At 42.8% G+C, this 69,700-nt stretch overlaps 5 protein-coding genes and 11 non-coding genes across 22 annotated transcripts in view; 5 read left to right on the top strand and 11 right to left on the bottom strand.

Moving 5' to 3' along the window:
• rhogb (ras homolog family member Gb) overlaps window positions 1-7,719 on the bottom strand; it is a 10,007-nt gene extending 2,288 nt beyond the window's left edge. The window contains exon 1 of one of the 2 annotated variants that reach the window (XM_034550139.1): window positions 7,547-7,719. In XM_034550139.1, coding sequence (XP_034406030.1) covers window positions 7,547-7,553 — 7 coding nt within the window. In that variant the 5' untranslated portion in view covers window positions 7,554-7,719. The remainder of the gene's footprint in view (window positions 1-7,546) is intronic. The other variant, XM_034550138.1, reaches the window with a different exon arrangement.
• Window positions 7,720-9,727: 2,008 nt separating this feature from the next.
• On the top strand, window positions 9,728-9,800 carry trnav-cac. Its single transcript has one exon. It is a non-coding gene; the product is annotated as a tRNA-Val (tRNA).
• A 4,062-nt stretch (window positions 9,801-13,862) lies between these two features.
• Window positions 13,863-13,935, top strand: trnav-aac. The gene has a single exon. It is a non-coding gene; the product is annotated as a tRNA-Val (tRNA).
• A 1,856-nt stretch (window positions 13,936-15,791) lies between these two features.
• trnav-cac lies at window positions 15,792-15,864 on the bottom strand. The gene has a single exon. It is a non-coding gene; the product is annotated as a tRNA-Val (tRNA).
• Window positions 15,865-17,296: 1,432 nt separating this feature from the next.
• trnav-cac lies at window positions 17,297-17,369 on the bottom strand. The gene has a single exon. It is a non-coding gene; the product is annotated as a tRNA-Val (tRNA).
• Window positions 17,370-19,290: 1,921 nt separating this feature from the next.
• ncf1 (neutrophil cytosolic factor 1) lies at window positions 19,291-25,324 on the top strand. Of its 3 annotated transcripts, none has more exons than XM_034550844.1 (11): window positions 19,291-19,426; window positions 19,501-19,581; window positions 19,684-19,759; window positions 21,682-21,847; window positions 21,940-21,998; window positions 22,399-22,521; window positions 22,759-22,866; window positions 22,948-23,065; window positions 23,538-23,651; window positions 24,011-24,168; window positions 24,409-25,324. In XM_034550844.1, exons 1-11 carry the CDS (start codon window positions 19,355-19,357, stop codon window positions 24,558-24,560), a joined length of 1,227 nt encoding a protein of 408 aa, XP_034406735.1. In that variant the 5' UTR covers window positions 19,291-19,354; the 3' UTR covers window positions 24,561-25,324. The 3 variants fall into 3 exon arrangements, with proteins under 3 accessions (XP_034406735.1, XP_034406734.1, XP_034406736.1); XM_034550843.1 differs by having other exon boundaries at window positions 22,661-22,866; window positions 23,926-24,168; XM_034550845.1 differs by having other exon boundaries at window positions 22,661-22,866; window positions 24,409-24,526.
• Window positions 25,325-26,524: 1,200 nt separating this feature from the next.
• trnaw-cca lies at window positions 26,525-26,596 on the bottom strand. The gene has a single exon. It is a non-coding gene; the product is annotated as a tRNA-Trp (tRNA).
• Window positions 26,597-27,771: 1,175 nt separating this feature from the next.
• On the top strand, window positions 27,772-40,315 carry st6gal1 (ST6 beta-galactosamide alpha-2,6-sialyltranferase 1). Of its 4 annotated transcripts, none has more exons than XM_034550838.1 (9): window positions 27,772-27,987; window positions 28,771-28,873; window positions 33,003-33,209; window positions 33,539-33,907; window positions 34,011-34,275; window positions 34,380-34,477; window positions 34,632-34,733; window positions 34,827-35,001; window positions 37,944-40,315. In XM_034550838.1, the coding sequence occupies exons 2-9, from the start codon at window positions 28,862-28,864 to the stop codon at window positions 38,213-38,215; spliced, it is 1,500 nt and encodes a 499-aa protein (XP_034406729.1). In that variant the 5' UTR covers window positions 27,772-27,987; window positions 28,771-28,861; the 3' UTR covers window positions 38,216-40,315. The 4 variants fall into 4 exon arrangements, with proteins under 4 accessions (XP_034406729.1, XP_034406733.1, XP_034406732.1 ...); XM_034550842.1 differs by lacking the exon at window positions 27,772-27,987 and adding an exon at window positions 32,554-32,756 and having other exon boundaries at window positions 28,766-28,873; XM_034550841.1 differs by lacking the exons at window positions 27,772-27,987; window positions 28,771-28,873 and adding an exon at window positions 31,797-32,725.
• A 2,069-nt stretch (window positions 40,316-42,384) lies between these two features.
• Window positions 42,385-42,456, bottom strand: trnad-guc. The gene has a single exon. It is a non-coding gene; the product is annotated as a tRNA-Asp (tRNA).
• Window positions 42,457-42,787: 331 nt separating this feature from the next.
• trnad-guc lies at window positions 42,788-42,859 on the bottom strand. The gene has a single exon. It is a non-coding gene; the product is annotated as a tRNA-Asp (tRNA).
• Window positions 42,860-43,437: 578 nt separating this feature from the next.
• trnad-guc lies at window positions 43,438-43,509 on the bottom strand. The gene has a single exon. It is a non-coding gene; the product is annotated as a tRNA-Asp (tRNA).
• A 415-nt stretch (window positions 43,510-43,924) lies between these two features.
• Window positions 43,925-43,996, bottom strand: trnad-guc. The gene has a single exon. It is a non-coding gene; the product is annotated as a tRNA-Asp (tRNA).
• A 195-nt stretch (window positions 43,997-44,191) lies between these two features.
• Window positions 44,192-44,263, top strand: trnad-guc. The gene has a single exon. It is a non-coding gene; the product is annotated as a tRNA-Asp (tRNA).
• Window positions 44,264-54,944: 10,681 nt separating this feature from the next.
• Window positions 54,945-55,017, bottom strand: trnav-aac. The gene has a single exon. It is a non-coding gene; the product is annotated as a tRNA-Val (tRNA).
• A 1,608-nt stretch (window positions 55,018-56,625) lies between these two features.
• LOC117742556 (heterogeneous nuclear ribonucleoprotein A/B-like) lies at window positions 56,626-63,749 on the bottom strand. Its single transcript, XM_034550052.1, has 9 exons — window positions 63,619-63,749; window positions 62,229-62,563; window positions 61,522-61,690; window positions 60,932-61,090; window positions 60,474-60,605; window positions 58,671-58,809; window positions 58,229-58,375; window positions 57,557-57,647; window positions 56,626-56,983 (listed from the first exon to the last, which is right to left on the bottom strand). Exons 2-8 carry the CDS (start codon window positions 62,537-62,539, stop codon window positions 57,577-57,579), a joined length of 1,128 nt encoding a protein of 375 aa, XP_034405943.1. The 5' UTR covers window positions 62,540-62,563; window positions 63,619-63,749; the 3' UTR covers window positions 56,626-56,983; window positions 57,557-57,576.
• Window positions 63,750-66,091: 2,342 nt separating this feature from the next.
• On the bottom strand, window positions 66,092-68,130 carry btg4 (B-cell translocation gene 4). The gene is made up of 4 exons (XM_034550616.1): window positions 67,958-68,130; window positions 67,709-67,846; window positions 66,776-67,040; window positions 66,092-66,455 (listed from the first exon to the last, which is right to left on the bottom strand). Exons 1-4 carry the CDS (start codon window positions 68,128-68,130, stop codon window positions 66,249-66,251), a joined length of 783 nt encoding a protein of 260 aa, XP_034406507.1. The 3' UTR covers window positions 66,092-66,248.
• Between the last annotated feature and the right edge of the window lie 1,570 nt (window positions 68,131-69,700).

Below are 69,700 nucleotides of genomic sequence, written 5' to 3'. Positions count from 1 at the left end.
TAGAGGGGGGTGGGGGGGTGGGGGGGGGGTGGTGGGGGGTAGAGGGGGGGGGGGTTGTCCGTATTTGTGTTTATGGAAATCATCTCTGCAGAAGGAAACGGTCTCCAAACAAAACAGAGATCTTAATCTGCACACGCTCACTCAAACACACACAGATTTGAATTAAAGTCACACACACACACACATACACACACACACACACACACACACACACAAAACTATATTTACATTTACGTGCTTGGTTTTGTATTATTTGTTATTTCGTCCACAACCTTCACTTACAGAAGGTGGACCAAACCCTCGATGTAGCTGTCGGGTCCGTAAACCACCAAGTCGAGCACGTTCAAGTCCGAGTCACCGATGTCGTGTTCAGGGTAACCAAGACCACGTCCAAGCCACCAAGACCACGTCCAAGCCACCAAGACCACGTCCAAGCCACCAAGACCACGTCCAAGCCACCAAGACCACGTCCAAGTCACCAAGACCACGTCCAAGCCACCAAGACCACATTCAAGTCACCAAGACGACGTCCAAGTCACCAAGGCCACGTCCAAGCCACCAAGACCACGTTCAAGTCACCAAGGCCACGTCCAAGTCACCAAGACCACGTCCAAGTCACCAAGACCACGTCCAAGCCACCAAGACCACGTTCAAGTCACCAAGACCACGTCCAAGTCACCAAGACCACGTCCAAGCCACCAAGACCACGTTCAAGTCACCAAGACCACGTCCAAGCCACCAAGACCACGTTCAAGTCACCAAGACCACGTCCAAGTCACCAAGGCCACGTCCAAGCCACCAAGACCACGTTCAAGTCACCAAGGCCACGTCCAAGTCACCAAGACCACGTTCAAGTCACCAAGACCACGTCCAAGCCACCAAGACCACGTTCAAGTCACCAAGGCCACGTCCAAGCCAGAAAGGCCACGTCCAAGCCACCAAGACCACGTTTAAGTCACCAAGGCCACGTCCAAACCAGAAAGGCCACGTCCAAGTCACCAAGACCACGTCCAAGTCACCAAGACCACGTCCAAGCCACCAAGACCACATCCAAGTCACCAAGACCACGTCCAAGTCACCAAGACCACGTTCAAGTCACCAAGACCACGTCCAAGTCACCAAGGCCGCTTCCAAGTCACCAAGACCACGTCCAAGCCACCAAGACTACGTCCAAGTCACCAAGACCACGTCCAAGCCACCAAGACCACGTTCAAGTCACCAAGACCACGTCCAAGCCACCAAGACCACGTTCAAGTCACCAAGGCCACGTCCAAGTCACCAAGACCACGTCCAAGTCACCAAGACCACGTCCAAGCCACCAAGACCACGTTCAAGTCACCAAGACCACGTCCAAGCCACCAAGACCACGTTCAAGTCACCAAGGCCACGTCCAAGTCACCAAGACCACGTTCAAGTCACCAAGACCACGTTCAAGCCACCAAGACCACGTCCAAGCCACCAAGACCACGTCCAAGCCACCAAGACCACGTTCAAGTCACCAAGACCACGTCCAAGCCACCAAGACCACGTTCAAGTCACCAAGACCACGTCCAAGCCACCAAGGCCACGTCCAAGCCACCAAGACCACGTCCAAGTCACCAAGGCCACGTCCAAGTCACCAAGACCACGTCCAAGTCACCAAGGCCACGTCCAAGTCACCAAGGCCACGTCCAAGTCACCAAGGCCACGTCCAAGCCACCAAGACCACGTCCAAGTCACCAAGGCCACGTCCAAGTCACCAAGACCACGTCCAAGTCACCAAGGCCACGTCCAAGCCACCAAGACCACGTTCAAGTCACCAAGACCACGTTCAAGCCACCAAGACCACGTCCAAGTCACCAAGGCCACGTCCAAGTCACCAAGACCACGTCCAAGCCACCAAGACCAAGATCTGAGTCCCCCAGAAGTTATATTCCTGAGTGCAAGAAGAAGAAGAAGAAGAAGAAGGTTTTGATGCATATTTAAGTGTCTCTCTGAAGGCTCTGATTAGTCTTAGTTTGAGCTTTGTGTACCAAAGAAAGTGACAAAGAGTGAGGCGTCGACAGTGAAAAGTGATCAGATGAACATATTTACGGTGGATTGTGTTCCGGACAGTAAAATAGTAACTCTGTCGTGTCTCTCTCCAGATGTCTGGATAGAGAACGTGGTTCAACCCAGACTCTGGGGACGCCGACCCCGCCCTCCCCCCTCTCTCTCTCTCTCTCTCTCTCTCACTCTCTTTCTCTCTCTCTCTCTCTCTGGGCGGAGGTTCGGGCTGATCTCACTCCTGCTGGAAGCTTTAACCTCTGATCTCACACTGTCTCACTTTCTCCCGCCGATTCCTCCCTCCTCCATGTCGTTTTCTTTTAGACGTTGAGGTGCGAGGAGGAACGGTGACCTCTGACCTCTGATGGCGGAGGAAAAATATTCAGAACATGACCTCAAGAGTGTAACCCTGTATTTGACTCTCGGATTGGTTCTTTTATCTTGACTATTTTCAGCGGCGGATTAATCCAGAATAAACATTTCTAATATTCACCTGAAAGAAACATTTCAAGTGTTGAAAGATGTCCTTTTGTAACTCAGATGTCGTCTCACTGTGGTTTCATGTTGAAATAATGCAGCGACTTCAGTAAAGCTGGAGAACCCAAAGTCGTCTCCACGCTGATTATATTCACCGATTCCTTTTGAAAAGCTACTGACGGTTTAAAATACGTCGCTTTAAATATTCGCGTCTCTGTTTGGCTGCAGTTCCTCTAACGTCTGTTGCCTGGAAGTGAATGGGGGGACCCTTCATGTCTGGGGGGGGGGGGGGGGGGGGGGGCGGCGTGCTGACGGAGTCAAACTGTGAGAGGAAGAAAGAATAAAACACGTTGAGGCAAAAGAGGAAGAAGGATCGAGATCAGCGACCTGTAATCTGCCGCGCAGCCATTGTGTAAAAGAAACCTTCCTCTCTCGGCGTGTGCGAGAGCAATTTGAGAGGAGATCTGAAGCTGATCGTGCACGTTGTGTTTTATTTCATCGGCTCCCGGTCGAGTTCGGTTGTAACTTTAGAACATCCATTGCATCCAGCAATCCATTGCCTCCGCAGGGCTCTCAACATGGCGGAAAGCTAACGGCGCTAACAGCGCTAACGACGGCAACAGCGCTGATGGAGCTAACAGTGTGAAGGCCGTATGAGAGCAGTGCATAGCCAGCTAATCAGTGGGGCACGCTCACATGCACTAAAAGGCACGCTCACATGCACTAATAGGCATGCTCACATGCACTAAATGGCACGCTCACATGCACTGAAAGGCTCGCTCACATGCACTGAAAGGCACACTCACATGCACTAAAAGGCACACTCACATGCACTAATAGGCACGCTCACATGCACTGAAAGGCACTCACATGCACTAAAAGGCACGCTCACATGCACTGAAATGCACACTCACATGCACTGAAAGGCACACTCACATGCACTAAAAGGCACGCTCACATGCACTGAAAGGCACACTCACATGCACTGAAAGGCACACTCACATGCACTAAAAGGCACGCTCACATGCACTAAAAGGCACGCTCACATGCACACTCACATGCACTGAAAGGCACTCTCACATGCACTAAAAGGCACGCTCACATGCACACTCACATGCACTGAAAGGCACTCTCACATGCACTGAAAGGCACACTCACATGCACTGAAAGGCACTCTCACATGCACTAATATAAACTAAAAGCCACGCTTCTTTTCCATATAAAAAGTCACTGGAAGAACATTCTTCAAAAAAATGTAATTAAATAACTATATAATTCAACTATTTAAATACATTTTAATAAAAATTAAAATAACAGTCAGAAACGGGTAAATAATACAAATTTAAATATATATAAAACATTATTAATAATGAAAACAATAATCAATAAAAATACTATAACAGTAATAATATTACTCGTATAACTTCACCTCCAAAATGTTCTTGCCTGCATATCCACGTGTTAATAATTAGCATACCTCATATGTTAGAGGCATGAGAACGTTTGCTTGAATTGGCAAAACCGTGACACTAAAAAGCTGAAGGAATCCTTTAAAAGAGAAGTCGGAGCTTAAATACAGAACTCCGAGCTTCTGTTTCTGTGGGAATCAAAACGTTATTGTCTCTCATCCGGTTTGTCGTCGAGTGAATTATCTCAGCGTAGAAAATAAAAGTCATGGGTTCAAAATCTTACTTAAGTAAAATGTACACAAGTCTGAGCGTCAATATATACTCAAAGCACCAAAAGTACTCATTATGCTGAAGGGCCTATTTTAGAATATTATATATTAAATTATTGGATTATAATTATTGATGCATTCATGCGTTGCAGGTTGTAAAGATGGAGCACATTTGTTATACTTTGTGTACAGCTGCAAACCCACAATATCATAAACAAGACCAAAATGCACAGCACCAGTTCCCTGATTGAGGGAACAAATTACTCCTTTAAAAAACAAAAAGGAAAAAGTTGAGTAGATTAACCCCAAAACGTCGCAGGCGTCTCTTTCCCATTGTACGTCTATGGGTCGTCATGCGACAGACCTGGAAGTGGTCTGTTGCTGTGCCTGCGTTGGAGTTTATATGCATATCTAAAACTAACATTTTGTCCACGATTTTGAGGATTTGTGGCGAGTTAACGTTAAAATGTGATCAGAGCCATTGAAAGCCAGTCGTCTCAGTGTTTCAGGAACTAACGAACGGCTTCAGTTCCGTCTCGTCAGCTGTGTTCTTTTTCTGCATTTCTTTTAAATATTTTGTTTAGGAAGAGTCTGCCGACCCCACAGAGGAACCGAGTCATCTCGCAGCTGAAGCGCTGACAGGTTAAAAAAAAAAATAAATCTCTAAAATCCGGAGCTTTGAGGTTTACAGAATCTGTAAAAACTCCACCTGAGAGAAGAAACACCTGCTCTGCAAGATGACGGACTAAAAAAGAAAAGAGTTTGTGTACATCTGCACAACTTCAACCAGGTGGTGGACCAAATATGAAAGAATGAACTAGATTTATGACTCCCCCCCCCCCCCCCCCCCCCTAGTCCTTGTTAACAGAAACATTTCAAACAACACAGATGTTCATGTGAACACAGCTGTTTCAGACTAAAACAGGGCAAAGCCAAAAATGAACATGAAACCAAACCAGGACTAAAACTAAAACGCCTCAATTCTTTTAAGATATTGGACCGAAACAGGACTAATACCCTGGACCTACTGGAACCATTTTGGGCTAAAACCACCCAATGTTGGATCAAACCAGGACTAAGACGGCAGAGTATATTTAGACCGAAGTGGCGTTTAAAACACTGGATAATATTGGACAAATCTGGTGCTGGAACATTGGAGATTATTGGATCAAACTTCCTAAAACACCAAGGAATATTATAGAGACCAAGACTAAAAACACAGAGACTACTCGACAAAACTGGGGGTAAAACACCAAGGAATGTTGTGGTAAACTCAGACAGTAGTCCAAGAGATTATTGGACCAAAACAAAGGACTAAAACACCAGAAAATACTGAACCAACGCACCTGAGAGTAAAATACCACTAAATATTGAATCAGACCAGGATTGAAAAGGCAGAGTATATTGAGACCAATCACACTGGAAACTATTGGATCAATCTGGGGCTGGAACATTGGAGATTATTGGATCAAACTTCCTAAAACGCCAAGGAATATTGGATTAAACCAGGACTAAGACGACAGAGACCACTGGACCAAACCGGGAATATTGGACCTATTGGCGAAGACTGTCACCACTCGGTTACAGTGAGAAACAAGTGGGTCAAAGTGGAAGCAGGAAGTGGGTGGGTCTGTAGACCGCTGCGAACGTCTGCGACAGACGGTTTGCTCACTGACGGTGTTCGTTTTCTCTTTCATTTTAAATCTCGCAGTCGACTGAGGCCGACAGAGTTAAAGTCCCCCACGTTTACCTTCAGCATGCAACGTTTCCTAACCCCCCAAACCCCCCAAACCCCCCCCCCCCCCCCACACACACACACACACACAGGCCAAAGAGGAACTGGTCTGTGTTGAAACCGAAACAGGAAGGGTTCGGCCGACGCTGTGTTCATCCAGCAGAAGCCTGTGTGAAGGAAGTGTTGTTTACCGAGACCGAGTCTGACTTGCAGTTTACACCGAAGGAGCACTCAAGACGTTAACACCAGAGCCACAGACATCCTGCTTTGCAAGTGTCTGTCTGCTTGAGGACCCCCCAAAAAAAACATAGTTCTGGTCTTAAACTCTGATGATTATGGAACCAGATCAGGGCTAAAACAACCAAGACTATTACACCAATCTTATGACTAACACACCAGCAAATAGTGGATCAAACTAGGACTATAACGCTAAGGAGATTGGACCAAACCTGGTTTAAACCTGGTTTTAAAATACTAGAACATATTGGGCCTGGACTGACAGACCAAACGATATTGGACCAAAACAGGAAAGAAACAGCAGATGATACTGGTCCAAGCAACCAAACCACAGAATATCAAATCAAACCAGGGGCCACAAGGCCACAGAATATCAGACATAATTAGGGCTAACATACCAGGACTGAAACACTTGAGAATATCGGACCAAACTAGGAATATAAAATCAGAATATGGGAAAGAACCGAGGCAAAAGGGCTAGAGAATATTGGACAGAACTACGACTTAAACACTAGAAGATTGGACCAAACCAGGGAGATAAAAAGCCTCTAAAATACCAGATAATATCAAATTAAATCAGGACTAAAACACTAGAATATTGGACTAAAACTGAGAACACTTGCTGTATAATGAGTCATACTTTAATACAACATCGGCACTTATGAAAGAGCTCCTTATTATAATATAATATACATTCTGGTCATTTTAGAGCTCCTTATATTCTACTAGGATTCCCAAATGTATTAGTTGGCCCTTAATCTATAATAATATTTACTGCCGTTCATTATTCATTTTTTATTTTCATTGATTTTTTGTTATGTCCAAAAACAACAAAAAGGCAGTTTGTGATTCCTATGATATTCTTAATATTAACGTGTTGTTGAAGTATTTAGTATTAGTACTCTGAGAATATAATACTACAGTATTGTGATATATATATATATATGCTCATAATGTTGATGTAGTATTACAGGTACTATTTCACTTTACCCCAAATACTCTCTTCTGATACATTCCACAGTATTTCTGTTAGAAATACTTTTACATTGAATTTATGTTAAAGAGCAAAGAAGAAGTGAGTGACACACACACACACACGCACGCACGAACACACACACACACACACACACACACTGGGAGTGGTCGCACTTCATCTACAGTTTCCTGCAGCAGCTTCAACAAACAAACAAACAAACAAACAAGGTTATTGATCCGTCTGCGGACGGGAATTAAAGCCGAGATCGATAAAAAGTTTGGACAGAGAGAGGAAACACACACGCACACACACGCACACACACACACACACACACACACACACACACACACACACACACACACACACACACACACAGCTGATCCCGGAGCACCGGGCGGATGAAAAAGCAGAGACTCACCGGTCATCAGTCCTCCTCTCCGGGCACGCAGCTCCGCTCAGTCCCGCTCCGCGTCTGGGGTGCGTGTGTTAGTGTGTTTGCATGTGTGTGAGTGTGTGCGCGTGTGCGTGTGTGCGTGTGTGCAGGGGGGACAGCAGATTTCTATCTCAGTGCGAGGCGGGCGGGCGGAGCTAATGAAGAGGAGGAAGTCCGAGAGGAGCCAGAGGAAGTGGTGGAGCAAGTTTGAGGAAGTTTACACGGTGTGCGTGCGTGTGTGTGCGTGCATGTGCGTGTGTGTGTGCGTGTGGGTGTGACACTGGACTTTTCTGTTTGTTCAGTACAGAGTTGAGAAACTCTTAATAAAAAAACAATTTAAAAATCTTGTGTTTTATGTTTCTACTGTAATTTAAAGAACCAATCAGAGATCAGGAGGTCATCATGAAGCCCCGCCCAGTATCAGACTGATTGACAGATCTGTTAATACAGAAACTGTCCCTTTGAGGTCATTTTGTGTGCCTTTTAATAATTGTGTGTCCCTTTCAGGTCATTGTGTGTCCCTTTGAGGTTATTTGTGTGCCTTTTAATCATTGTGTGTCCCTTTCAGGTCATTGTATGTCCCTTTGTGATCATTGTGTGTCCCTTTGTGATCATTGTGTGTCCCTTTGAGGTCATTGTGTGTCCCTTTGTGATCATTGTGTGTCCCTTTGAGGTCATTGTGTGTCCCTTTGTGATCATTGTGTGTCCCTTTGAGTTCATTGTGTGTCCCTTTGAGGTCATTGTGTGTCCCTTTGTGATCATTGTGTGTCCCTTTGAGGTCATTGTGTGTCCCTTTGTGATCATTGTGTGTCCCTTTGAGTTCATTTTGTGTGCCTTTGTGATCATTGTGTGTCCCTTTGTGATCATTGTGTGTCCCTTTCAGGTCATTGTGTGTCCCTTTCAGGTCATTGTGTGTCCCTTTGAGGTCATTGTGTGTCCCTTTGTGATCATTGTGTGTCCCTTTGAGGTTATTTGTGTGCCTTTTTATCATTTTGTGTCCCATTCAGGTCATTGTGTGTCCCTTTGTGATCATTGTGTGTCCCTTTGAGTTCATTTTGTGTGCCTTTGTGGTTCATTGTCATTTTATATTCCTTTGTGGATATTTTTGCTTCTGTCTGTTTGTTTTGAGTCTTTTCTGTGGTGGTTTTGCATCCCTTTGAAGTCATTTTGCGTCTCTTTTTCATAAAGGTCTCACCCTTTGTGCACGTTTTGATTCTGTCTAAGTTGTGGCTCTCTTTGTGGTCATTGTGCGTCCCTTTGTGGTTATTTCGTGTCCCTTCATGGTCATTTTAGAGGCCCTTTGTGGTAATTTGACTTTCAACAACAATTGTTAACACGTGTGTCCGTCATGTGATCAGTCTGTGTCCCTTTGTGGTCATTGTTATTGTTGTGACTGAAAGGGAATCTTTTCACTGTCGTGTTTCCTGCACCTTATCTCTCTCTGGCCGCAGGGGGGCGCTATTACACCGCCGATACGGACGTATGCTGCCTTCCAGTGCTGTCGGAAATCAGTCAACCGGGAAAGAAAATGAGTGATTCAGGGAAGACAACCTGCAGGATTCAGCTCATTTCACATCATGAATCTACTTTAGTTTTTTTCCTTCAATATAAAAAAAAAATGCGAATGTTTTCTTTACACAATGAGTATTGATTATTGATTATCTTTTCAAAGATGATTGAAACGAGCCGACATCTATTGTTTTTCATAACTTACTTGAAACAATGAGCCGTATAATACATTAATCTCCAAACATGATGCTTCCTATGTACTTATATTAAGGCAAAACAACATGTGTGTATTGTACAGATGTGTAAGCGTACATATATCTAAATGTTTGATTATTTATATTTATATGTATTAATGCCCCTGAATTGAAGACAGTCAAAGGGATGAGTTCAAGATATGTTATTGAAAAAACACAGCTGAATTATAAAATGCAAAAACGTCTTACTATTCGGTACCTGAACGTTACACCGTCATCAGTTTCCGTCTTGTAGTGATTATTAAAGGTCCCGGATTGAAATACACACAAAATATACAGTCAGAAAGGATTCACAGCGCATGTAGTTATGTTACAGCCTTATTTAAACATTATACACACGCCATACCCCGAAGTGACAGAGTGGAAGTATTATACTTCGTACATGAACGCATCTTTGTCATCAGTTTCCGTAGTGTAGTGGTTATCACGTTCGCCTCACACGCGAAAGGTCCCCGGTTCGAGACCGGGCGGAAACATGTTTTTCTTTTTATTGAACAGATGTCAGCGTGTCTTATCCGATACTTCCAGTCGCGTGACACATTCTTGGTATAACTACATGTTCTTGTTTCAACCCTCTTCGTGAAAAGTTATGGTCCTGGACCTGTTGTCTGGACCTGGTATCTGCTACAGATAACTACAGATAAATACCTGTTATTATTATTCTCGTGCACTAATAATATTCATACAAGTTAAATAATAATGTATACTAATACAGTACAATATATTGAAATGTGTGTACGGGTAGATTTGGGGTTTGGTGGGTTCGCCCCTCTCGGCCTCATGGACTGCATGAAGTCCCTCCAGGTCTTGCCTTTCACCGAGTCCTGGTTCTTGTAGGGAGAACCCTGGAGGGGCAGGAGGTGTTCTTCCCGGCTGTGTCTCCAACACCTTCTCTGGGCTGGTATTGAGGGAGGAGCCAGTGTCCTTTAAATTATTTTAGCCACGTGATTTATTGATTAGATTGGATAGACATCCGATAGTGGTTGTCTTTTAAAATCTGAGTTACTGACATAAATGAATTAATAATTGAAGAAATTCACAGAAATTAATGCAGAAATTAATTTACTAACTATTAATTAACTATTTAATTTAAAGTCAATAAATACAGTTTTGAATTGAATCGTACTTCTTTATATTTGTCCACCTGCTGGTATAGCTTTGCCTCTCCATTATCGACAGTTATTCATGTTAACATTTATTAGATAAATACATCAAAATGCACCTTTTAATAATAATTAAAGTCCTGTTTGTCCCAGCAATTATACCCCCACCTCACATGTTATCTGTAAAGTAGAAGTAGTGTTTCTTTAATGAAATTCGACTGTAGCTAAATATTCACAATGAGTATTGAGTATTGATTATCTTTTCAAAGATGATTGTAACGAGGACCGTTTGATCCTGAAGACTAAGATACAGAACCTGAGCATTTACACGTAGCTTCCGGATTACTTTATCCATTACCGGGGGGAATGTATAAAAACGGATTTATTGACGTCGTCCCTGAACGCAGCCTCAAAGTGGTCGCGTGTCGCAGCACGTGAGAGGTTCCGGGTCCGAAAGAACTTCAACAAGTGACCGGTTCGTGCTCCGGTGTCCGGTAAGAGCTCCTGTTTAGCTGAAGGTGACGTCCGCTTTGACCGTCACCGTTCATGACACTCATGGAACCTGCTAGAAATGTCCGGTTAGCTCGATGCTAGGCTATGCTAACATTGTAGCGGCTCCATCAACGGTCTAAATAATGTTATTTAGGCATAAATACAGCAGTTGCGTAATTGTTTAATACAATATATACTTTATGGTTTATTCATCTGCACGTGTACGTGTAGTTACGTCCGGCCTCTGTTTTAAATATGAGGTATTATCATTCAACTCTGGTTCAACCGACGTTTCGCCTCCATTTTTGTTTGTGACGTCAGAGTTTCACGTCTTTGCGTTCACTTTTTGTCATTTTTAGTGTCGTATTAGTACTTTTTTTTCATTTTTAAATCATGCCCAAGGTTAGTATGACCCAAACATGTTTTTATTATTAAATAAATAGATTTATCAGAATAAATTAAGTTTAGTCCTTTTTTTTAAATTTTATTTATTCATTTTTAAATTAACTTTCTTTAATGAATACAACTCGTCAGAGCTGCAGCTATTTGTGACGCGTCTGAAATATCAGTGTGGCCTGATATTTAAATGACACTGCAGAAATATGGGGTTTAAACACAATAAATGGACAAAAAGAAGAGAAAAAAGAGCTGTGCAGTATTCAAATTTAATTATTAAAATGTCAACACAGCCCTAACAAATATAATCGATACATTTTTAAATGATCGAGCACTAGACTGACTCATCAGGAGTTGTAGGATTATAAACGTCCGTGAACCCACCGCACCGTGTTGTGTTTCCTGACAGACGCAGTGACGTCTGCAGCTGCTCCCGAGAGAAGAAACGAGGATCCGTGTTCTTCTCTGTGGATCCCGGTTCCCCGAGACGTCGACCCCGCTTCCAACCGCGAGGTCGGGGAATCAAACGGGCGGTCCAGTTTTCCCCAAGAGTCGCCCAAAAAAACGGTTTGGAGTCCACGTGAAAGGGAGGAAGAGTTGGATCTGTGTCTGCAGGCGGAACGAGACTCGAGGCCCAGACCAACGGCTGCTGCGTCTCCAGAACCTGCTCTGGAGTTTCTGTTGAACGTCTCTTCTGGAGACGTGTCGGCATGTAACGCAGTACATTTACTAAAGTACTGTACGAGTCTGAGGTACATTTACTAAAGTACTGTACGAGTCTGAGGTACATTTACTACAGTACTGTACGAGTCTGAGGTACATTTACTACAGTACTGTACGAGTCTGAGGTACATTTACTAAAGTACTGTACGAGTCTGAGGTACATTTACTACAGTACTGTACGAGTCTGAGGTACATTTACTAAAGTACTGTACGAGTCTGAGGTACATTTACTAAAGTACTGTACGAGTCTGAGGTACATTTACTACAGTACTGTACGAGTCTGAGGTACATTTACTAAAGTACTGTACGAGTCTGAGGTACATTTACTAAAGTACTGTAAGAGTGAGGTACATTTACTAAAGTACTGTACGAGTCGGAGGTACTTTATTGGAGTCTTTTTTTAAATTTATTTTTCCAGATTTATCAAATAGTTTTAGTTACTTTTACAATCTTAGATTATAAAAGACAAAACATATCGTTTAAAAAAAAATGTGTAATCATAAAATCATCTCCCCGATCATCTCTTTGAGGTCCTCCAGCTGTCCCACAGAAGCTGCTCCTGAGCTCCAGCCTGCAGGACCCTGAAGGCAGCACAGCAGTCCCTAAAACATGGGAAATAAATTCACAGCTGAAAACATCTCTCAATTTATTGAATACAAATTAAGCTTCAATATATTTTACAGTATAAAATAATCAACCTGAAGTTTTCCGTCTATTTGTATCTTTTCATTCAGATTACACCATAAACTGAATAAATCAAAAAAAAAAAAAAGACAAACTAAACTATAAAACGTCCAAGTAAAAAACAAAAAAATGATGTTTTCACCTGAAACTTGTTCTTCATACCCGTCCACCCGCTGGAAGCCGGCCTTCTCCACTCCAGCTGTAGCGTTGAGACAGACCATCATACATCGGATGAAGGGACCGGTCGCACTCTGACTGCAGCGTCAGCTCAGGATCATCCAGTCCTCGTTCATCACGGCGTATGAGGACATGGTGCCGGATGACAGCACCACCTTCCTCTGAAGGTCCCCTGTAGCAGCAGAGTGAGGCGCTGCTCCTGCCTCTGATACTCACGGACCAGACAATCCACCAGGTAGTGGGAGGAAATGGACGCTCCACACCAGCCGTCAGCATCCGCGTACCCACCGAAGGCCTCTGGAGCGTCAGCCTGTCTCAAGAGCCCAGTGGTCGTTCTCTGGCCGTAGACTCCTGCCTCAGCGTCCCTGACGTTCTGCACACTCAGCAGGTAGGCCAGGTGAGCCCTCTCATATTTAAGATGGAGCGTCTCCGTCAGGTCTTCAGGTGATCTGCCGCTGCGCCTCATCTCGCCCATCACAGACTTGCAGACGGCACCATGTTGCGTAAGCGCTGCGGTAGTTTCTCCAGCTCCTCTTACAGCCCCTGCAGGTGAGTCGTGAGGCCAAAATATAATACCGACTGCTGGTGCCGATCACTTTCGGCCTACCAAAGCTACCTGAGGGGTTACAACCATGAAGACAGGGCAGGATGTAGATGTTCCTGTTTACAGGATGACATTGTTTGGTGTTATACTGCCTGTGTTCAGTGTTTTAAAAAAAAAAAAAACTATTTTGTATTTGTCATGTAAATATTTGAAACCAGACAACTCTTTGTTTAAAATAAATGAGGAAACTGATTCTAATGCCTTTTTAGTGTTCAAATTCAATCAAACTGGTTTTTATTTAAATTTACTATGTTTTTGTATTGGGGCAACTCAACGATATGCAAATAAAAAATAAAAAAACTAATTCAATCTGTTTATCACGGCGTTGATTAAGGACCCTGAACGCATCTTGCCACACAGTTTCCGTAGTGTAGTGGTTATCACGTTCGCCTAACACGCGAAAGGTCCCCGGTTCGAGACCGGGCGGAAACATGTTTTTATTTTAGTCAAGATAAAGTATCCCATCTTGCATCTTTATCATGGTTTAAAGAAGGAGTGCATAAAGAAATGCGGCTGATTTTTGAAAAATAAAAGACAACGTGGACTTTTGTGGTTTTTTAAGTGCATGCCAAGACACTATACTTTATAATACTACGTAGCTTTTGGATCACAAGCTAGAGAACTCATGCTACTCTTTATTAGAAGACTCAAAATCCACTACCTGGTTTCACATAATTGGCGACAGGCTGTGTTTTTTTATTCTGTGGGCCTGGCACTCGAGACAAAATCCCATTTGTGGCCATTAAATATATGACACTGCCTCACTAATGTCAGAATATCATATATATATATATATATATATATATATATATATAAACAAAAGGCATACAGTTTGTTGCATACAACACCATATATATTCATGTAATCAAATTAATTAATGTCCGAGAGAAAAGCCGCGGCTGCCCTTATACTCCCGACACAAGCAATACATTAAATTAAATTATTTAGTCAATTATACCCTAAAAAAAAGTTTCAGAATTTAATTTAAATAGTCCAGTGATAAACAAAAATAGTAGCTCCGACAGTGACGCTTTTCTTCGAGTACTTTACTTCGATATCGTCGTCAAAACTCAACTCCAAAGTAACAATAATCACCAATTTACCTGAAAAGGGGGGATAAATAATCACGAGTGACCAGCGAGGACTTCACTGCGATGATGAAAAAGGATCGGGGATCGGGTTTCCCCCGAAAGGTAAATGGACGACCACTCTGTAGATCACAGTTTAATACTGTTATCTTACATATATTGTAATTATTATTTAACTTTTATAAATATAATTAGTGCACGAGAATAAGTAGAGATATTTGATAAACGTCTGTATTGTGGATAATGTTTCCTTAACATCTGTTAATGTCTAAATTAAAATAGCAGGGCATATTACATTTAAGAATTTAAATAATAATAAAGGAAATGAAAACAATATTAAATTAAATGTATACAGTGTATCTAAAGTATCAAATGGGTTCTCCTGTATCTGTGCTAGTGACAGTCTGTTGGAGAACGTGCTCCGCTGTCCCTGCAGTAGGTGGTGGAGAGGGTTCTCCAATATCCTCCTCCACCATGTCCACATCCTCTTCTACTAAGTTCACATCCTCCTCCACCAAGTCCACATCCTCCACCATGTCCACATCCTCTTCTACTAAGTCCACATCCTCCTCCACCAAGTCCACATCCTCCTCCACCAAGTCCACATCCTCTTCTACTAAGTCCACATCCTCCTCCACCAAGTCCACATCCTCCACCATGTCCACATCCTCCTCCACCAAGTCCACATCCTCCTCCACCAAGTCCACATCCTCCTCCACCATGTCCACATCCTCTTCCACCAAGTCCACATCCTCCTCCACCAAGTCCACATCCTCCTCCACCAAGTCCACATCCTCTTCCACCAAGACCACATCCTCTTCCACCAAGTCCACATCCTCCTCCAGCAAGTCCACATCCTCTTCCACCATGTCCACATCCTCTTCCACCAAGTCCACATCCTCCTCCACATCCTCTTCCACCATGTCCACATCCTCCTCCACATCCTCCACCAAGTCCACATCCTCCTCTTCCACCAAGTCCACATCCTCCTCCACATCCTCTTCCACCATGTCCACATCCTCCTCCACATCCTCCACCAAGTCCACATCCTCTTCCGCCAAGTCCACATCCTCTTCCACCATGTCCACATCGTCTTCCACCAAGTCCACATCCTCCACCAAGTCCACATCCTCTTCCAGGACTCTCAGCGGTTGTGGAGCTGTCGTCTTCCTCACTGGTAGTAAAAAAAAACGAAAAACATGTTTCCGCCCGGTCTCGAACCGGGGACCTTTCGCGTGTGAGGCGAACGTGATAACCACTACACTACGGAAACTGATGACGGAGCTGCGTTCAGGTACAATCAAATACCTACTCCACCTTGTCTCCATGGGGGTATGGTGTACAAACTATTTATTGTATTTATCTAATAAATGTTCACTTGAACAACTATTGATAAGCGGGGGGACAGTTTCAAAGAGCAAGATTCAAATCTAACTTTATTTATTGACTTAAATAGTTAGTTTTATTGTTGTTATTTTCTGCATGTGTCAATTTCTTCTTTTATAAACGTATTCCGGTATGAATTATTATTTGTATAACTGCATTGATTAATGTATTGATACTTTAACGTCTGCGTGTAGGTACACAACGGTTTTAAAGACAACCAATACAATACATCGGACTTTCAACACAATAGACGTTTCCGCCCCATAGTAAGCTTAACTTCCTTAACTTTTCCCATTCATTCTCTAAGGTAGTTCTTATCGTTACGACTGTCATATATCTTTGGCCACAAGTGCGATTTTGGGGGCGCTGTTTCTCCCCTTGGATAACTGTGTCTTTATTAGTATAAGTAGTAGTTTTACACCATTAAATCAACTGAAAACATGCTACCATCATTTTCATCAATATTTTGAGTGGACAAATTGGTGCGTTCAGGGACCACGTTTTTGTTGGCGTTGTGCAGCGCTTTAGCTGGGTGCCGAAAATAGTAAGAATTAACTTCCTTAACTTTTCCCATTCATTCTCTATGGTAGTTCTTATCGTTACGACTGTCATATATCTTTGGCCACAAGTGAGATTTTGGGGGCGCTGTTTCTCCCGTTGGATACAAAGGAAAGAGACCCCGTTTCCCCCCTTTTGAGTGACAGGCGTCCCAGCAGCAGCACACAGAACACAGTCCACGACCTGAGCCTCGCGCAGCGTCTTATCGGCTCTTTTTAGGACACACAGTCACACGTGAGTCCGGCTCATTGTTTCAAGTAAGTTATGAAAAACAATAGAGTACATAATATATGTCCTTCATAGTATTTCTACAAGTAGTCTCAGAAGTATTATGTCCTAAAATACTACTTATGGAAGAAAGAGTATTTATCCCACATCAAAGTTTGACACATAAAAAAAGCTGACTATTGGTGAAATGTCATCATTTCATAGCCGAGTGAAGACAGATCACAGATTAAACTCAAGTTATATATTCGATTTGTATTCCTGATTCACCAGCTGGTTAAATGTATGTTTATTGTAGGTCTGAACAACAAAAGGACCACAAACAACTTCCTTCATTTATAAAAAGATGTCTTCGCTAAAAACTGTCCTGACGTTTCTTCCAGGCCTCGAACGGAGACCGAGAATAGTAAGATTTAACTTCCTTAACTTTTCCCATTCATTCTCTAAGGTAGTTCTTATCGTTACGACTGTCATATATCTTTGGCCACCATCATTTTCATCAATATTTTAAGTGGACAAATTGTGAAAAAAAAAAATGTTTCCGCCCGGTCTCGAACCGGGGACCTTTCGCGTGTGAGGCGAACGTGATAACCACTACACTACGGAAACTGATGACAAAGATGCGTTCAGGTACGAACTATAATGCTTCCACTCTGTCACTTCGGGGTATGGCGGAAACTGATGACTGTGTAACGTTCAGGTACCGAATAGTAAGACGTCCTTAACTTCCTTAACTTTTCCCATTCATTCTCTATGGTAGTTCTTATCGTTACGACTGTCATATATCTTTGGCCACAAGTGAGATTTTGGGGGCGCTGTTTTCCTCCTTTGAGTGACAGACGTCCCAGCAGCAGCACACAGAATACAGAATATATATTGTTATATATATATATATATATATAAAAAAATATAAAACATAAAAAATATATATATACATATATATATATAATAATAAAAGTGTATATATAAATATATATATATATATATTATTTTTGGAATTTTTAATTATTTGTTTAATAATGCAAGTACTCGACATCCTGAGATTTATTCCATGAAGGCATTTACATGTCTAAGTTGCACGTTTTAATAATAATAAAATATTCTGTTTGTGTTTTGACAAAAAAAAAAAAACGGATTAAATCCATCTTGTAAAAAGGTCATAACGTAATAAAATGTGTAAAAAGCTTAAGCGCTGTGAAGGAGGAAGTTTATTCATGTGAGATTGTTGGTTTCCTTTTTCACGACGTTCTTCTTCCTCTTTTGCCCGTTTGCCAAAAATCACAAGATTAGTAAATCACAAGATTGAGCTTGAAAACCCACACGAGTGACTCGAAGAGCGGTTGCCACGGCGACAAGAGAGACTCGATCAACTCTGTGCTTCCCCCTCTGGACTCTTGAGCAACGTCTGAGGGGGAATCTTAACTTGAGGTTAACTGCTTTTGAAAGTTAAAGACATATGGCCTGTGGTGTATGACGACATCGATAATAATATCAACAACAAACACGGATTTCAAGTCACAAAGGTTCAATCTTTAACAATACGTTATATTCTACGAGATTATTATGTTTAGTGTAGGTAGGTAGATGGGTAGGTAGGTAGGTAGGTAGATACTTAATTCATTCAACTTTGGTAGTAGCAGCAGCAAACAAGGTTACAGAGTAAAAAATATTAATATTGTGTATGCAAAGATGCACAATAAATACAATTAAATAAATGTAAGAAAATGTAATAATAAAGAAAATGAGTAAATGCCAGGTGTATACAATGCATATAAGGTATGTACAGTCATGTAAGATCTTAATATCAAAACTAACGGCTGTATGTCGTGCTGTGAAAAGTATTTCACTCGCAAAAAACACAGATGACCTTTGACCTTTGTCATAAAATTTAAGCGAATAAGAGTCGAAAAACAAAATATGTGTCGCCTGTTTTGAGTGTTTATGGAAAAGTTGTTATTTTTTTCCGATATTTTTTATTTAAATCACATTCAGAGCTTTAATACGTCCTCAAACTACTATTATGTGAAGATTTGGAGGCGTAAAGTCTAACGGCTCTCTGTGTGTGTGAATCAGAGTTTCTCCTCCGGCCGCCATGTTGAGAGCCACGTGGAGTCAACCGGTATGCTCTGGGCAGAAGTACTCTTTTTAAAAGTATTAGCATCAAGTATAATCCCAGAATAGTATACATTTTATTATGTATTATATTAATGATGGATTAATGTGTTCATCACTTTAATGTTGCAGCTAATACATCATCAGTTTACCTCTAAAATGAAGAGTGGAAGCATAAAGTAGAATAAATCAGGAATATTCAACCTCAGACTTGTACTTGAATAAACGTGCTCAGCTACTTTCCACCAGCGTTGATCTCATTATTATTTATTATTATCTTCATCATCATCATCATCCCAACAGATGTTGAGCGAAAGAAATAGTATTTAGTTTCTTTTTCCTCTTTGATGAAGTTAAAGGACTTTCGTCGACGTGTAAAGAGGAACTGACACACACACACACACACACACACACACACACACACACACACACACACACGGTATATAAGCCTGTGTGTGTGTAGTGTTTCCTCTCGGCTCAGCATGGAGGAGACCTACGTCAGACACGTCGAGCTGCTGGGCTTCGAGAAACGCTCGTACCCGAGTCAGCACTACGTGAGTACCTCCAGGATTCCTCCTGAAGCCGCCGCAGCCTGCCGGCGTGTTAACGGGTGGCGTCGTGTCTGCAGGTGTACATGCTGATGGTGAAGTGGAGCGACCTGTCGGAGAAGCTGATCTACAGGACGTATCCGGAGATCTACACCTTCCACGTGAGCTCCCTTCTGACTCGCGCTACGCAACAATAAGTAATACAAATAAACGCTTGTTTGACGTTAAGAAAAAACAAACACAAACGTGCTGTTGGTTCGCAGAAATTACTGAAGGAGATGTTTCCCATCGAGTCTGGTGAGATAGAAAAAAAGGACAGAATCATCCCGTCATTACCAGGTAATAATAATAATAATAATCATGATTATAATAATAATAATGACCACATTTAAGCTGTTTTGTGTTCCTGCTGCTTAACTTTAGTATGTTTGTTTTAAAAAGCTGCACAAATAAGGTTATTAGTGACTCATTGCATCACAGTCTACTAAAACACAACTCATTATTATTATTATTATTATTATTAATAATAATGATATTATCATTATAAATGTGGAGTAGCCACGGGAGACATTTTAAGGATCTTTTCGTGTTGTTGTGAAAACTCTGAACGCTGTAATGTTCTTTCAGGAAGCACCTGAGCTTATTTTACACATGCGGCTGAATCCACTTCTCTTTTTTAGGATTCGTTGAAGCAAAAGACAAAGCTGCAACTCACTGATTTCAAAATGTGTGTGTGTGTGTGTGTGTGTGTGTGTGTGTGTGTGTGTGTGGGGGGGGGGGGGGGGGGGGGGGGGGGGGGGGGGGGGGGGGGGTACAACCGCAATAAAAAAAGGGTTTTTGTTGTTGTTTATGATTTCCCAAAGAAACCAGAGAACTATGCGAGCTCCCCCCCCCCCCCCCCCCCCCCCCCCCTCTCTTCCAGTCTTTATGCTAAGCTAGGCTAACCACGTCCTGATTCCAGCTCCATCATTAACACACAGACATTAGAGGAAGTGAAATCTGTTCCATGGACTTCGTAATTCTGCTTTCACTTTTTTTCTTTTTTTTATGACAAACAGGTGTCATAAAAATAAAAAAAGTGAGCGGTTTTCTGTTCCTGTTCAGGTCTTCAGGCGTTCAGGTCTTCAGGGGTTCAGGTCTTCAGGCGTTCAGGTCTTCAGGGGTTCAGGTCTTCAGGCGTTCAGGTCTTCAGGCGTTCAGGTCTTCAGGGGTTCAGGTCTTCAGGGACTCAGGTATTCAGGTCTTCAGGCATTCAGGTCTTCAGGGACTCAGGTCTTCAGGTCTTCAGGCATTCAAGTCTTCAGGTCTTCAGGGGTTCAGGCGTTCAGGCGTTCAGGTCTTCAGGTCTTCAGGCCTTCAGGTCTTCAGGCATTCAGGTATTCAGGTATTCAGGTCTTCAGGCATTCAGGTCTTCAGGGGTTCAGGTCTTCAGGGACTCAGGTGTTCAGGTCTTCAGGGGTTCAGGTCTTCAGGGGTTCAGGTCTTCAGGCATTCAGGTCTTCAGGGGTTCAGGTCTTCAGGGACTCAGGTGTTCAGGTCTTCAGGGGTTCAGGTCTTCAGGGGTTCAGGTCTTCAGGGGTTCAGGTCTTCAGGGGTTCAGGTCTTATGACAGAACCGTTTCCTCCTTCGTGGACGTTGAAACTGAACGTGTTGCAATGTGGAGACGAAACCACGATTCTGATGCAACGGAAACTCTGGAAACTTCCTGAAAGTAGTTAAAAGTATTTAAACTGTGTTTTATACTTCTGACGACGTCTCAAAGGGAAATGTTTTAAAACATCCAACAGAATATTAAATAAAAATATATATAATAATATAACTGCAAATACTTTTAGTACATTTTACTGTAGTGAAATCTTAAAGTTCATTTCATTACAGCATTAAATACAGAAATCACTCGGATATAAAGTCGTCTACTTTGTTAAATGTCTTTAAAAAAAACAATTTAAAGCTCCAGATACACTTTTTTTGTTTTTCCACTTTCTTTATGATGTCTATTGTTTGTTTGTTTTAAACGAGAAGAACAACAAATAATGCTCTCTCTAGTCTTTATGATTATTTTTGCTTTATTATATCACAAATGTGGATATACTTCAATGCATTTTGAGCTGCCTTTTTAATGTATATATTTAACTTAATGTCTGTTAAAAGAAAATTTAGATTTCACACCCAAGTCTGCAGAATCTAAAAAAATCCGTCCTTGTGTTGTTGTTGTTGTTGTTGTTGTTGTTGCTGCTGTTAAAACAACCACCTGTCCTCAGCGTGGCGCTGGCCGCTCAGCCAGAAGTCTCCAGAGACCCGGCAGAGCACGCTGGCCGAGTACCTGCACTCGCTCACCGGGCTGCCGCCTCACATCGCCCGCTGCCGGCAGCTCGGCCGCTTCCTGCGCGTCCGGCCGGAGGACGAGAACCCGCCCGCCCCCAACACGTCGGTTCCCTCGCGCCGCAGAGATCCTCAAACTGATGATAAGAGAGAAACTGAGAAATTAAAACAGAATTATTATTTTTTTTAATCTTCAGGCTGAAGAGGAACGAGACGTTCGTGGTTTCCAGAGAGTTGGCCAGAGGAAACGCTTCTGGTATAGGATTCATCTTTTAAATCCACTAAATACTAAACGACTGTTTTTATTGTGTTGAAATTATACATTTTAACACTTTTAAATCCTAAAAATCTGTTAATGTGTTTTTCATAATAATGATTGACGGGTTGTCATGTTTTTCTGTTTTGTTTGTTTCATATGCTTGATGCTTTTTTAATGCTTTATATCAAAAGCACTATGAAGAAAATAATATATATATTTATATATATATATATAAATAAATATATTGATTTATATTTATAAATATATTTATAAATCAATATATATAAATACATATATATATATATATTTAAAAAATATATATATATATATATAATATATATATTTATAAGTATATATAAATATATATATTTATATATATATTTATTTGACCTTTCAGAGATTTCTGGCCCCATCCTCTTGGACACCTACCGAGTGATCGCAGACTTCACCAAGACGTCCAAACACGAGATCGACCTGCACACCGGAGACCTGGTGGAGATCGTGGAGAAGAACCAGAACGGTGAGAAGAGTTCATCTCTGAATATTTGTTGTTATTTCTGTAATTTGAGAGTCAGAATAAATACGTGTCCCCCCCCCCCAGTCATATTTAAAGTTACAGAAACTTGAGTTTTCTGGAACACTACCGCGTCTGTCCACAGGGACCGCCAGAATCAACAGCATGAGAGTTCCTCGTGGTGACTTTAACGTGAACATCTGGTCGTGTTTCATAAACGAGTGTTTGAGCTGTTGCCTTCAGGTTGGTGGTTCTGCCAGGGAGAGTCCAAACGGGGTTGGATCCCTGCCTCCTACCTGGAGCCCCTGGACGGCCCGGAGGAGGCCGAGGAAGGCGAGCCCGACTACGAAGGCAAGCCGCTCACATTGTGTCTTGATTTAAATATATATATAGTTTCAGTCTTTCACAGTGTTTTTGTGTGCGTCGCTGCAGGAGAAATGTTCGTCACCCATAAAGCCTACAAGGCGGAGCAGAGGGACGAGATCTCCCTGGAGGTCGGGGAAACCATCTCGGTCATTCACAAGCTGCTCGACGGCTGGTGGGTCGTCAGGTACGACACACACACGCACACACACACACACACACACACACATTGTACATTTAGATATCTACGGCCTAATATTCACGCTGCTGCACACGACCGATGTAGCAGGGATGAATAAAGTGATATGCATTTGAACATCTTATTATGAATGTGTTGTGTAATAATCTGCGTGTTTTAACGTTAGCCTGTTAGCACGCCAACAAATAAAAAGGATCCTTCAGTATAAAATTGACATAATTAATTTTTGTTAATTTTATTTTGTATTTTTTTCCAGTTTTTTTTTTGTTCACACAACAACACAAAGTAACTGACAGTGTTAAAGATAACAGCTTCAGTTCTAAATATAATATAAATATAGCATTCCTAAGTGTTAATATGTGTCTCCATGGAGATGGAGACACATATTAACACTTCTAAATGTCACGTTTAAATCTACTAACAACTAACAACGAATCTGTGCGCCCCCCCCCCACTCCAGGAAAGGAGAGCAGACCGGTCACTTCCCCTCCATGTTCCTGCACCGGGCCGGCCGGCAGGAGGTCCACGAAGCGGAGCGGACCACCCTGCAGGGACGCAGACCGCCGCCGCGCAGGTACGGCGCACACAAAGAAATCACGTTAAACGTTAAAAATATTGGGTGTAAAATTCTTTTAAAACATACTTGAAAAGTCACAATTACCAATTAATGAAAAAAAAAAGAAGAAAAAAAATGAAGCTGCTGCACATCAGCACTTTAAAAATTAACCAAAAGTAAAGATGAACGTCTAGTTTAAAAATAATGCACTTCCTTTTAAAGTTGAGCAGTTTTAAATGAAAAGCCACAGACGTGTGCACAGAGTTCCTCTTTGGCCACTTTGTGTTGACAGAGTTCATCTGTTTCCACGACGACCTGACACTCCATCGCAATAAGCGGATACCTGTCGATGTTCCACACCTCTCTCCTCGCCTCAGGTCCACCATCAGAAACGCCAAGAGCATCCACAGCCGGGCGCGCCAGCGGCTCAGCCAGGACAGCTACCGCAGGAACAGCCGGCGCTACCTCCAGCAGCGCGGCGCCGGGAGCACCAAGGAGGCCGCCGAGGCGCCGCTGAGGGAGAGGAAGAACCAGGGTGAGGAAAGGTTCTATTGGACGATCACTTAGAACCGCTGTTATGATGCAGCTCTAAAATCAGGGTGAATCGTTTGAGTTCAGGGGCATGTGTGAGGATGAGAATAGGTCAACAAAAAAAAATGGGAGGAAGTGACACATGCACGCACGCACACACACACACACACACACACACACACACACACACACACACACACACACACACACACCTAACAACGCTGTTATATCTTCTTACCGACAGACAACGTTCCCGAGACATCCGACTCCAGTTCGGAGAGCGAGCCGAGGAAGGAGGCCCCGGTCATCCCTCCGCGGCCGAGTCCGGAGCTCATCCAGGAGCGCTGCAGCGACAACACCCGCAACAAAGTCAGCGTGCACCGGGCCAACCGGTAGCACCGGTGACTCACGGGCAGCACCGGGCCAACCGGTAGCACCGTCGCATTAAAAAGGGAAACAAAGGTTGTTCTTGTAGTCATCGGAGTGTAAACGTTCAGAGAACATGAGGTACGACGTGTTCTAGGGAGGGGGTAATATTCAGGTACAGAGACAAGCCGAGACGTTACCTGAGATTAAAGGGGTTCAATTTGATGTGGAGCCAATGGGTTATTTATTTATTCTTGTAAATTCCAGGTAATTTCAGTTATTTTTTGCACATTTTTTAAGATTTCTTTCATTTTTTTGTGCAAATGTCTTAAAAAAAAAAAAATTAAAATAAAAGTTATATATGAGACTTTATATATTTATTTAAAATAATGGGTTTTTTTTGTTGCAAATGTTTCACTTGATATTTGAGTTTTATTCTTGTAAATGTACAACTTTAATCTCAATTTCTTCAGATATTTATGACTAATAATAATAATAATAGGAGTAATAGAGTTTTTCGTAATTAATTAGTGTAGTTTTTGTTTTTTTTAATCTCCGAAATTCTACTTTTTTTTCTCGCACATCTATGAAATTATATTCTCGAAGAGGTTTTAATTAATGACTTTAAGACCTCAGAGAATTTGTTCTTGTGAATTTGTAAATTAATATTACCCCCTTCCCTTTTTATTTATTCATCTACAATAAATAACTAGTATTTTGGTTCCTCGTGAAGATGTTACATTTTTAAAAGCACGTTGCAAAAATGTAGTTTATTAAATAAAAAACAAAAGCCACGTGTGTGTGTGTGTGTGTTTTCATGGTGATGAAGCCTCATTGATGTGCTGTTAATGAGAGGAAGAAGATATATATATATATATATATATATCAACAGATCAAGACCTTGACGTTGCTGCCACCTGGTGGTCATATCCAGAATAACAGCCTGACAGACAGCTGTCTCATTTGAACTCATTCTGATATATATATATGAGTCATTTAGTGATAAGCACCTGATAATAATAATAATTTGTAATAATAAATGTGCTGTTTTCTTCAAAATAACTGAGTATCTTCAGATAATTGGAAGTTCTTTTTGGGAAACCGTTTCTCTTATTTGTGTAAAAACAACAATCCTATATATTCTTGTTTGTTTGTCTACTTCTACCGAGTACTTCTTCCACTCTGTAGTAATACTACTTCTACCGAGTACTTCTTCCACACCGTAGTGATACTACTTCTACCGAGTACTTCTTCCACACCGTAGTGATACTACTTCTACCGAGTACTTCTTCCACACCGTAGTGATACTACTTCTACCGAGTACTTCTTCCACACCGTAGTGATACTACTTCTACCGAGGTACTTCTTCCACTCCGTAGTGATACTACTTCGACCGAGTACTTCTTCCACACTGTAGTAATACTACTTCTACCGAGTACTTCTTCCATACTGTAGTAATACTACTTCTACCGAGTACTTCTTCCACACTGTAGTAATACTACTTCTACCGAGTATTTCTTCCACTCCGTAGTAATACTACTTCTACCGAGTACTTCTTCCACTCCGTAGTGATACTACTATATATCAGAATGAGTTAAAATGAGACAGCTGTCTGTCAGGCTGTTATTCTGGATATGACCACCAGGTGGCAGCAACGTCAAGGTCTTGATCTGTTGATTGATATATATATATATATATATATATATATATATATATATATATATATATATATATATATATATCTTCTTCCTCTCATTAAAAGCACATCAATGAGGCTTCATCGCCATGAAAACACACACACACGTGGCTTTTGTTTTTTATTTTATAAACTACATTTTTGCAACGTACTTTTAAGTAGTGATACTACTTCTTCCACACTGTAGTAATACTACTTCTACCGAGTACTTCTTCCACACTGTAGCAATACTACTTCCACTGAGTACTTTTCTTCTGATGATCTCTGAAAAAATCAACCCGAGGGAGCAAAAAACATTTGACCCCGACGTGATTTGAACACGCAACCTTCTGATCTGGAGTCAGACGCGCTACCGTTGCGCCACGAGGTCCTCCATCACTGCGGCGCTCCGCGAGTATATAAACATGGCCGACTGCGCCGGTACGCACATTTATATTTTCTGCCATTAACGTTAATTAGTTAACTGGCCACGTCAGACGTGTCGGACTTAAAATGAGAGCCCACCCCGCATTAATCCTTTAACACGCAACCGGACTGGGTCTACTACGTAAGCGGCGTGAGACGCGTTACCGACCAGGCTCCCTGGTGGTCTAGTGGTTAGGATTCGGCGCTCTCACCGCCGCGGCCCGGGTTCGATTCCCGGTCAGGGAACTACTGTTTTGTAGGTTTTTTTTTATAGTTCAATATTTAGCTAAATACGTTCTGAAATAACAGACGTGATAGTACGTTTTTTAAAAGTAACTAAATATGTTGATGATGTATAACTTTTATTTGATTTACTTTAAATATATCTACATCCAAACAGTGTTTATTGCACTGTAATATGCCTTCATGTACACTAAACGGTAGAACATATACAACTAAATAATCAGCCTAATCAAAGTGAAATAAAAGTAAGATGAAACACAAAAGGAGAGGATGTCATATCATCATTGTTTTAAACATATGTAATACTATTACTCTTATGACGGTTGTGGTAACAGTGATGATGGCATTCACTATTGTGTTGAAGGAGATACTTAAGGAGTGCATCTTGTGCATCTGGTGCATCTTGTGCATCCCTCTGCAGAGACGTTGCGTGTTTTGGCTGCTGCAGAGAAATAGGTCAAGTTACCACGAGTTCAGCAAAACAGGAGACAGGATGTCATGTGATTATCTCTTCTCTTCGAAATAACACGCACAAAAGAATAATACGTAATTTCTTCTGAAACCAGAAAAGTGGAAGTTCCCTACAGGCAGTTGTGGAAGAAATAGCTGCAAAAAACATGTTGTGTTACAATATAAAGTTCTGCATTAAAAATATTAAAAGTTTTTTATTTTTATTGTATGAATAATCTTAATTTTTTGAAGCCATGAAATAAATATAGCAAAGTAAAACAACCCTCTGAGATGTAGTGGAGTAGTTTACCATTGCTGATTACTGGTATCAACGTCACACTGTTAAAAACAACAGTATTGTTTGTACTGCGTTTCTGTATTTTTTCCGTTTTCACAAGCCAGCGCCCGCTCTTATTTTGAAAGCCTCGACGGAAACGCGTTTCTTCTTCCTGTCGCCGGCTTGACTCTCGGTGCGGTCGCACAGAGGAGAAGAGGACTCGCGGCGCTCCGGTTCGCGTTTTCTCCAAATGCCACCGGACACCGACGGCGGCCTCGGACCGGACGGACGGACGGACCGACGGACCGACAACCTGCTCGGCACCGGAGCGACGATAAATTCAGAAGGGAAGGACGCGGTTGACGGAGGAGCATCACTTAACACAGGTCAACGAACATCAGCGGCACACCGAAGATGAGACACAGATAAGATGGAGACGGAGAGCGATCCGTGCACAGATCAATAAATCAGTCGATCGATCTCAGGATATTGTAATGATCATCGGTTGATGACCTGCTTTTAATAGAGATATTATTGTGCATTTATTCAAAAAAAATATTTATAAAATATAGTTTTTTTTTTAATAGTTATTTTCCTTTCTTTCTTCCCCTTTTTCTTAAATGTTTTAATTCAATAAAACGTAATAAATGTAAAGAAAACGTGCACCGATAAAAGGAGAATTAAGGTGGTTTATTCCAGTTGAGATGTGTTCACGGCACGTAGGACGAGTGAAAACTCGCCCGCTGCAACGATGGCACACACGGAAAGATCACGTCTCGGGCTAAAGAAACGCAACCCGAAGGCGAGAGTTTCGCACGTCAACGAGCCGATGGTTCATCTAACATCTACAATCGAAGAAATCAATGAGCAGATTTACCTGAAGATACGAGATAAGTTAGGATGCGTGTGAAGAGTTACAGAAAACTACACATTCACCATCTTAAAGTATTCAGTAAATGATCAAATCTGACTCAAATGAGACGTTAGGATGCAAAAACATAAGAAAAAAAGGATAAATAACTTATTTAAATAAAAATAAAAAACTTATTCAGCATGACCAACTCCATTTTGCTCATCACTTCCTCTTTTTTTTTAAATTTAAGACTCCAGAAGTAGCTTATGTTCGAAAGTTCATGAGTAGAAAGTGAAAGATGTATTTTCGTCCACAGAGGCGATGAGGGGGAACCTGAAGGCAGCAGCCCGTTTCTAAGCAACAACAGCAACTCAGCGTGTGGTACCGCACACACACACACACACACCATGGGCTACAAGGTAACGTCAGTTTACTGCAGTAAAAGAACTAATACCACTCTGTTAAATATCTTCATCCTTCAGTTCATCACAAACATTCATCATCAACACATAAAGGAACACTTTCAAGCACATTACTAAAGTTGTGGATGGTTTTCAGGTACTTTGTATACTTCTGGTACTTTAATACTACGAACAGCCACGTATGTGCATGTGCTGCAGGAGGGTTTCCAACACAGGACTACTTTAAATAAGGAAAATAACTCCTACTTCCCGTCACACAAACACGGAAACCTTTGTTTCCGGGTTTGTGTGACAGGAAGTAGGAGTTATTTTTTGTTTCCTGTGAGATGAAGCGTTAAATAATATAGATTTCATTTTTTTTTTTTTAAAGGCTAAAGAGTGAAAGTGCCAATACATATTTTGTAAGCAGATAATCTTTAACTCAAAGTTTTGTTTCTATTAATACGTTCGTGAAGCAAATAAAGAAACAAAGCTCTATTGATTATTTTCTTTAAAATAAATACTTTTACTACCAATGTGAGCTTCTTCGTGGCTTCCCTTTTATTTTTAGAGGTTTAGAGTTAGACGTCAACGTTATTAAATATGTTTATGCTCGTTCTAAATATATATATATATATATATATATATATATATATTCAGCTGGATTCTGCTCTCTGATTGGCCGAAAACATAAATGTCACGCTGCAGCCGACAGCAGCCAACCAATCAACCGGCTCTGTGGTTTGATTCAGAGCTCTGCTGCTGACACACATAACCATCTACCTCCCTCACACCGCCAGGCCAGATTAAGACACACACACACACACACACACACACACACACACACACACACACACACACACACTGCAGCAACACACTCATACCTTTTAATCTTGAGTACTTTATGGCTTTATAAATCCGTGCAGAATTCACACGCACACACCTCTGGCTGCCTGTGTGGTTGCATGTGTGTGCATGTGTGCGTGCGTGTGGGGATTTAGGGTGACATCTTTAAGCAGATATCGGGTGACAACACCATCTGTCTGAGGCCGTGAAACGCTGCAGCCATTACATCTCACTCATCGGTCCACTCTAATGTGCTGTTATTGATTCAAAGCTGCTTTAATGGATATATAAATATGTATTTATTTTATTTATCTAATAACACTTTCTCCGGTAGAGAGTGATCAGCTGTGTCTGCAGCTCGTTGTTTATCGGGCGTCGTTTTCAGACATCAAGCTGGAAAAGACCGAGTTCACATCAATGCGGCGCAACATTGTAACGAACACTGTGTTCACGCCGCTCAGCCGTCCAATCACAAAGGAGGAGGGCCGGGATACATACCTGAAAGACCAACCGTCACATCACATGTAGGCTACCAGTGCAGAAACAACAACAACAACAACAACAACACAGACATTACCACACAAAGACTAACCGTCGCATCACATGTAGGCTACCAGTGCAGAAACAACAACAACAACAACAACAACACAGACATTACCACACAAAGACCAACCGTCACATCACATGTAGGCTACCAGTGCAGAAACAACAACAACAACAACACAGACATTACCACACAAAGACTAACCGTCGCATCACATGTAGGCTACCGGTGCAGCAAAAACAACAACAACAACGACATTATCTCTCCCTTCCAGAACCAGGACCGTCATTTTGACTTGGATATTCCGTATCATAGCAACCAGAAACGTCTTGACTGTGACAGCCCTGATTAAAGCCGTTCATACCGGCGGCCGCGTTGTTAGTTGTTGTTTTTGTTGCACGTTTTAAATGTGTGCGTTCCTCACATCCCGATTGGCTGACGTCTTCATTCACGGCGTGAACGCTCAGACGCAAATCGACCTCGGTTTGGAAACGAGAGAGAATATCGGGGCCGACATTCATCACGTAACTCGAAGCCTCTGAATTAATCATCGTGTTGATCAGACGAGGAAATAAACAACCGGGTTATTTAGCCGAGAGGCTCCAACGTGTGCAGAAACGGGACAGATAGTTATTTATTGATAAAAGCTTCGTCCATCAGAGGGAGTCGTGGAAGCGGCCGTTTCCCCCAAAAAGCCTCTTGATTTTATCCCCGAGGTCAATCGTTGAAATCTTTTCCGTCTTTTCCGTTAGCTTGTTTGATCTCAGCTGGACGGGCAGATGGTTTTATTCACGCTGGACTATCATTTCAAGTGTTTTCTAGTTCTAATTCCTAAATTGCGGTTTTGTACATGTTGTGGAAGTCCCAGGGCTCCCATCCCATAATCATTCGGAGGCGCTGTGTGCTCACTGTAACGTCGGCTTTGTGAACTCAAAATAAACAATTTATTGAACTCTGAATTCACGCTTCGTCAGGTCGGCAATGAACAAGCAGTGCTAAGCTATGCTATGCTAACAGAGTAGCATCAACACTCAACACAACGTATCAGAGGGGTGTAAATGCAGCAGTGTTGTTATTGTTTGTATAATGTGGTTTATGAGTTCTGTTAATTATGATCAGAACAATAAATGTGACGGTTGTGATGGACTTCCATTGGTTCTCTCTCTCTCTCTCTCCAGGCCTCTCTCGTCCCTCCTCTTTTTCCATTCTCTAATGAATCAAGCCATCTTCATCTTCCTCCTCCTCCTCCTCCTCCTATAAGATAGACTGATTATTGTTATGCAAAGAGACATTTTCACTGGAAACTGTGGATAATAATCATTATAAAGCATCTAACTATACAATAAAAACAAGAATTCATAACATAATAAAAGCATTGTTAACTAAGTTCATGAAAAAGTAAATAAATAAAATAACCGAATAATGACGAGCACTTTCAAAAAAATATTATAAATAAATTACTACTTTTTTATTTAAAAATGCACTTTTCTTTATTTGTCATTAGTCTATTTTAAAAGATGTATTTATTATTTATAAATACAAAATAAATGTTATACCAAAGATTAACACATACAGTAAATGTATATTTATTAAATTAATTAAATTATGAAATGCTTTGTAATTATTTTTTATTTCACTTGTATTGGGTGGAAGAAGAAATATTAAAGACATAATCTCAAAAGCATTAAAAAACTAAACTAGCTGAATATCTAAATACCAACCGAGAGCTAAAATAACTTTATGGTAATTTGGGTGACTCTTTTACTCACTTTGTTGTGTCCAATAAGCTAAATATTGCAGACTCCATTTAATTAATTAATAAAGTTTGTCACGATATAAAATCACATATCGTGTGCCGTTGAAAGTAAATTACTTTAAATTATCACGTATCTAATTAATATTTCCCCTTTTCTACGAAGTCTAAAGTTCTTGATTAACAGTTTTTGTTTCCAGCTCTTATTCTAGTTCTATATTTTTGATTAGGAGCTTTATACATATTATTAGCATTATTAGACCTTTATATTAACCAGGTAAAATCAATTGAGAACCAATTCTCATTTACGACGATGACCAAGAGGCCGTAACACAGTCCAGAAAACACAGGAGAAAATGGCTAAAAGGTACATTAATAAACACTATGTACAAAAAAAAAAGGCGGATTACTGGATGTTCTTTGTAAAAATGGAAGAGAGAGAGAGAAGCGAGGGCTGGTCAGCAGTCAACTCTGACTCGTTGCTTTAGTTTGAGCATGTTCAGAGAGGTGAGAGCGTGTTTTGGGCAAAATGAACGACGTTGTGACCAAACACAGGACGGACTCCTTTGGATCGATGAGCCTGATGAAGCCACCGGATCTCAAAACGCCGATCGCTGTCAGAAAATGTGCAGAAGATTTGAGAGGTGGCGAGGGGGTCGTTCCCCAAAATGGATTTGTGGACCTCGAGCAGCCAGTGTTGTGAAGGGAGGGGCCGACCCACCAGTCCGTAAAGATCGCAGTTAATTTCTTCTTAAAATGTAACATAATTTTCTGACGCTTTACTAATCATTTAACTGACTTAACTTAAATACTGCTCACTATCATACAAATAAAAGAGGTATAAACGCGTTACACGGCATTCCTTACGCTAACGTTTGCATTAATAAGGAGAAAATACACATTTAAAACTGAGAACTTTTTCTTTCTCGACGTGTTGTTGGAAACCGTTGCCGCAGTGATTTTTTTTAAAAGGCTCACCGTGAACGTCGAATGTCCTCCTGCAGATCCCCGGGGCGGCGATGGACCGCGTCAGCCTGCTGTGGCGCCTGAGGCGGCGGGCTCGCCGCGGAGTCCTCTGCATGGCCTTCTTCTGCATCTCCATGGCTCTGCTCTACGCCATCTGTGCCGAAAACAGCGTGCCCGTCACCGACGCCATTTTCGGGGTGCGGGCGCGAACCCGGGCTCAGCCTCGCGCGCACTCCGTCGTCAAGGTCTGTCTGTTAGCCCGAACGCCACCGAATCACTCCAGGAATCGCACTGAAAGTTAATGCAGAGGACGTTTATCTAATTGCTAATATAGCTATTATATAATTGCTAATATAGCTATTAGCAATTAGCATAAGCTGTTTGAAATGCTAACGGCTATCGTGAACAATCCAATGTAAAGTCTGCCTACATGGTAAAGTAATGTAGACCAAGCCCAGCAGTTTATCCAGTGGGGCTTTTATTTTGAAACTGTAGTGGAATTAGCAAGCTACCTAACTAGCCAGCAGCTAAATGGGTACAATCTACTCATTACCTTGTCGTCCCTCTCACACAGGTGCTGCGAGGCGGAGCCAAGCCCATGTACATCGACCCCCAGAAGCTCCCAGGGGTCGTTCCGGGCGACCCTCACCGTCCAATCCCTGTCCTCTCCTCTCCAAACCACACCCACGAAGCCGGCGACCCCGCGCCAAAGCGGAAGCCAAAAGAGCGCGAGCACCCCGGGTTTTTCGCCCGGCTGCTGCCGCGCCCCTTCACGCGCGCCCTGGAGACCCTGTTCGGAGGCCGCCGGCGGGGGGAGCTGAGCGGCAGGGTGGGGGAGGCCGAGTTCTTCGGGCCTCACGGGCTTTTGGGAGAAGTGTGGGATGACGAGATGTCCAGTAGCATGCTGGGAAGCAGACTGAGGAAGGTGGTGCAGAACTATCAGGTGAGACTGAATTATATTTATTACTAAATGGTCATAATTCAGCTTTATTGACACGTTTTAGTTCGTCTCCGATCGACTCCTCCGTCTCCGTTTCTCCGTCAAGGCGATGAATAAGTACGGGGTGGAAGTCTCCGGTCCCGGTGGAGTGTCCAACAGGCCCAAGCTGAGTGGTCCCAAGCTCCTCTGCCAGCTGAAGGACAACATAGAGGTCGCGACGTTGACCTCCGACCTCCAGCCCTTCTCGTCGCTGCCCTGGGCCGACCAGCTGCCGCCAAAGCCGCTGACCTCTGACCTCGGGCCGTACAGGAGCTGCGCCGTGGTCTCGTCTGCAGGGTCGCTACGCTACTCCGGACTTGGCAAAGAGATAGGTGTGATACATTTATATACCTCTTTTATTAAAAGGCTTATTATCTATTAACAGGAAAAACATAGAATGCGTCGCATCAGTACCGATTCATTCATTTAATTCCAGACTCTCACGACGCCGTGCTGCGCTTCAACGCCGCGCCGACCACCGGCTACGAGAAGGACGTCGGTTCTAAAACCACGATCCGCCTCATCAACTCGCAGGTGGACGCACTCCCCCGTTTTCTCATAATGTTCACAACGTATTTTTCTGAACAGCGACGAAGGTTTAAAAACTCCAGAAGCGATTTTCTGAAGTAATGAGATGCGAGTCGGTGTGTGAATTTAGTTTTTAAATGAATATTTACCCCTCTTCAAGGTGATGGCGTCTGACGACCATCGTTTCCTGTCCAGCTCTCTGTACAGCTCAGGTGCTCTGGTGGCCTGGGACCCCGCCCCCTTCTCCGCCGACCTCACTCAGGTGACGTTTACATACGAGGTAGAAGATTTTTTACCTTTTTACCAATATTAGTGAACGTCTCGTTGATTTTTGGCCTTGTGTCCCTCTCTACAGTGGTACAACCGGACAGATTACCCAATCTTCACCCAGTACCAGAGGTACAGGAGGCTCCACCCGATGCAGCCCTTCTACATCCTGCACCCTCGCTTTGAGTGGCAGGTCTGGCAACGAATACAGGACAACATGGCTGAGCCCATCCAGAAGAACCCCCCCTCCTCCGGCCTGCTCGGTATGCAAGACCTCAAACGCTCTCACTGAAACACGGTAGAGGACGGTAAAGACACGGTAGAGGACGGTAAAGACACATTAGAGGACGGTAGAGGATGGTAAAGACAGATTAGAGGACGGCAAAGACACATTAGAGGATGGTAAAGACAGATTAGAGGACAGCAAAGACACATTAGAGGACGGTAAAGACACATTAGAGGACGGTAAAGACACATTAGAGGACGGTAGAGGATGGTAAAGACAGATTAGAGGACGGCAAAGACACATTAGAGGACGGTAAAGACAGATTAGAGGACGACAAAAACAGATTAGAGGACGGCAAAGACACGGTAGAGGATGGTAAAGACACATTAGAGGACGGTAAAGACAGATTAGAGGACGGCAAAGACACATTAGAGGACGGTAAAGACACATTAGAGGACGGTAAAGACACATTAGAGGACGGTAGAGGATGGTAAAGACAGATTAGAGGACGGCAAAGACACATTAGAGGATGGTAAAGACACATTTGAGGACGGCAAAAACAGATTAGAGGACGGCAAAGACACGGTAGAGGATGGTAAAGACACATTAGAGGACGGTAAAGACACATTAGAGGACGGTAAAGACACGGTAGAGGATGGTAAAGACACATTAGAGGACGGTAAAGACACATTAGAGGACGGTAGAGGATGGTAAAGACACGGTAGAGGACGGTAGAGGATGGTAAAGACAGATTAGAGGATGGCAAAGACACATTAGAGGACGGTAAAGACAGATTAGAGGACGTCAAAAACACATTAGAGGATGGTAAAGACAGATTAGAGGACGGCAAGGACACATTAGAGGACGGTAAAGACAGATTAGAGGACGTCAAAAACACATTAGAGGATGGTAAAGACACATTAGAGGACGGCAAAGACACATTAGAGGACGGTAAAGACACATTAGAGGACGGTAGAGGATGGTAAAGACAGATTAGAGGATGGCAAAGACACATTAGAGGACGGTAAAGACAGATTAGAGGACGGCAAAAACAGATTAGAGGACGGCAAAGACACGGTAGAGGATGGTAAAGACACATTAGAGGATGGTAAAGACACATTAGAGGACGGTAAAGACACATTAGAGGACGGTAAAGACACGGTAGAGGACGGTAAAGACACATTAGAGGACGGTAAAGACACATTAGAGGACGGTAAAGACACGGTAGAGGACGGTAAAGACACATTAGAGGACGGTAAAGACACATTAGAGGACGGTAAAGACACGGTAGAGGACAGTAAAGACAGATTAGAGGACGGCAAAGACACATTAGAGGACGGCAAAGACACATTAGAGGACGGTAAAGACACATTAGAGGACGGTAAAGACACGGTAGAGGACGGTAAAGACACATTAGAGGACGGTAAAGACACATTAGAGGACGGTAAAGACACATTAGAGGACGGTAAAGACACGGTAGAGGACGGTAAAGACACATTAGAGGACGGTAAAGACACATTAGAGGACGGTAAAGACACGGTAGAGGACGGTAAAGACACATTAGAGGACAAGACACATTAGAGGACAAGACACATTAGAGGACGGTAAAGACACGGTAGAGGACGGTAAAGACACATTAGAGGATGGCAAAGACACATTAGAGGATGGTAAAGACACGGTAGAGGACGGTATCAGGAATGTTCTCCTGTATCTGTGCTTGTGACAGTATGTTGGAGAACGTTCTCCGCTGTCCCTGCAGCAGGTGGTGGAGAGGGTGGTCCGGGTTCTCCAATATGGACAAAACTTTCTTCAGGTTCCTCCTCTCTACCACCTGTTCCTGTTAGTCCTGTTTGCTGCCAATGATGGAGCCAACCTTCCTCACTAGTTTAGTGAGTCGGTTGGTGTCTCCGGCTGCAATGCCCAGTCGGACATACTGTGGTCTGCGTTGACCTCCACCACCCGCAGCTTCTCACTCAGCAGCAGTGGTTGGATGGTGTTGAATGGAAACTGCAGAGGGTCCAGTGAGGGTTTCACCTGCGGTCGAAGGTGGGCCAAGACCAGCCTCTCCAGCACCTTCATCGCATGGCATGTGAGGGCAACCGGTCGGAAGTCCTTGAGGTCAGATGAAGTTCTTTGGAACAGGGACCAGGCATGAGGTCTTCCACAGCACCGGGACCTCCTCCTGTCTCAGGCTCAGGTTGTAGAGGTGCTGCAGGTCTTCGGGACCCTGGGACTGATGCCATCAGGTCCTGCAGCTTTGCCTTGGTGGAGTCTCTCCAGCTGTCTTCTCACCTCGTCAGTCGTCACAGAGAGGGTGGGGGGAGGGTGGAAGAACCCTTTGTGCAGCTCGCCAGGGGCCAGAGGGGGAGGTGAGGGTTGTGAACTAAACCTATTGAAGAAGCAGTTTAGCTCGTTGGCCCTCTCCAGGGAGTCCCTGGTGGTCTCCCCCCACCTTTTGAAGCCACTTAACACCTCCCTCACATTGTTCTGCTGGAGTTCGGCCTCCAGCTTCCTCCTGGAGGAGTCCTTGCACTCCCTGAGCTTCACCTACAGGTCGTGCTGGACTCTCCTGAGCTTATCCCTGAGAGGACATATCCGTAGAGGACATTAAAGAAACATGGTAGATGACATTAAAGAAACACAGTAGAGGACATTAAAGAAACACAGTAGAGGACATTAAAGAAACACAGTAGAGGACATTAAAGAAACACATTAGAGGACATTAAAGAAACACATTAGAGGATGGTAAAGAAATACATTAGAGGACATTAAAGGAACACATTAGAGGACATTAAATAAAAACATTAGAGGACGGTAAAGGAACCCATTAGAGGACATTAAAGAAACACATTAGAGGATATTAAATAAACACATTAGAGGACGTTAAAGACACACGGTAGAGGACGGTTCAGCATTCCGACCCTTACTGAAAACTATTTTTAAATATCATAAACCTCCTCTTTCTCGTGTCCCACCTAGGAACCGTCCTGATGATGTCGCTGTGCGAGGTGGTGCACGTCTACGAGTTCCTGCCGTCCCGCAGGAAGACGGAGCTCTGCCATTACTATCAGCGTTTCTACGACGCCGCGTGCACGCTCGGCGCCTACCACCCTCTGCTGTACGAGAAGAACCTGGTCAAGCGGATGAACCAGGGGCCCGACCGCGACATCTACACCCACGGACGGGTCACGCTGCCTGGGTTTGGAAAGCTGAACTGCACCCAGGCCGCTGGAGGTTTTCCTAACCACTGACTGGGAATCACAGAGGCAGCGGAGCACATAAACAAACACACACACACACACACACGATGCAAAGCAGAACCCTGCATGAAGACACGTAAACAAGAGGACAGACGCATGAACACTTTATTCACAAAGGAACGTGCCACTCCCTATAAATAGTCCAATCAACTGATAGATGCGCCTGTTGTTTACACATATATATATATATATACTTATGAGGACGTTCGACAGATAATCCCTGTTCATCACTAAAACCAACCCTTAAAAAAGGACCATCTAAAAATCCTGCTCGCTTTTTTGATGTTATTGATTTTTTTTGATTTCATAGCTCACCTTTAGGTTTTAGACAATCTGCCTCTGCACACTGTCGAGTTAGTGTGTTAGTGCGTCTCTAACTATGCTCCATGCCCATTGGCTCTTACTGAAAACAAAAATAGTCACATTTTTAAGTTTCAGTAATCTCCTAAAACTGCTGGTAGTTGTTAATCAAACAAACAGGAGGAAACGCATTGCGCTATACTTGATGCTCAGTCGTTCATGAAGAACGTGCAATCATATCGCACTTGTGTTTGTGAATAAGACGGAAAATACAGCTGCTTTGCTTTTAGGCTTTTTATGCGACTTGGATTTTTAGTTTAGGGAATATGTAAGAGCCCTATTTTCAGGGCTTGAAAACCCCTTCAAGCAGCAGGACGTCTTGACTGGATGTCGGCTGTTTCCTCCTCCATGTGATTGAATTCGTTCTCAGACTGGTGATGAGTATCAACCCACGACACACACAGAAGGAGCCCGAGTCACCGTACGAGTACGCCCACATGTTGGTCTGAAGTCATTCTTTCTGCAGCAACGCCGCTTTTAATTGGTAAAATGATCACGGGAGCCCTCAAAAGAAGTGATATAATAACAAGCCATGTTGTCCCCTCTGGTTTTCCTTCATACATTCACACTTTGGCCAGTAAAACAGTTAATTAGATGTAGACCTTTGAGTGGTTGTGGATGCGGTTTGAGAGCAAACACAAATCACAAATGCATGTGAAATTATCTCTTAAATGTCTGTATATGCACACGGATAAGAAACTGATCCCTTCTCTGGAGAACACAAGAGAACCAGAGGGTTTTAGAGGGTTTCTAAAAGAGTGCCGGACTGCATCGTTAAGAAACCTGCTGATGAATGTCACTACATGACACACACACTCCTCACTCAACCTATTTATTGAAGATAAATGCTGCCTGCGGACGACTCTTATCCAAACAAAGCCAACAGTCCAGTAACAAAACAAGTTAAAAAACCTGTCACAACCTTTTCCTAATAGTCTTTTTATAATTATATAGTGTATATATATATATATTAATGCAGTAAGACTCAGGAGAATGGTCTTTCATGTGATTCTGCGACTAAGCCCCGTGAAGCAGAACTAGTTTTATTTCTACAAATATCCACATTCACAAACTTGCTAACGTAGCTGCTAGCTTGGAATTGATGTCTGGTGGGACATTAAAAGAAATACAGGTAGTCCTTTTGTTTTTTTATTAGAGAATATATACACTATACCATTCATATAAACATACATTGTCATCCCGCTACTTTGCTGCCACTTTTACATCTTTAGCTGGAGCCAGGGGGAGAATTAGCTTAGCTTAGCATAACAACTAGAAGCAGGTGGAAAGAGTTAGCCTGGCTCTCTCCAAAGGTAAAAGAGGAGAAACTGCAACAGGCCATAGATATTAAAGCTAGTCTAATAGCCTCGCTAGATATAAGATAGTAAGCTAGGAAGTAGACTTCAGTCGGCTTAAACTTGTATTTTCAGTATCTCAGTAAAGATCGGCCTCCAGAGTATTCTGACTTTCATTCTATTATTACCAACGCATGTGTAGAGACAGGAGAAACCCTCTACACCTGATGAAGAGGAACTAGCATGGTACGGAGTCTGCTTTTATCCCATCATGTATCTTCACTAAACGTGACGTAAAACATATTGTTATTCACATCATCACGCGTGCGCCGGCTCATTGGCATGCAAATAACCACAAGGAGCTCCTTAGATTGAATGTTATGAGTCTAAAATATCAGATTTCTCATAATAAATGAATAATAAAAGTTTTACGGAAGGTGAGGAGTAAATCAAACACTTTTTTTTTAAATCGGGATAAACTGGTCCAACATTTAAAGAGGGATTATCAACTAGCTAACAGGCCCAGGGTGACCGCATGTAATTATGTTTTGGTAAATTGATTAGTTATATCATTAGTTATTAACCTGGTGAAGTTTGAGTTGATTTTATTTAGAGTTGTTGCGACACCGGGAACATAAAGGCCTCAGATTCAGCCGAAAATGCTGGATCTTGAAGCTCGTTTATGCTACACAGTGACCGCAACAACTCGGTGCACCATGCCGCTACTAGTATTACGCACCTGAGGTTAAACACTCTCGTTGTACCGCATTTACATTGTGAACAAATCGCTGTTGAAATCAGCAGGAGAGCTAGTTAATGTTAGCCGTTAGCAGCCGGTGGGCAGCACAGTCCTGCCAGGTGGAGCTAACGGCGCTAACATTAACGGAGGTTGCATTGACTTACATTACGATCTGTCGAAATGAGTATTGGGTGAAGGAAAATTACAACTTTATCATGACGTTTTCAAATATAATCTTGTAATGTTAAGGACAAGTAAAAAAAAAAAAGAAAAGAAAAATCCGTGTTTTTTTTTAAATCATGTCAAACCCAGGTTTGTATACCATTTAAAGCAGCTAAATATATTTGCATTGATTCACACATAGGCCTAAATACAGATGTTTGATCAAATTACCACAAACATGGGACCGGGTAGTGGTACTAGAGTACTGTCTGGGTGGTTGACCCGATTGGCCCAAGTATAAACAAAGCCTTTTCCAGCCAGCTGTCTTTTGCCTTTAAGAGCCACAAGCACGACTGGAGGCTCTCGGCGATGTTCACATCTTTGGGTATTTGGGTCAATGCGTCCGATGTTTTGAGTTTCACTGCAATCTGAAGCTGAAGGAAGTAATGGCTCCGCTGTTCTGATCATCACGGTTTTATGTTTCTAACCAGAACTTTATTGTTTATTCGGTTGAATAATTGATGTCACAGCAGAAGAAAACTAGGAGAACATTTGTCTCCTTGTGCAGTTGCACTCCTCTTGTCCTCCGTCTCTACTTTACTTTTATGCGTTTGCTTTCTGATAAAGTTTTAGTTAAGTTGTTAACTGTATTTTTACCTCAAGCCTCCCCCTCGTGGTGTTAGTTACCTGACAACTCAAAAAACAAATGTTTATATCTTTCCTAAATGCATACAACTGACTTTTAAAACCATTTCATATTATTAAGAGATTATCTTTTTTTTTAAGGCATGCTTATGGGTTTCCATGTACATTTTACATTCATGGTCCTCAGGAGATTTATTGTACTACATACTGTATGTTCATGACAAAAACACCTGCAGAATTGATATTTCCATCGGCCTCTACTGTAATTTGCGTTTACCACTAGTTACCATGCTAACACGCAAAATTACAATGATCATGCTACCTGCTAAATATCCGCATGTTAGCATCACTGTTGTGAAGTTAGCATGAATATAATACATTTCACATTCATGCAGACTTTAAAACAAAGGTCATGCTTTTTCTCTGGGTTCACAACGACATATTGTTTAACCCCTGCATGCATTAGATTCCAGAACCGCTGCTGTAAATGTCAAACTTCTGTTGGATTATTATTATCAATGTTGTATTTTGAGGATTCCTCATTATGTTACAAACGCTGTCAGTATACTGTTAACTTGTTTGGTTATTGACTTTATGTTTCAGGTGTCACGTCAGCTGTTTTGTCTGTGTGTGAGCAGGAAGTGGTGACAATCACAGTCCGGGATGTCGGGATGAAAAGAATGTGTATTCAAAACTTTAAAAACTGAGGCCATCGGCCAATAAAGATCTGACAGCAACAAGGCTTTTGGAAATCCTCCTTTAAGAGCATACGGAAGATTGAAAACTACACAAAATTTAAGATTTCGGAAGATTTAACACACAATAAAGAAATAAATAAAAAAAATCATAAACTGCCCTTACATTTTATTTTTGCAACAATAGTAATAAATGTGCTACATTTGTATATATTGTTTAGAACATGCAATGATATTACACATCTGTAGAGAAAACAATAAGTACTCCCCGTCGGGGAATCGAACCCCGGTCTTCCGCGTGACAGGCGGAGATACTGTCCACTATACTAACGAGGAGGGACATGTGTGTGCCTTCGACGTGTCCATTTTGAAGGCAAATGTCTTTACACATTTGAACGACATGTTAAATCAATATATATTTACACCGATTTTTTTTATTTATCTTTTTTTTTTACTCTCCTCCAGTGTATACATGTGGGATGTATGTGTATGTAACATGTGGGGCACCTATTTTAAAAAAGGACACCTTCAAATGTCCACGCATATCCCTCCTTGTTAGTATATTGGACAGTATCTCCGCCTGTCACGTGTGCTACATTTGTGTATGTTTAAAAACATACAATTGCTGTCAAATAAAAAGTGTGTAAAAAAAGAAGAAAAAAAGTTACTCCCCGTCAGGGAATCGAACCCCGGTCTTCCGCGTGACAGGCGGAGATACTGTCCACTATACTAACGAGGAGGGACATGTGTTTGGCTTTGTTTTGTTCTTTTTTGAAGATAAATGTCCTATACGTGAGTACATGTTAAATCAATATATTTACACCGATTTTCTTCTTCTTTTACTTGTCTCCAGTGTAGAGTAACATGTGGGACACCTATCTTAAAAAAGGACTTTCAAATGTCCAAACATGTCTCTCCTCGTTAGTATTCAATTCAGTTTTTTTTATAGCCCAATATCATAAATGACAAATATGCCTCAAAGGGCTTTACAATCTGTACACATACGACATCCCTGACCTTTGACCTCACATCGGATCAGAAAACCCCCCAGAAAGAACCCTTTCACTGGGAAAAAAGGGAAGAAACCTTCAGGAGAGCAACAGAGGAGGATCCCTCTCCTCAGACGGACAGAAGCAATAGATGTCATGTGTACAGATGAACAGAGTTACATAAACACATTCCATGAATATGACAGTAGTGGACAGTATCTGCGCCTGTCACGCGCGAGACCAGATGTGCTACATTTGTGTATGTTTAAAAACATCCAATTGCTGGCAAATTAAAAGTGTAGTAAAAAAAAAAAGGAAAAAAAAGTTACTCCCCGTCGGGGAATCGAACCCCGGTCTTCCGCGTGACAGGCGGAGATACTGTCCACTATACTAACGAGGAGGGACATGTGTATGTGTATATGGGCTGTCCTTTTAAAGACATGTGTGCCACACACACACATACGCATAACACAGCCATTATCTGTAACGGCTAATCCTCTTGGGGGAGGGGGTAAGTGGGGTAGCGGCCAAGGACACCCTGGACAGGTTTCCTGGCTACCAAAGGGCGTAGAGATAAAAAATTTAAAAAAGGCATTTTGATGCCTCGACAGGATTGAGTTGTGTTTAAGTTTGTGACACGTATTTCTTGCACTAATAGTTAAAAATGTATGTTTAAGAACATCCAAAGATGTTAAAAATGATGAAAACAATAATTACTCCGCGTCGGGGAATCGAACTCCGGTCTTTTTTTTAATATATGTTTAAGAACATCCAAAGATGTTAAAAATGTGTAGAGGAAAAAAAAAAAAAGATTACTCCCCGTCGGGGAATCGAACCCCGGTCTTCCGCGTGACAGGCGGAGATACTGTCCACTATACTAACGAGGAGGGACATGTGTGACAATTTGAAGGTGTCCTTTTTTAAGATAGGTGTCACACATGCTACATACACACACATCCCACATGTTACGATACACTGTGGAGGAAAACAAAAATAAATGAATTCATTGATTTAACATGTCGTACTCATGTGTGGGACATTGCTCTTCAAAAAAAGATACATCAGAACCAAACACATGTCCCTCCTCGTTAGTATAGTGGACAGTATCTCCGCCTGTCACGCGGAAGACCGGGGTTCGATTCCCCGACGGGGAGCAATCTTTTTTTTTTTTTACACATTTTTCATTTGCCAGCAATTGGATGCTTTTAAACATATACACAAATGTGGCACATTACAAATACATCCCACATGTTACATACACATACAGTGTGGAGACTAATAAAAAAATAAAAAAGTTTAAGGTAAAGAAAAAAAACAAGTGTAAACATATTTATTTAACATGTTGTACTCATGTGTAAAGACATTTGTTCAAATTACCACAAACATGGGACCAGGTAGTGGTACTACAGTACTGTCTGGGTGGTTGACCCTATTGGCCCAAGTATAAATGAAGCCATATACACAAATTTAGCACATTCTTAACAACTTTCAAAACATTTCGGCTTGTTTATGATTAATAATTTATAATGCATTTACACTAAAGTTCATTTGAATGCATATATGAAAATAAATGTCCATCCAACGTCAGCCGCTTATCTGGGGTCGGGGTGGCAGCAGGCCCAGCAGGCCGACCCAGGCTTCTCTCTCATCTGGAACATTCACCAGCTCATTCTGGGGGATCTAGGCCCGGTGGAAGAGAATCCCTCCACCATGTGTCCTGGGTCTCCAGTGCGAGGCGCGCCGGAGGCACCCGAATAACCTGCCCGAACCACCTCAGCTCCTCTTATAATCGAATATGGTGTTTGTTATGGACAAACTAGCACGGAAGTTCAATAACGAAACACCGCCAAGTTTCTCGGTCATTTCCCAGGTGAGCATTGAAGTCTTCCAAGAGAACTATGGAGTCGGCAGGCGGCGCCCTTTCCAGGACCCCTCCCGCTGACTCCGAGAAGGCTGGAGACTCCGAACTGCTGTTTGTTGCATAAACAACAGACAGAGCCTTAATCCCCGCAGGGAGGCGACCCTCTCGTTCTCCGGGGAAAACTCCAACAAGGCACAATACAGCCGGGGGCTGGTGAGTATCCCCAGTCCCGCTCGGCGCCTCTCACCCTGGGCAAATCCAGCCTAAGGTGTTCTGGTACCAGATACACTCAGCCACCTTACGCTCGAATATGGTGTTTGTTATGGACAAACTGTGGCTAGCGCAGAAGTTCAATAACTAAACACCGCCAAGTTTCTCGGTCATTTCCCACGTGAGCGTTGAAGTCTTCCAAGAGAACTATGGAGTCGGCAGGCGGCGCCCTTTCCAGGACCCCTCCCGCCGACTCCGAGAAGGCTGGAGACGTCGAACTGCTGTTCGTTACATGAGCACAAACAACAGTCAGAGCCTTATTCCCCGCAACCCCGCAGGGAGGCGACCTCCTCGTTCTCCGGGGAAAACTCCAACACGGCAAAGCACAGCCGGGGGCTTGTGAGTATCCCCATCCCGCTCGGCGCCTCTCACCCTGGGCAAATCCAGCCTAAGGTGTTCTGGTACCAGATACACTCAGCCACCTTACGCTCGAATATGGTGTTTGTTATGGACAAACTGTGGCTAGCGCAGAAGTTCAATAACTAAACACCGCCAAGTTTCTCGGTCATTTCCCACGTGAGCGTTGAAGTCTTCCAAGAGAACTATGGAGTCGGCAGGCGGCGCTCTTTCCAGGACCCCTCCCGCCGACTCCGAGAAGGCTGGAGACGTCGAACTGCTGTTCGTTACATGAGCACAAACAACAGTCAGAGCCTTATTCCCCGCAACCCCGCAGGGAGGCGACCTCCTCGTTCTCCGGGGAAAACTCCAACACGGCAAAGCACAGCCGGGGGCTTGTGAGTATCCCCATCCCGCTCGGCGCCTCTCACCCTGGGCAAATCCAGCCTAAGGTGTTCTGGTACCAGATACACTCAGCCACCTTACGCTCGAATATGGTGTTTGTTATGGACAAACTGTGGCTAGCGCAGAAGTTCAATAACTAAACACCGCCAAGTTTCTCGGTCATTTCCCACGTGAGCGTTGAAGTCTTCCAAGAGAACTATGGAGTCGGCAGGCGGCGCCCTTTCCAGGACCCCTCCCGCCGACTCCGAGAAGGCTGGAGACGTCGAACTGCTGTTCGTTACATGAGCACAAACAACAGTCAGAGCCTTATTCCCCGCAACCCCGCAGGGAGGCGACCTCCTCGTTCTCCGGGGAAAACTCCAACACGGCAAAGCACAGCCGGGGGCTTGTGAGTATCCCCATCCCGCTCGGCGCCTCTCACCCTGGGCAAATCCAGCCTAAGGTGTTCTGGTACCAGATACACTCAGCCACCTTACGCTCGAATATGGTGTTTGTTATGGACAAACTGTGGCTAGCGCAGAAGTTCAATAACGAAACACCGCCAAGTTTGTCGGTCATTTCCCACGTGAGCGTTGAAGTCTTCCAAGAGAACTATGGAGTCGGCAGGCGGCGCCCTTTCCAGGACCCCTCCCGCCGACTCCAAGAAGGCTGGATACGCCGAACTGCTGTTCGTTACATGAGCACAAACAACAGAGAGCCTTATTCACCGCAGGGAGGCGACCCTCTCATTCTCCGGGGAAAACTCCAACACGGCAAAGCACAGACGGGGGCTTGTGAGTATCCCCACTCCCCCCCGGCGCCTATCACCCTGGGCAAAACCAGAAAAGGACAAAGTCCAACCCTTCTCCGGGAGCTTGGTTCCAGAGCCAGTGCTGTGCGTGGAGGTGAGCCCAACTATATCTCACTGGTACCGCTCCACCTTCTGCAACCGCTTTGGCTCTTTCCCTAGAGCTAATCTTTGTTACCGGCGATTGGCCTATCTGTGACGACTGACTAGGTGAGAAGCCAGCTGAAGACTCTACCAAGGCAAAGCTCCAGGATCTGATGCATCAGCCCCAGGGTCCTGAAGACTTGCCCTATCCAGCTGTCGGATATCTTGCAGCACCTCTACAACAGGAGGAAGTCCCAGTGCTGTGGAAGACGTTGTGCCTGGTCCCTGTTCCAAAGGACTTCCAACCAGTTGCCCTTACATCCCATGTGATGAAGGTGCTGGAGAGGCTGGTCTTGGCCCACATTCGACCGCAGGTGAACTCCTCACTAGACCCTCTGCAGTTTGCTTACTAGCCTTGTGTGGGAGTGGACGACGCCGTCATCTACCTGCTGCAACGAGCTCAGTCGCACCTGGATGGAACCAGGGGCTCTGTGAGAACCATTTTCTTTGACTCCTCCAGTTAATTACACCATCCAACCACTGCTGCCGAGTGAGACACTAAGGGTGGTGGGGGTCAACACCTTCATTGTCTCCTGGATCACTGACTACCTCACAGGCAGACCACAGTATGTGACTGGGCCGTGTGCTTCTGGGACGGTGGTCAGTGATGTTGGCGCTGTGACGACCCTCTCACTCTGCAGCTGGGTCCCCGGCCTAACAAGGCTTCCTGGTGGGAGGAGCTCCGAGAGGGCATAAAAGGTTCCTGGTTTCTCCATCGACAACAGACTGAACCGGAAGGCCAACATCAACGCCGTGTACAGGAAGGGGATAGTCGACTCGTTTTCTTGAGGAAACTTCACACTTTCGATGTGTGCAGCAAGATGTTGGAGATGTTCTCCCAGTCTGTGGTGACCAGTACTCTGTACTTCTCCGTAGTTTGCTGGGGGAACATCATTGGAGCCGGTGACACCAACCGACTCACTAAACTAGTGAGGAAGGCCAGCTCCATCATTGGCTACTAACAGGAACAGGTGGTGGCGAGGAGGACACTGTAGAAAGTATTGTCCATATTTGAGAACCTGGACCACCCTCTCCACCACCTACTGCAGGGACAGCGGAGCACGTTCTCCAACATACTGTCATAAGCACAGATACAGGAGAACATTCCAGATAGGAGAACATTCCTGCCAACTGCAATTAGACTGTACAATAAATCACCTCTGGCCAGATCCTCAAATTGATCATCAATAAACATTGCACCACTTTATACACACACACTTTCATTTATTTTTACATTTTCTTTATTATTTAAATTCTTAAATGTAATATGTCCTGCGCTGCTATTTTATTGTATTGTATACATGTGTGCTGCTGCTTCAAAGAAATTTCCCCCTGGGGATGAATAAAGTACATATCTAATCGATTAGAGCCCAATATGATGAGACCATTAATTCTCTGCCAACATTTTTTGTTAATAGAAGAATAGAACTAAAACAAGTGGTTTCAATAATCACGAATGAAGTCCCTGCACACAAGTTTCTCTTTCTAGAAGATGAGAATAATTTGAATATTATGGATCTCTTCACACCTGAATGAACTGAATTTAAAGCTGCATGACAAAATTAAGTTACTTTATTTTAAGTCAAATTCAGCGAAGCTTTTTGTTTTACCATTATTTTTACTTGAAACAAAAGAAAATGTAATTATTATTAGATTACGTATTAATATGAGATATTCAATTGAACTTGACAGTTGTTGACGACACAGACGTTAATACAACTGCTAGGCTACGTCAATGTGGTTTCTGTAGATGGCATTGCCATGGCATCCAACACCACTGTAAAGAATCTCTGCTTGTGTCGTCACACAAACTAAGAAAAGAGATCACATGACTCCAGTATTAGCTGCTCTGCACTGGCTCCATGTAAAATCAAGAATCAGGTCTAGGCCAAAGGCTGGAAGGCCTCGTTCCCACTGGCCCTGCCTCCTCTGTGCCTCCTGCCTCAATTGAATATATATACGCAACTAAATCATAGCATAAATTAGACAATATGTTGATGATCTGGATCTTTGCATGAGGAAATTCTCTCCAACTAGACCTCACTGAATCTTAATTAAATACTGACCTACTTGATACATCTTTGGGTGGTTTGATCCATAACTAAATATTTTATTTTATAAAACAGACGTATGTTTAGACTGTAAAATGCTAATCTAAAGTAACTAATAACTATTTATATTTTTTTTTATTAAATGTAGTAGAAAGAAATGTACTATGTTTTCAGATTGTTGTGAAGTAGATGAGTACAAGTACCTTAAATACAGAAGTGTACTTTTCAATAAAAGATTCAAACACTTACCTGAAGCTCTCTGTGGAATTGGTGGTTAACTTGGCACATCGGAAGTCTCTGGAGATCATCGTCGGTTCCTCCGACACTAGAGAATATACATTTAATTAATAAATCGCCAGTATGATACAGAAACAATGTAAATTATAATATACACTTCAGCATCTAGACTATAATCATGTTTTTGAAACTGCACTCTAGTCTTCTGCACAACCAGCTGGGCTCCCGTGAGAGAAACGAAGGTGCATCTGGAACCGGAAATGGTTCTTCAGTGTGATGCCATAGAAGAACCATTTTTGGTTCCATAAAGAACCTTTTAAACCAGGGTTCTTTAAAATAACCATTTCCTTAAATAGTTCAAATAACCTATTAAAAGGTGCCTCAAAGAACCTTCAAAAGATTGGTTCTTAGTGGCATCTATTCTGGTTCCTCAAAGAACCTTTAACACCAGGGTACTTTGAAGAACTATAAGTAAATGGTTCTTTAAAGAAACTGCCTCAAAGAACTGTAAAAAAAGAAAAAAATCCATTGCTGGTTCTTTGAACAGAACGGAAAAAAAGGTTAAATAAAGAACCCTTTTCAAATGGTTCTTCAGCTAAATAAAAGGTTCTGTGATTAACCAATTTATGGAAAACATGATTTTCTCTTAAACAGCAAAACAATGGAATCAGGGTTCCACCATTTTCTCGAGATCACTGTCAAGGATCTTTTCTGTGAACTAGAAAAATCATATTTTACATGCACAGAAATTCTGGCAAATTAATCAGAATACTACAAACAGTTGTACTGCACTTCAATTTATTGTAAAAATGACGATAACAATGCGGCATTACATTAAACACAAACAATGCCATCTTAACACTCAAAACAGCAGCTGAACCAATGGTGCCGTCTAAGAACAGTTGAGAGCATCAGCTGGAGAAACGCCTCCAAAAATGAAAATGCGTTACCGCTGACGAGGATACGCAACATCATAGACACAAGGGGCCAGCGCAAGGAAATATCTGCCTCTTCCACCAGCAGTTCATGTGCAGCCAGTGTCACACCAACGGGGGTTTGCTATCGCTGCTGCTGCTCAAGACGAGTGTGGGCGTTGGTCTTTGTGGCTCCTGAAAACAAAAACATTTGAGATTTAAAACTGTATTCTGTAAGTTTGTAATGTTTACTAATCAAAGCTTTCTAGTTTGTTGACAATAGTAAATTACTTAATTCAATTGATGTCATATAATTGAAATTGCAATTTTATTTCATGCATGAAAATCCAGAATCAGGATTTTTTGCATACATTTCCCTTTCTTTTTATAAATAAACTAATTAAAGTTGCCCCCCCACAAACGACTAACCTTATCTATTGCAAACAACCGTAATGCCTTTCCCTTGAAGACCGACGGCAGGAGGAGTATAGCATGAGTATAGCCTGTAAACGACAAATCATTCAATTAAAAAAAAAGTCACTCTATTTAAGCCCCTCCCAGTCTTCTGATTGGTTAGCATTTCCAGGGCTAACTGTAAACCAGTAGTCATCTACACAGCATCACTGGCTGCAGCCGTAGACTAGGAAATGTTGCACTTTCATTTTATTAATTTAACATGGCACTGAAACCTCAAAACTAGTACTCAAAAGAAGGGTTGACTAAATATATAGGGTTAAACAAAAGACTTGCAACAGTTCCCTGAGATAAGGTGAGAACTATTCTGCTTTGGTATATTTATCTGCCTCATCGTATTTGATTAAGACCTTTAGCTTATGACGTCCTTAACAAGTCTATAACTATTATTTACATGTGTATAGGAGGACAAAACAGTCACCTTAAATAAAATAAAAGTCAGTCTAGAGCCACAATTATGTTAATATGACCCAGCGTTTACACATTGGGAATATGATCAGGACAAAACTAAAAAGTTCCTTAAAATGGACCTAAAAATGAGCCTTAAATAAGAATTTGCATGTATTAGCCCACGGCCGTCGGTTCAATCAATACTTGTGAACATGAGCTACGCTCTTTCAAAGACAGAAGGTGTCCTCTCACTTGTTATCAGGTATAAAGTCTGGAGCTGCTCCATTGACTGGTTTGTTTTTTTTCAATACCAAAATTAGCTTTTTTCCTTTCGTAGAGTTCTGTTCTGAAACAGAAAATGTTCCCACATACTCAGCATGCCTCTGGACACAGGATCTGAGGCCCACCCGCAAAAGCCTCACGTGTTATATATATATTGAATAAAACACTCACCCAAGATTGGAATAGAGAAGCAAGGGAATTCTTTTAATTGGTGAATATAGTTTTTTTTCTTTACTTCCTGTCGGCGTTGACCAAGTCGGGCCTCGTCGGTACTCCTGCAATATGGTGGCTTGTTCTCCAGCATCCGTTTGCTAGTTATAAACAATGACAACATTAGGACTCCCTGAACCCACTGGCAAGTTAAAAAAAAAAAAAAAAAACATCTCGCTTTTCTTTTTTTAAAGAAATACCAAAAATACACTGTTTATACACCAGAAGCTTTAAAAACTAATTTCAGATCGTCAACTTTCCGACAGCCCTGCAACGCCTCACTTGCATTACTTTTAGGTCAATGGGAGAATACTTGCATATCCAGATCCATGAGTTTCCTTCAGAAGGGGAAGTTGAGCAGGACAGACTTGAGGAGCTGTACATGAGTGAATATGAGATGACACCTGCAAGTTTCCAAAAAGGAACAAAACACAAGTTGTTATTGACATTCCAGGCAAGCGCAGTGCAGTAAAAGGTTTACTATGGCATACAGACCTGATATTTGATTAACAAGTACTGTGAAATTAACTCATAGCGGGTTCAACAACCAAACCATTACTGATTTTTTTACTTTAAAGTCCAAGTTTGTCAAACTCCACAAATCAATGTTATCCATCCAAGAAATGAGGGAAACGTTGCGCTTCCAGCTACTACAGGTACCAATAATATAATCAGATGTATTCAGACACTGAGCCATTATGAAAACATTAGGGAGCAACCAGTACCATGCAACACTTACCCAACACCACCACTCTTCATTGGGACCTCCAGCCAGAGGGTTAGAAGACGAGATGCGAAGGTCAGTTGGAAGTAGGCGGGGCAGACACATACTGCATGATCGTGATTGGTGGAGTGAGTTGTCGTGTGTGTGAGAATTAATTAATTATAATAAATAAAAAAATGCATGCACACACATATATATATATATATATATATATATATGCGTTAACGCATTTTTTGTTGCATTGGGCGGGGCTTAATGCTGCTGCGCACATTGACAGAGAACATAAATGGACATTCTCATTTAAAATCTCTACCAGACGGCGTAGTTAATAAAAGCAAAGCTATTTGTAACCACTGTAAACTGGAGTTATCTTATCATCGGAGGACTACGAGCATGAAGTACGTCTTAAAGGCGTTACGCAGCACTGAAACAACCAGTGGAGCGAAACGTGGTCAGACTACTAAGGCGTGCGGGAGAACTGTGGATAAACCAACGCAGGAACAATGAACACATGCCTCGGCCAAGTGGAGAGCAGCGGACTGCAGACCGAGTCCTGCAGAGGAAGAGGTCTGAGGAGCATCCGTGCTGCGTTCACACCAACGTGTGGTGTGAACACAGCATTAGAAACGCAACGAAAGTATGAGCGTCAAGACGCTCCGTTGATTCGTATGAAACAGAGCGGACTACAAAGATGGCGGCGGGGTCAGTGTAACTGCTTTATTTGTTCAGAGGCTTTACAGACTAAAAAGTCCCCTGCACAGTAAATTACAGCTGTTTTTTTTGCTAGACCTGTTCAGAAGTTTTTTTTAAAACAATTTATATTCTGTATGTTAACTTGCTGTTGCTCCCAGAGTGCCTGTTATATTGTTCTGATAACATTACTTTAAAATAAAAGCGTGCAATGCACTAGTTTTTAATTCATTCTTGAATTTTGCGCATAATGCGATTAATCACAGAAAAATCATGCGATTAATCGATTACAGTTTTTCATCTTTTGCCCAGCAGTAATAAAAAAATATATATATATATATATATATATATATATATTTTTTTTTTTTCTCTCGTGTTCACTTTACCCGTTGCTGCTGTAAGACGGTTAATTTCCCCACTGCGGGACTAATAAAGGATTATATTATCTTATTATGTAGAGGTTCCTTTGAGTAAATTATTTTGCTCTATTTTTTTTTTATTTTAAAGAGAAATGTGTCTTTTCAAATCTGACAAGTATTTGTCATTATTATATGTTATAGATGCTTAAAACCTAAAAAAGTAAGAAATGTATTTATCAGTTTTTTTCCCCTTCATAAACCATTTACACTTAACTTGTGTAAGACTTTTGACATTACAAGAATGACATTTAATCTATGCTACATCTTCTCAAACAGTTGTTTTTGCCTGCGTCCCGCTACAAGCTGTAAACCTCTTTTACCATTACCGTAAAGCACATCAACGGCGTTCAGAATCCTTTACCGTAATGCATATCAATGGCGTTCAGAATCCTTTACCGTAAAGTACATCAACGGCGTTCAGAATCCTTTACCGTAAAGTACATCAACGGCGTTCAGAATCCTTTACCGTAAAGCACATCAACGGCGTTCAGAATCCTTTACCGTAAAGCACATCAACGGCGTTCAGAATCCTTTACCGTAAAGCACATCAACGGCGTTCATAATCCTTTACCGTAAAGCACATCAACGGCGTTCAGAATCCTTTACCGTAAAGCACATCAACGGCGTTCAGAATCCTTTACCGTAAAGCACATCAACGGCGTTCAGAATCCTTTACCGTAAAGCACATCAACGGCGTTCAGAATCCTTTACCGTAAAGCACATCAACGGCGTTCAGAATCCTTTACCGTAAAGCACATCAAAGGCGTTTAGAATCCTTTACCGTAAAGCACATCAACGGCGTTCAGAAACCGTTGTGATTACGTCGATGGCGCAAAAGGTGTTACGGTAATGTCAAGTTTGCGCGTCACCGCCCGGGCGCAGGGTGGTGCACGCGCTCCTATAGAAGAGGACTTATAACGTTTATTATAAATAATAAATACACGAGGGTTGTCATTTACTTATTTCACATCGGTTGCTCTTTTAGACATGAAGGGTAATGTCAGTCAGATTTAGAAATTATATTAAGAGTGAAAACAATGGATAGCTAAATATTGCACTTATGTTAAGTTAGAATGAAGGAGCACAGTCGCGAGACATTTTAACTTAACATTTAAAAACGTAACGACACATATTGAAATGAAAAAACTCAAGCTTCACCAAGTCGCCTTTTTTTTATTTACAACGCTTGTTAATTCATCGACGTTAACGTTAATTACCCTTGAGCCGCAGCCGCCATTAAAAGCCGAACAATATGGCCGTCGGTCGTCCTCAACCTGAAGTTACTTGCGGGGGGCTAACAGACGAGCTAACATGCTATGCTATAACGTAAATACCGATGTCACCCCACATGACATGTTTGCCGCTAGCTCGCCCAGTCAGTCGACTGTCGGGAGTGTGGATAAACTTGTACCTGACCGGTGGAAGCGTCCGTGACTCCGGGTACCTTTCGTTTTATCGCCCACCTTGCGTCCAACCGTCCGAGTCAAAGCCAAAGTTGGGGTCCAAGACGCAGGTGGTCGGTGTGGTGTGGCGTCGAAGTTACGATACCTGTCTCGTTGATGGCATGGGCCCGCCCTACTCGGCCTCTGATTGGCTCACCAATAATGTACTAGCCCTATCAGCGGTTGAGAAAAAAAAAACTGTTTCCGCCCGGTCTCGAACCGGGGACCTTTCGCGTGTTAGGCGAACGTGATAACCACTACACTACGGAAACTGTGTGCGGGTTCATGTTGACTCACGCGATCATGACTTCATATGACTCTGAAGTCGTGTAAAATGCTATATTATGTTATATATTATATGTTTATTAATGTAGCGCACACGGCAACTGTGAGGATAACAAAAAAAAACAAAGTGGCGACGCGAAGAGAAAATGTGGCGTAAGTAATAAGTTAGAAGTCATGAAAACCGATGTCCAAGGGGGGGGAAGGGCGAAAGCCAGCCCCGGGGTTCGTACCCACGATCCTCTTGCCGTGCAGCGAATGAAAAAAAAAAGAACAATGTGTTCTTTTTGGGACATAATTCCCTTATATCTTTTCACGCTACAACTGAATAATAACTGCTTTATTGGTTCTTTACGTTCATTACAATGTGCTTTGCACGCATTCCTCCGCAGCAGGCGAAAGGAACCATTTAGGACGCTTGAACTCTTTGCCACCAAAAACACATTTTTTATATCAGAATTATTTTTTCCCTAAAGTACTATTTGCTGTTTAAATAGTTAACGCTGCAGGGACGTTAGATTTTATTTGATTATAGGAGAAAGTAATCAGCGCCAAACAAACAAAACGATACTTACAGGTTTCTGGTCTTCACAATCTTCACAAATTAACTTTGATGTTGTGTAAAGAACCAAAAACGTTGGGCTATACAGGAACTCCACTGGGCGGAGGAGGACTAGTCTCATTTAGACTACGGTGTCTGTTATAGCTAAATCAGAAAAAATATATACACACACCTCATTCAAGAAGCAATCTAATTGTCTTGTTATAATACCTCCCTTGAACCAAAACGTCCACTTGCCAATAGCTAAGATATCACTTAAACTATAGAAATGTGTAAACTTTGTATGCTCCGCAATCCACAAATAACGTTAAAGTTTACGAGCACCAGAAGTAAAGACCGTTTAAAACAAACAAAAGCTACAGTTTGCTCCTTTTCCCCAGCACCAGAATTAACAGTAACATTAAGCAATAAAAATACACCAAAAATATTACAAACGAGAATGTTTATTACTAATAAATTGCCAGAGACACTAGCCGAGGAGACTCCAGTGGTCTGAAAGTCTTTAAAAGACAAAAACAAAAAGGGAAATTTAAGCAGACATTTAACTTCAAAGCGGTTACTTCTAAAAAACCAGTGACACTTGACAAAAAAAAAAAAAAAAAAAAAAAAACACAAACTAAACCAGCAGAGAAACTTAAACACGTTGCTAATGTAAAAAGGTATGGAGGTTTTAACAGGAATCATGCCACAGCTGCATAAGGTGGAATAATTGGTTCCTCCCCCATTTCATCTTTATGCTTTTCGAAGACGTTTTAATACCTTTGTGAAGCGTGCAGGCTATGTAGATTGAAGGAATAAGAGTTAAAATTATCTTGGTACACTGGATTCCACATGAAGGGGAAAAACAAATTACCAAATGAGGGAACGTGGAACGCCACGTTCCTTCATTACGGATCATCGAATTGTGTGGCGACAAAAGAGAATACACAATGTTTGACAACTTAATTTAAATCCTAAACCCTTTAAACCACTTTCCTTGTCTTCCACCCCTGGAAGCTTCAGAACCCCCCGGGGAAAAAAAAAAGTTTAAAAAAAATTACTGAAAACTGTTTATTTTGTCAAAAAAAGCTCCTTTACAGCGCCAAGAGTTTCAACCTGTAAAGCCAGCAAACATGTAAAATACAAGCCTTACAATACATTAGAATCAAAACAGGTACCAAAAAGTACAGTAAAAATTACACTTCCATTGATGGAAATGTGGAAGGGGGGGGGGGACGAGAGAAAAAAACAAAAACACCAAAGGGAAACGTAAAACCTAAAAATGAAAGGATAAAAAAACAAAAACAAAGAAAAAGTTACATTTCAGATGTTTTCTGTACAAATGGTCTTCTGTCATAAAAGAGGTCGAGTCAGTGTTTCCATCCAGCCGTCGGTCTCACTGGATCACTGGAGTCCTGCAGGAACAACACGAGTCAGTTCTCAATCAAAAGCAGCATTTATGGTCATTCTTAATTAAAGTATAATAATGTGCTTAGAGCGTTATCAAGTTCATCTCTGAAGTTAATTTTATATTCATGTGAAAACATCTCCTTCAAACTATTTATTCTAGTCCATCACCAACACTTAATTTTTTACTAGATCACATGATGCTTTATCATTTACCTTCAGCCAGTACTCATTTTCACTGAGCCTGAACGCATCATGATGCAACTGACCCTCCATTACTAGCTCTCCTATTGGTTGTTTACAATGTCACATGATCCGAAGCAAGGAAAAAAAAAAACAACGTCCTGATCCCGTGTGACTGAATATTGGAACGTAATGACAGTAAAACTGTGTTTTACGCGTTAAACTGTCATTAATCTGCGGTTCAGATGCGTGAAGAGGGGGATCTGTACGCTCCGCTACGCCACTCAAGACAATAAATCCTCACTTATTGAACTCGGCATGCACTAATCCCGAATGTTTCTATGTAATAACCACCTATCAGCCGTCGGGGTTTCAGTGTAAAAGGTACCGTGACATACCTTGCGCTGCCATGTGATCATCAGTATGGCTTGTAGCCGGTCTGGTGTGGCCCCCGTCTTGGAGTTTTCCCGTAGCTGCCGTTGCCCTGGTCTGTATAGGGGGTACAAACGGGTCAGACACACGGACACATCTTAACCTCCTCTCGCCAAAAAATTAAATAAATAAATACCCCGCCGGGCGGCTGGTAGAGCATGTTCTCTTTTAACACCGTTCATCACATCCAGAGGCTGCAAACGTCATGGTCGCTTTGTTAAAAGTAAACATGCTCTTCCATCCGAAAAAGAAACCGATTTTTTCCCCCCATCAACATTTTATTCTACACGTCTAAAAACCTTGTTTACTTTAAAACCAGACCAGGTGGAAAAAAAACAAAACAGAATAAACTACGAAGCCAAACTCGATTCATCGGAGACCGACAGTCAACAAGTCGGTGAAACTTCCCAAAAAAACCCCAGCGTTTCAGGAAAGCACGTCAACGCATCGCGGTTGAACTCTGCGGGATGGAGCGCTAGTTAGCGTTAGCAGGAGCTAACAGCTAACGGTACGTTGAGTCATTACGGTGCTTTCGAGGAGATGTTTTCACAGCAATATAAAATAGATGACCCGTTTTTTTTTTTAAATAAAAAGACACTCCGATGGATGCTTCAGTGACCAGGTTTGAGTGTACTCACTGTAATCGTAACCGGGACCGTATCCGTAGTAGCCAGAAGAGTAGTCGTAGTTGCCGTAGCCTCCGTATCCGCTGTAGCCGTAGCCCTGGTTACCGTATCCCGGGTTCCAGTAGTTTCCGTAGCTCTGGTTCCAGCCTTGACCTTGACCTGAGGCACACGGTCACGTTTAGAACACAGGCCACAACATACTTACACTAAACTGTCAGTATGCATTTATAGGGATATAGTTATTCGACACCTTTTAAGGCGCTACGAATAAAAATTGATTACTTATATAAGTTGGTTTAAAGTACTTTTTAAAGAGAACGCACTTCTCCTTTGACATTTAATTATGGCGTAATTTTGTGTGTAAACAAAATCGCACCATCAGCTTTGTACACGTCAGTTTTTATTTAGTGGATTAATAAAGTTGTTATATTTCCATCTTTTATTCTTTGCTTACCTCCACGACCTCGGCCTCCCCGGCCTCCATAACCACCACCTCCTCCTCCTCCGCCGCCTCCTCCACCTCCACCGCCGCGTCCTGCTCCATACTGCTGTTGCTGGTACACCTCCTTTGGCTGGGCGATCTTCAGCTCACACTGGACGAGAAAAACAAAAAAAAAAACACACGTGATCATCGAGTCTACGGCGGTTAAACACTCGGCTCTTCAAACCGCTTCCGGTCAACATTGAAGGACGGATCATCTTCACCGGCTCACCGATTGGCTGTAGTTACTTTGCAGATGACAGACACACTAGTGAAAGTCAAGTTGTTTTTCCAACAGTAACCTTCATTTTGGTAATTTCTTAGTCATTTTAAATTTAATTTGTTGCTTAAAATGTTCTTGATCTTTGGGATTAAAAATCACACATCACCCACTAAAGACCCGAGGACACTATTTGACAAAATAGGGAGAAGATGGTATTGTGTTTTATCCTAAGGCTACCAGCAGCAGCCCTGTCTCCATGGAAACGCAAACAATGAGGAACCTTCATGTTCCACTAAAAAAATCGTCTCAGGACTGAAAGTATCCCAAACTTCTTGGTGGCAATGAAGAGACTTCAGGGGTCACATGAAGGGAGCTAGAGACTTCAGGGGTCACACGAAGGCAGCTAGAGAGACTTCAGGGGTCACACGAAGGGAGCTAAAGAGACTTCAGGGGTCACATGAAGGGAGCTAGAGACTTCAGGGGTCACACGAAGGCAGCTAGAGAGACTTCAGGGGTCACACGAAGTGAGCTAGAGACTTCAGGGGTCACACGAAGTGAGCTAGAGACTTCAGGGGTCACACGAAGGGAGCTAGAGACTTCAGGGGTCACACGAAGGGAGCTAAAGAGACTTCAGGGGTCACACGAAGGGAGCTAAAGAGACTTCAGGGGTCACACGAAGGGAGCTAGAGACTTCAGGGGTCACACGAAGGGAGCTAGAGACTTCAGGGGTCACACGAAGGCAGCTAGAGACTTCAGGGGTCACACGAAGGCAGCTAAAGAGACTTCAGGGGTCACATGAAGGGAGCTAGAGACTTCAGGGGTCACACGAAGGGAGCTAGAGACTTCAGGGGTCACATGAAGGGAGCTAGAGACTTCAGGGGTCACACGAAGGGAGCTAGAGACTTCAGGGGTCACACGAAGGGAGCTAAAGAGACTTCAGGGGTCACATGAAGGGAGCTAAAGACTTCAGGGGTCACATGAAGGGAGCTAGAGACTTCAGGGGTCACACGAAGGCAGCTAAAGAGACTTCAGGGGTCACACGAAGGCAGCTAAAGAGACTTCAGGGGTCACACGAAGGGAGCTAAAGAGACTTCAGGGGTCACATGAAGGGAGCTAAAGACTTCAGGGGTCACATGAAGGGAGCTAGAGACTTCAGGGGTCACACGAAGGCAGCTAAAGAGACTTCAGGGGTCACACGAAGGCAGCTAAAGAGACTTCAGGGGTCACACGAAGGCAGCTAAAGAGACTTCAGGGGTCACATGAAGGGAGCTAAAGAGACTTCAGGGGTCACATGAAGGGAGCTAAAGAGACTTCAGGGGTCACATGAAGAGAGCTAGAGACTTCAGGGGTCACACGAAGGGAGCTAGAGACTTCAGGGGTCACACGAAGGGAGCTAGAGACTTCAGGGGTCACATGAAGGGAGCTAAAGAGACTTCAGGGGTCACATGAAGGGAGCTAAAGAGACTTCAGGGGTCACATGAAGGGAGCTAGAGACTTCAGGGGTCACAGGTCACATGAAGGCATCTCAACAGCTGAAAACTGTGCGTTTGTACCCTGCCGCCCTGGATGGTGTGGTACTTCTTCTCCAGACACTTCTTGACGCTGGCTTCGTCTTTGTATGTGATGAAGATGAACCCCCTCCTCTTCTTCGATTTGGGGTCGATGGGAAGCTCAATGGTTTCGATCTAGAAGAAGATGACGGAGATTTGAAAGATTTAAAAAAGAAGTGTTTTATTAAGGCTAATAATTCAACCATAAGGACAATATTTATGTTCGACATTTTCCAAATTATTCTCTGCCACATTTTTTAAAACAAAAACAAACGGGTAGAACGATTAACTATTAATTTCAGACGCTTTCGACTGAGTCATTTTCCATCAGCCATTTGTTTATTAGACAGAATCTTTGAAGATAAATTAACCACGGCTGTGTAATTTAATGTCTGTGTTAAGAGTGTACATTTGTGTAGTCAGTGGTTTTTAGACACACTTCAACATCTCGTAAAACTGACCTCTCCGAAAGCTCCGAAATATTCCCTAATGGCGTCCTCGGTGGCCTCGGGGTTCAAGCCCCCGACAAAGATCTTCTTGGCGGGCTCCTTCTTCATGGCCATCGCCTTCTTGGGGTCGATCGGACGTCCGTCCAGTCTGTGTTCCTTCTGCTCCAGCACCTGCAGACGAGTCACGGTTATTATACAACAATCTGTTCTTTAGAGCAATTAAAGTGTCCGAGCACGCTCTTTAAATTCTTTTGATTTTAGTCGTAGACGGTTTAGTTTAGACTTCATCTGTGCATTAAAACAATGTTCAATAAGCAGGAGTTGAAAAGCATGTTCTCTTTAAACAAACTAGTTACACCACAGCCAGAAGCTGAACAATAAAGTAAACTTTGTTGGCCCTTGAACAAACAAAAACAAAAGCTTAAAATGTGTGACATTTCATCAGAAACATTATTCTCCATGTCAAATAAACGATTTACTTTAATGAGATTAAGAAGAAGAAAAACCCATTCAATTCTGAGGTCGGTAACGCCTCGACAACTTCAGGCTGTCGCTCATAAAAATGAATTGTGTCTGTCATGTTGTACTAAAAGCATGCGCACCTTCTCCACGCTGGCGGCCTCCTTGAAGAGGACGAAGCCGAAGCCTCGGGACCGGCCGGTGTTGGAGTCCATCTTGATGGTGCAGTCCGACACCTCGCCGAACTTACTGAAGTAATCCTTCAGGTCCTTTTTACTCGTGTCCCAGCTGAGGCCGCCCACGAACATTTTCCTATTTAAAAAAAAAAAAACACATTCATTGTTAATTATTACACAGGAAGCATAACATTTGTTTTCTTATGTCACTTATTTATAGTCATTCTGAACAGTCGTTCCTTTTTCCACCATCCTGCACTGACATTCTTTGTCTCACATTGTGTTGAAGAACAAGTGCGACGACTCTGACACGAAATGATAGTTTCTTTTGGGTTAGAACTTAATCCATCTGTTCTTGTACAATCCTCATACTCCTTACATAAGTTTTAGAATCAAACATGCTCTATAAATAAAGTTGATTCTAATTTCTTGAACGACAGGCATAAAATACTAGAACTGTTTCCACAGTAAATGTCTTTGTTTACTTCCTTCCAGTTTTTATTTACAAATGAACTTCTGAGCTCATAACCAGTAGTTGTGCCTCTGTACTTTTCTCCTCTGTGTCTTTATTCTCTGACGGCTTCATCGTCTAGGACTTCATTCACTTTCCAACCGATTGATGACCAGATTCAGTGCCATCTGCCACCCGTACGTCAGAGACACTCAACACTCACCCGGCATCTTCCTCTCCTTTGCTGGCGTCGATCTTGCCCCCGTCAGCGCCCTCGGTCACGTCGCCGCCTTCGGTCGCCTCGGCTCCATCCGCACCCTCGGCGCCGTTGTCCTGGATGTCTTCTTGGATGTCTTCTGGGATGTCCTCCTGGATGTCCAGGCCGTCGGCATGGCCTTCCTCCTGGACGTCCTGGCAGTCCTCCTCCTCCTCCTCTCCCGCCATTAGCTCCTGCTCGGCTCCGTTCTGGTCCTCTTCCCCCTCGTTGCCGTTCTGGTCCGATGTCTCCATGAGGAGAGTATCAGCGTCTGCCATTCTGACGGTGGGCTCTTCGAGAGACTGAGCGGGACGGAGACAGATTTAGGACGCAGGACATAACAAAGAGCACAAACACAGCATTTGTTTTGTGTGTGTGTGTGGGGGGGGGGCGTGACATTTGCATTGTGGAAAAAAATTAATAAACTGTTTTTAATACATCTTTAAGCCCAACATAGAGACCATCGGGGCTTTACTTGGAGGGGGGCAGATTATGATAAATGTGAGAAGCCCATACATTCATTTAAATGCATTTCACTATTATATGCATATTCCATCTTATATCTGGACCCTTAATCTGCAATAAAGTTAAAATGCATCGCGCCATCGGTGCTTGTTTACGTATTCTTTTCTCCAACCAACGTGCAGCTCGACGCCGCCGACCACAGCAACAATAGCTGCACATTGTTCAGCTGCGAGCTAGCGGGTCGGTGAACTGTTTTCTTATTTCACATTCGTACAAAACGACCGCGGAGTGGCCGTGGTAAACACGACGGGCGGGCCACGCGACTGCACCGTTAACCGGCTCGCACGCGAGGTCTTTGTTCGCCGGGAGAACGCAGCGGTAACCCCCGGAGAAGCGGGTCCGTGTTCGGAGGGTGGGGGGTTTCAAGCGGACCGCGCTTTGCTCGGAACAGAGAGCAGGCCCCGGATAGCAGCTAGCAGTTAGCACACTGGACATTAATCACATAAACAAGTTTGGGAGAGAAAAATATATATACATTTAAAAAGAAGAATCCCACTCTCACGTATTGAAGAACGTCGGCTTTGTTTTTCTGCCGCGATCGACGACTCGAGTCGTTCAATCGGGACCAAAAAACCGCGTGAACGTCTCCGGTGGCTAACGGCTAACTGCTAACAGCTAACGGCTAACACCGCGAAGCTAGCGAGTGGTTTTCCTGCAAACAAGCCGACACGTTACGGGTAAAAAAAAAAAAAAAAAAAAAAGAAAGGTGCCGAACGCGTTGAAAAAAAAAAAAAGAATCACGCGCCGCAACGCGAGACGCTTCGTCAACGGCCGCTCTCGCCTTCATTTAAATAAAATCAGAAATTAATAACAAAAAGGAACGCGTGCTTACTTTGTGGGGGGAAAAAAAAAATACCGGAGACGCCGACTCGCTGCTCAAAATGGACACTCTCCAAATTCGCCGCTAACTCGTGGCAATATATATACGACCGGATGTCAGCGGGCGCTAGGACACCTCGCAACGACGGCGCCTGTGATTGGACACGCGGCTCCAGCGGGCGATTAAAGACGTCACGCTATTGGCTGATTGGCTGACGCACTGATGACGAGGGAGGAAATACGGCAGCCAAATGTCCTTTCTTCCTTTTTTTCCCGTGCTCTCACCCGCCACCCCGAGCCGTTGTTTGATATTTCATTGCATTGTAATCGACGTGGTGCTTTTAATACACGTGACAACGGTTAATATATGTTTATATGTCTTTGTTTTGATCGGTAAACGAGAGCATACTGCACAGTTCTTCTAACTTTAATACTCAAAAGCTAATTTCTTGTTTGTGAAAACATGAACATGCACTGTGATGACTTCCCAGTCACAACTCGCTTCACTCTCAATGATTTCTCTTCTTTTCAGCTCTTGAGTTGGAAGCCCGGTTTGCAGGATGTCTGCGCGTCTGGCTCCAGTGATGAAACACATTGTTGACTCTTTGACTCTGGATACATTGCACCACCATCTTGTTTACACTTCTCATGTGTCTTCTATTTGCACTGCATTGTTGGGACCTTTTTGTTGCATAATTAATTATTTTGTTTTGCACCAGAGATACTTATGTTCCTATAGCTGTACTGCACTGTGTATAGGTAGATGACTACTAAGGAATAAAGTTCCTTCAGCTTATCTTATCTTTAATCTATATTCATTAAGAGGTCTCATGTAAAGAGACACAGTAATACTTACTTTGAGTGTACTACACTCATTTAAAAAGAAGCAAAGAGGATGTGCAAATGTTCAGATATAGGAACAATGCTGTATTGAATAATTGAAGATTGAGTCCATAAACTCATGTTCACTGAGGGAATAAATCAAGAGACACCGTTATTTATGGTCTGTTTGACTTTAAATGACCATAATCTACAAAATGAACATCACGCTGTATTGAAGAAGACTTGAAACTAGAGATTGAGACCAAAAACTAATGTTTACAATGTTTACTGAGGGAATGAATCAAGAGATAAGTAGAGTTATTTTCTCATAGATTTCTATACAACCAGATGTAGTAAATGCTGGTTCATTTAGAGTTCAATAGACCATAAAGCAGGGTGTGCTTTAGGGCGGGGCTACAAGGTGATTGAAAGGTACCAGAGACGTATACAGTGCCTCCGCCGTAGACTGTGATGTCACCCATTGGTTTCTGAACTGCCATTTTGAAGCGTGGAGTTCGACGATTTTGCCGTCGCCATGTTTTTCTCAACCGTATCTGGACTGACCACGTGGCGTCCAGACCGAGCTGCACTTTAAAAACTTTAAAAAGTAATTAAATTCATTCATAACTTTATTTAACTTCTTGCAAGTCCAAACAACACATTGAAGCAGAAAGTTTCCTTTGACGGTTAGAAACCAGGACATCCCATGAACCCTCGGGTTAACGGTTGAGCACGAGGCTGTAAATACATGTCAAAAGTCACTTATCTCCCTGATTTTAACATCCAAGCTCCTTACTCATAAAATTACGCTTTTACGAGTGTCAAAACAGTATTAATCCATTAAAATGCGTTACGTCTTTAATCCTCAAGGTGAGTAAAAGTAATATTCCAGGCTGAACTTGCATGGTCCTTCCTAAATTACCAGAGTTCAAGGTGCCATGTCATGTAAGTCCAAAGTGAACAGAACAGACTTTTGACAGCTGCAGTGAACTAAAAATACAAAGTGTGCCATTTGGAACGCGGCTCAAGTGTCCAGAGCGTTTGTTTTTCTGGCATGAAAAGCCTGGAGCTCCGCCCCCACGTAGCAAACCAGCGCTTATCACGACAGTGATTGTGGGTAACTGCCCCGGTGCAAGTCTGCAGAGATGTGTGCACGAGAGGCAGTCTCTAGTCTGCACGAGAGGCAGTCTAGTCTGCACGAGAGGCAGTCTAGTCTCCACGAGAGGCAGTCTAGTCTCCACGAGAGGCAGTCTAGTCTCCACGAGAGGCAGTCTAGTCTCCACGAGAGGCAGTCTAGTCTCCACGAGAGGCAGTCTAGTCTCCACGAGAGGCAGTCTAGTCTCCACGAGAGGCAGTCTAGTCTCCACGAGAGGCAGTCTAGTCTCCACGAGAGGCAGTCTAGTCTGCACGAGAGGCAGTCTAGTCTCCATGGAGGCAGTCTCTAGTCTGCACAAGGCAGTCTCTAGTCTGCACAAGGCAGTCTCTAGTCACATTTTAAGCACATTTACACGAGTTAATGCGCATAAATAAAATCTGAAATAAAGAAGGAGACACGTTTAGAACCAGCAGAGCTGACGCGGACGCATTTATTTCTTTTCAATGACAGTTCAATGTTACTTTAATTTTTAGTTAAAAACAAAACAAAAAGCACATAGAATGGATAATCATTTAAAATACACGACTGTTTTCAAAGTTTAAAATCATGCTTAAACAGCAATACGTTAAATCATTAACACTTTTTAAATCATATAATATCAAACTCTATATCCTTTAAGCAGAGTAAATGTCCTTGATACCCCTCAAACGGTAGAAGCACCCCATCTATCGGGCCTTGCTGACCCAGTGGTACTTGTCCACGCGAGGCCCGGCGAAGGTGAACGTGGCTCGAAAGGACGACTTGAAACCTTTCTGGGTGGAGAACTGGGAGGTCGGCCCCCCCACTGGGGGAGGAGGGTGAGGAGGGAATGCGTCGGCCTTCCTCTTCTCCCTCAGCCAGGTCTGAGGGGCGGCCGGAGAAAACTCACTGAACTGAGGAGCAAAAAGAAACCGTCAAAAAAAAACCTTAAAATGTACAAAACGTCTCTAGAACGGTTGTTTTTCCGAGAAAAGAGTTTCTCAGACCGAGCCGGACATCCGACACTTCAGTTTATACATTTTATTACTAGAAACATGGATATTTTGTGTTCTTAGTTACAGAGCGGTGCAAAGAAATTCCCTCGGTAGACACATTTGACTAACGTCTCAAAATGAAACAATCATTTTTCAACCTGGACTTTATCAAATGTTCACATTTCTATTTTAAGATGCTACATAATTAGCGTATTTACACCGTTCCTGGAGCGTCTTACCCGGTAGACGCTGTTGGGGTTGCTGACCGTCGGGATGCTTTTGGGCTCGCTGGGCGCGACCGGAACGGGGCAGAGGGCCGGCAGGTTGCCGCCGCCGCTGTCGTCGTCGTCTCCGCCCGCTTCCTCCTCGTCCGAGGAGCTTCCCGACCGGACGTCGAGGCTAGCCCGCTCCACGGCTTCGTGCACGCGGCGGGAAAACTGCCCATCCGCACGGCGGCAGCCGGTCACCGTGGAGACGCAGAACGGCGCGCTTCGTTCGCCGTACCTGCAGAAGAGGACAAAGCGGTTAGAAAATGCTAAAATCTGTGTGAAACTACCTCGCGTCACCTGACACCTCCGTTAGCTCGGCTTGCTAATTTAGCTACATTAGCCAAGCCGGTGCGTGAAAACATCCCAAAACACACGACAGCGTAGCTTCAGAGTTTTGGGGTATTACGTCTAGAAGTTATAAGTCTTTTACTTGCAAAATTCCATTTAAAAATGAGCGGTGAAGCCCCGCCCCTTCCAGTTTTACCACCACGGGATCTTATTTTGGGAACAAACAAACAAACATGTCTGGTAACGCTATTCAATGGCGAGAGGTTTGAATTGTTCCATCAATTCTACAAAATGATTGACGATTTAAAAAACATTTTTAAAGTAGAAGAAAAGGCAAATAGAAAAGCGACGTTTCCCTTTGAAGACGGATGTTTATCACTAAAATTTCAGTTTAAGTTGGATCAGTTTCGTGAAATTAGAACTTTTTCAGGACAAACTTGATGACTTTCTCTGCAAATGGTTTGGACGTTCACGACGCGAAGCTAGCAGATTAGCTTAAAGCTAATTTAGCATAAAGACCGGCAGCAGAAAATCCACCAATTTAGCTCATCTCAATTTTTCTTTAAAGTCACATAACAACCAAAGTGAAACAGGTAAATGACCTCCGTCTCTGACCTGCAGGACACGTCTCCAGGGTCGACCCACACCGTCAGCTCCAGCGGGAGGCCCAGATCCTCGTACCGAACCGGGCTACGATCGCAGGCCTGCCGCAGCACCGGGTCCTGCAGCTGCAGCCGGTTCACACGGAGACACCTGGCACAGAAAAACACCACCCGGCCTCAGAGACTCATCATTAATAGAAACCAGTAAAGATAAAGCTCCTTCTGGGCCCAGACCGGTCCTGGATCCCAAGGGACTGCTGACCTGTAGGCCTGCCCCTTGGCGGGCGCGTTGGGGTGCCAGTGGTTCTTGTAGTTCTCAAACAGAACCGCGGTGAGGGCGGCGGCGAAGCGCTCCCGGCCCTCGTTGTCCAGACAGCCGTACCGCTTCACCAGCCGAGCCACGAAGAACACGGCGGCGGCGATCTCCTCCTTCATGGCGCTCCGACTTCGAGTTGACCCACACGACGACCTGACGCTTTAAAAAAAAACAACAAAAAAAACAAAACAAAAAAAACCTCCACGGAGAATAAAACGTAAACAACAAGAACATAAAACTAACTGGAGCCGGAAAACTCAAGCAAACATATTTGCTGCTGGAGCTCTGGAGAGAACTCAGCTCTGATTTTAATCACAACATAAAATAAAACTCATAAATCTAAACGTGCCTGAATGTTGTTGACGCTTCACACACATCAGACACTAAAAGTCTCTCCAGAGCTGCTCATGTGGGTTTAATAGAGCTCACACACCTGAAGCCCGTTCACCTGATTACATCACGTGTGTGTGTGTGTGTGTGTGTGTGTGTGTGTGATTGATTACACTATATTTAAATAGATATAAAAATATATATATTTATGAAAATATATAAATACAAATAAATATATATATAAATAAATGTATATATTTATATGAATAAAAGAAAATATATATATTTATGACAATATATAAATACAAATATACATATCTATACATATATATATATTTATGAAAATATATATATATTTATGAAAATATAGATTTTTTAAAAATATATAAATATATATTTTAAAAAAAAAATATATATATATATATATATATATAAATATATATATACGCTGTCGGTCAAAAGTTTGGGGTCACCTGGTATGTAGATTTTTTTTCTTTCCTCCAATGATGACTATTTTAGAGACAAACAGAGTATAATTTAGGCACTAAATGTATTATTTGTAATAGTTTTGGCCCCAAAAGAAGAAGAATGACCTGAATAAAACGTGTGTTTCGTCCCCACAGTGTTACAGGCCAGGGGAGAATACTGTTGCAACTATTTCCCCCCAAAACACCCTTTGTTTTTTAAAATTTGCATCAACGCTCCTTCTTGAAACACAACGGTGCATTTTGGGCTCTAAATATTGAATAGTTTTACATTTTGTCCATCTGATATTCATTGATCCAATTCCAATACTGCTAACCGTCTCTTTCTATTGTGATGATGTGAGAACAGCTGTTAACATTAACACACCCGTTAATGTTCCATCTTTTTACGCGTTTTTCCTTTTTAAATCTGCACTTTTTGATGCCAAGTTTAATTATTAATTAATCTGACCAACGGCCGTCGATTCCTTCTGTTCTCATTCAACAGCTCAGAGGGATCTTTCTTCCGTGAAGAAGGATCTCTAAGGGATCTGTTCAACCTTATCAGATCTATTGTGACACTGGAATTCACTTCTTCATTTCATCCTTTTAGACAAACGTGAACTTCTCAAAAAAAGAGCCACGCCCAAATAAACCCAGTGGTGTGTGGCGACCTTTGACCTCTGGTAGCCGGTGCATCCTCGAGTCCAGGTGGATTCGCCCAAATCACTCACTCGCCATGTCCGACTCAGCATCCAGAGTCTTCTATGTCGAGATAAATGTCGTGAGCTCATCCGCTAAATGAATTTTCTTTTTAAAAAAAAAGACATTTTTTAATAATTATTAACTTTTTTGTTGAGTTTTTTTTCTGAAATAAAACAAATATGAAGCTTTT

Source organism: Cyclopterus lumpus, chromosome 14 (assembly GCF_009769545.1).
Source record: "Cyclopterus lumpus isolate fCycLum1 chromosome 14, fCycLum1.pri, whole genome shotgun sequence".
Taxonomy (NCBI): domain Eukaryota; kingdom Metazoa; phylum Chordata; class Actinopteri; order Perciformes; family Cyclopteridae; genus Cyclopterus; species Cyclopterus lumpus.
The sequence above is the reverse complement of the archived record's forward strand: the minus strand, read 5'-3'. Positions and strand labels throughout refer to the sequence as shown.

Coding starts and splice junctions, on each gene's coding strand:
- ncf1 (XM_034550843.1), top strand. CDS start 19,355: ATGGAGGAGACCTACGTCAGACACGTCGAGCTGCTGGGCTTCGAGAAA. Junction 19,427..19,500: donor CGTACCCGAGTCAGCACTAC/GTGAGTACCTCC, acceptor TCGTGTCTGCAG/GTGTACATGCTGATGGTGAA. Junction 19,760..21,681: donor AATCATCCCGTCATTACCAG/GTAATAATAATA, acceptor ACCTGTCCTCAG/CGTGGCGCTGGCCGCTCAGC.
- st6gal1 (XM_034550838.1), top strand. Junction 33,210..33,538: donor GCGCGCACTCCGTCGTCAAG/GTCTGTCTGTTA, acceptor CCTCTCACACAG/GTGCTGCGAGGCGGAGCCAA. Junction 34,276..34,379: donor CGGACTTGGCAAAGAGATAG/GTGTGATACATT, acceptor ATTTAATTCCAG/ACTCTCACGACGCCGTGCTG.
- LOC117742556 (XM_034550052.1), bottom strand. CDS start 62,539: ATGGCAGACGCTGATACTCTCCTCATGGAGACATCGGACCAGAACGGC. Junction 58,810..60,473: donor ACACCATCCAGGGCGGCAGG/GTACAAACGCAC, acceptor TTTCTCGTCCAG/TGTGAGCTGAAGATCGCCCA. Junction 57,648..58,228: donor CGGTCCCGGTTACGATTACA/GTGAGTACACTC, acceptor CCCCCTATACAG/ACCAGGGCAACGGCAGCTAC.
- btg4 (XM_034550616.1), bottom strand. CDS start 68,130: ATGAAGGAGGAGATCGCCGCCGCCGTGTTCTTCGTGGCTCGGCTGGTG. Junction 67,041..67,708: donor CCTGGAGACGTGTCCTGCAG/GTCAGAGACGGA, acceptor CCTCTTCTGCAG/GTACGGCGAACGAAGCGCGC. Junction 66,456..66,775: donor ACCCCAACAGCGTCTACCGG/GTAAGACGCTCC, acceptor TTTGCTCCTCAG/TTCAGTGAGTTTTCTCCGGC.